General features: G+C 42.8%; 5 protein-coding genes and 1 long non-coding RNA gene across 8 annotated transcripts; 3 read left to right on the top strand and 3 right to left on the bottom strand.

The window, feature by feature from the left end:
• The first annotated feature begins 111 nt into the window (after nt 1-111).
• LOC122128700 lies at nt 112-506 on the top strand. Its single transcript, XR_006151573.1, has 2 exons — nt 112-222; nt 428-506. It is a non-coding gene; the product is annotated as an uncharacterized LOC122128700 (long non-coding RNA).
• A 6998-nt stretch (nt 507-7504) lies between these two features.
• On the bottom strand, nt 7505-12327 carry pus3 (pseudouridylate synthase 3). Its single transcript, XM_012822698.3, has 6 exons — nt 11594-12327; nt 11044-11321; nt 10013-10196; nt 9332-9441; nt 8822-8994; nt 7505-8068 (listed from the first exon to the last, which is right to left on the bottom strand). The coding sequence occupies exons 1-6, from the start codon at nt 12011-12013 to the stop codon at nt 7818-7820; spliced, it is 1416 nt and encodes a 471-aa protein (XP_012678152.2). The 5' UTR covers nt 12014-12327; the 3' UTR covers nt 7505-7817.
• Nucleotides 12328-14640: 2313 nt separating this feature from the next.
• Nucleotides 14641-17942, top strand: LOC105895984 (probable vesicular acetylcholine transporter-A). The gene has a single exon (XM_012822696.3). The coding sequence runs from the start codon at nt 15736-15738 to the stop codon at nt 17281-17283; it is 1548 nt and encodes a 515-aa protein (XP_012678150.1). The 5' UTR covers nt 14641-15735; the 3' UTR covers nt 17284-17942.
• Nucleotides 17943-18493: 551 nt separating this feature from the next.
• Nucleotides 18494-34804, top strand: LOC105895983 (choline O-acetyltransferase-like). 2 transcript variants are annotated; one of them, XM_012822695.3, is made up of 15 exons: nt 18494-18938; nt 19354-19445; nt 20686-20877; nt 21937-22055; nt 25531-25584; nt 26429-26621; nt 27763-27940; nt 28797-28966; nt 29444-29544; nt 30087-30215; nt 30585-30707; nt 31465-31606; nt 32153-32215; nt 32932-33069; nt 33882-34804. In XM_012822695.3, exons 2-15 carry the CDS (start codon nt 19407-19409, stop codon nt 34188-34190), a joined length of 1950 nt encoding a protein of 649 aa, XP_012678149.1. In that variant the 5' UTR covers nt 18494-18938; nt 19354-19406; the 3' UTR covers nt 34191-34804. The 2 variants fall into 2 exon arrangements, with proteins under 2 accessions (XP_012678149.1, XP_031417269.1); XM_031561409.2 differs by having other exon boundaries at nt 19314-19445.
• A 5037-nt stretch (nt 34805-39841) lies between these two features.
• LOC105895986 (ladderlectin-like) lies at nt 39842-42670 on the bottom strand. The gene is made up of 7 exons (XM_031561110.2): nt 42580-42670; nt 42136-42203; nt 42001-42042; nt 41702-41820; nt 41047-41181; nt 40748-40859; nt 39842-40042 (listed from the first exon to the last, which is right to left on the bottom strand). Exons 2-7 carry the CDS (start codon nt 42197-42199, stop codon nt 39972-39974), a joined length of 543 nt encoding a protein of 180 aa, XP_031416970.1. The 5' UTR covers nt 42200-42203; nt 42580-42670; the 3' UTR covers nt 39842-39971.
• Nucleotides 42671-48389: 5719 nt separating this feature from the next.
• Nucleotides 48390-49774, bottom strand: LOC116218725 (ladderlectin-like). 2 transcript variants are annotated; one of them, XM_031561329.2, is made up of 5 exons: nt 49710-49774; nt 49261-49331; nt 49121-49162; nt 48806-48924; nt 48390-48599 (listed from the first exon to the last, which is right to left on the bottom strand). In XM_031561329.2, exons 2-5 carry the CDS (start codon nt 49325-49327, stop codon nt 48453-48455), a joined length of 375 nt encoding a protein of 124 aa, XP_031417189.1. In that variant the 5' UTR covers nt 49328-49331; nt 49710-49774; the 3' UTR covers nt 48390-48452. The 2 variants fall into 2 exon arrangements, with proteins under 2 accessions (XP_031417189.1, XP_031417188.1); XM_031561328.1 differs by having other exon boundaries at nt 48393-48599; nt 49261-49328.
• Between the last annotated feature and the right edge of the window lie 16284 nt (nt 49775-66058).

The raw sequence follows: 66058 nt of genomic DNA, 5'->3' as shown, positions 1-66058 counted from the left end.
TGGGTTATGTTTTCAGAAGAAATAAAAAACAGAATTTTAAAAATGAATTTAGTTTTACTGTGTTTGTGTATGTGTTGCTGTGACATCTGTGACATGCATGTGTTGCTGTATCCAAAACTGCTCACAGAGAGTGATGTGGGGAACATTATGGGGGATTGCCATCCTCTTGGTACCCGCTGTTTCAAGTTTGTCTCCGAAGAAAGAACTTGGGCCGAATCTGAGGTGTGTCCTATTTCTATCACATTAAAGACATTCTGGTTTGTCATTAACTTGTATTCACCATTTCACTACCACATGAATTGCTTATCAACCAGAAGACTGAAGTGACTTGTATATCTTCAGGGGTGTTTCTGATATTTTGTCCACCTGTTGTTTTTCAGTGCCATAATGTCATCAACAAAACTTCAACAGAAACTTGTTCTTGCAGCGTCACTGTGTGGCGATGGGAGGGAACCTGGCCTCGGTGCACAGCATAGAGGAGTACAGTTTCATCCAGGAACTGATCCCAAAACTCACTGATGGCACTCCTCGTACTTGGATCGGAGGACATGATGCTGTTGAGGTATAACAGCTGCAAATTATTCATCATAGTCATCTTTCTTTCCCATCATGGGCATGTTGAATACTGCAGCAAAACATGACAACACAATATGATGACACATACCAACGTACGCTCAGTTTAAAACAATATTCTGTTCAGAAGTAGATATCTGTTTAGGTTGACATTTTGTCTCTTTTTGTCAGGAGGGTCTGTGGTTTTGGAGTGATGGGTCCAGGTTTGACTACACTAGCTGGGATGATGCTCAGCCTGATAATCAGTATGGAGTCGAGCATTGTATGGAAATGAACCATGGAGGTACAGTGACCACTATTCACTGAAATGTTTCTGCTGTAATGAAAATCTTAAATCCCTTATAACATCATTCCCTCAAAGAATAATAGTATACCCTGATCCTTTTGTGAACTCTGTGAGCTTATTTATTGTCATATTTTTGTTCTGTTATTATAATTTATTTCTATTTCATTGTTATAACACTTTTTTTTAGACCATTGCCAATGTTGCATTTTTTGGTGGTGCAGTCTCAAATATGTAACGCATACGAGTAAATGAATGTCTCTATGATGACTGAAATTGTATTTACATGAACTAATATTAATGTTCACCGTTTTAAAGTGACTTGCTTTGAAATGATATACTGTATATATATAATTTCAAAGCAATTGAATTAATATGCAATATAAGTCTTGAGGTAATGATGTTATCACCACTTTGTTCTTTATTGTCGGACCATAGTGTAGTAGACCATCAATTTCTTATTGCATTAGTGTACCACAGTGTCAACTGCAGCCCGATGGAGATAGGAGGGACTTCAAAATGAACTATTGCCAGGGGCGGTTTTTCCTACAGGCGGTATAGGCGGTCGCCTAGGGCGCCACTCAGAGGGGGGCGCAAAAAACTGCGCCCAGCAAAAAAAAAAAAAAAACGAAAACGGAAGGGGTACGTACGTCCTTGTTGTTGTCAGAACATGCAAGCACAGTGAGGAGTTTGGTTAGAGTGTGTGTGTGTTCAAGAAACTTTGGAAAACAAAATAATGAAGAGGCAAATGCCACCCGGGCCGCAATTTAGGAAGAAAAGAAAGGAAGAAGAAAAGAAACGTGCCAAGGAGAAAGGTAAATCCTTAAATCCTGTTCTAGCCTAGAATGAATTCCAGATAAGAAAACGTTCACGAATGCGTGAATTGCCCACGGCACTTTAGTGGAGTTAAGAAGAAAAGATGTACCTTATCATTGAACGTTTTCCTACTCCCTGTCACATAGTTCTTTAATGATTTTACAGAGGCGGCTATATCAAAAATGATGTCCATTTATTCTACATTATACAAAAAAAGACATGATTAAAATAGGGGCGCACATATAAAGCCAATAGCCAGTGCAACAACACTACACATATCTTACTCGTTGCATAGCACACCCATTAAGGAAGCCAAACACGGCAACTTGTCAATAAGTGAGGAATACTGGTAAAAATCCAAGTGTTGTCAACTTTTAGCGAATGGTTGTATGTAATCTTGCTAGTTAGCTAACGCTAGCTAGCCAGTGACTTGTGACGTTCCTTGTTATTGCCATTCAGTCGAAACATCAGTTCAAGTTCAGCTGTACCGCCAATTTGCGTAATTTTGGCGTCATAAAAATTTGAGTAATCAAATTTGGACAGCTTTAGTTTTGGTGGAGCGAGCTAGCCAGTTTAATTAGACATGATTCAACTAATCAAGAGCTATGCATCTTGGGATAAAAAAATGTCAGGCTGTCCAAAATACACCAAAATGCCTTAATAACTACACAATAGCTACAATTAACAAATGATGATAATACATACTTTTGTTATATCATTTTAGATTAACTTTAGAAGACTAAAGAAAACATTATTTGCAGGCGATTGGGAAGATGACGTGGAGGTGTGTGTGTGTGTTCCATAAACAGTTCAACAGGGGGCGTGGCCGGAGCGTAGTCCAGCACAGGCGTGACATTTCTCAGTGATTTGTTCTTGAATTAATGTTTTGTTCATTGTCGCGATCGTTGTTGTGTTTATGTGAAAGAAATGCAGTCTTACAGGGCAAAATAGCGTTTGAAAGTTGCAATTCCGTTTTCGTGGGGAAAACAAAATATTTTTTATTTGGGGGGGGGGGGGGCGCCAGGAGTGAAGCTCGCCTAGAGCGCCAAATGTGCTAGGGCCGCCCCTGACTATTGTATTAAAAGCAACCTTTTTTTCTTAGATCTAAAGCTCTGGAATGATTCACCATGCAAATATGCGTTTCCATCAGTGTGTGCTGTCCAGAGTGTGTGAAACTGGAGGAGCTAACAAGAAATCCTTCAATTTCCAGCTCAAAGCAAAACCCACTGCCCTAAACAGAGAATGGGATGGTGGTAGTACAAGCTTCAAATAATCATGACGTTTATAAATTGCTTTGCATGCAGTATACAGTTGTGTGTATTCTGTGTCTTTTATTTTCATATCACCATCATGGGCATTTCTAGACTCTTTTTAGAAGGGGCTTCAACCCACCTGTCTTTCATCTCAGCCCCCACAAAACTATCAAGCAAATTACTTCTTAAAACAAAAGATAATTTGTTCACAATAGTAGTATTAACAACTGACAATTAACTATTAATAATTAACAATAGTACATGGCCAAGGACAACAGTAACATTAGTACGGCATGTTATATGTGCATGGGTGTGTTCAAGAAGACCACGAAATGAGAAATATGCCGTTTCTGAAAACGACAAAACTGTTGACCTTTTTTTCAGGAGAACTGTATGAAGCCAAAAGAAGGACAAGGCTGATGATGTTGTTAAAAGGAAAAAAGGAAAACTAAGTTGACATTTACAGTCTGCACACAACTTGTTGTCTTCGGTCAAAAGTTCCAAAATTGAGTTACCATTATTGCAGCCTTAAAAGGACCAGCATAGAATAAATGTACTTACACTTAAATCATAAAAATGACCCCATGATATGTCATCATGAGATAGGGAAACATGCTAAACTGACATACTGGCTTCTCCAACAACAATGCTACAACCAGTACTGTATATTACAATTTCAGTTCCAGCGACGAACGTCAGTTTGTGTTTTGGCCTGTGTGATTCCTGTGTGAACCCCTGGTTGCCAGATAACAACGCGAACACAGCGTGCGAACGGCATGGAATTAAGCAAATTAACTGGACCAATAGATATGTTTGATTCTACCAAAAAGGCCTGGCCTTCTTTTTTAAAAGCTGCATGACCAGAGATGTAGTAAAATGCGGGTAAATATTGGTGATACATTTGAAAGATGGAGACAGCTAAGAGCCCAGAAGGATTTTCAGACAGGTGCCGAGCTCATTTTCTCCTGAACAGGTAGGCATTGAGCTTCAACTAAGGTTAGCTAACCTTAACTAATTCATTATGGGTATTTTAAGCAATTTCAACATTCCAGTAATTGAGACACACAGACAGTGACGTGATCCGAAGTGCAACAATATACTTGCACATGTGTGTGGATGTGTGGGCGAAGGAAATGGCTCACGGATTTCAGTCATGTGAACTTGACCGGTATGCAGTATGATAGGTGAAAATCCACCCTAGTTACCTCAGGACTCCGGAGCTGCATATAAGTATATTTATTAGACAAACAACAATTGCAATCGGGCTCACTCCCAGCACAAGGCTGAAAGCGAAGCCATGATAAACACATCGCATAAGGTTTATATAGACAGAAGTTGAGCGTTCAAGCAGGGAAAACCACGTGGTGGATTTCTGATGTCCGAGGCAAGGATGGAAGTTTTGCAAGGTCGGAAGAAGCACAGTTCGACCCTTCTTATCACCTCTGGTCTAAACACGCTCTTGTACATATGCAGACTAAGTGGAACCTAATATTCTAAGTTACACACACGCAGAAACACAGAAAAGCCATGTTCCTGCTTTCATAAGCACATGATTCATACAAGGAATATACAGTTTGGGGCTTTGCAGGGGCTTTACACACGGTCAATTCCCCACTCATCAACATCCAGTTATTCAACATAATAAATCAGCGGCGAAGAAAACAATACAATAATATTTTCTTGACAAGAATTCCATAAATGAAAAGAGATCTTTACATTTTGTATCATTTAGCACGTCTAAAGAATATATTTATATATATAGGCAATATATTTTTTTTAAAGCTCCTATTAAAGTATCCATCTATCTACTTCCAGTGGCACTTGCTCTTGACTGCTTTGCCTCATAGCTTGGCGACTTGGCCTTTTTGAGCAGAGCATCACTGAAGCCTTCCATGTCACAGACAGTCCCCTTTGCATTCATGCTCACCTTGTCACCAAAGTGCTTAAAGCAGGGCTTTAATCAGGCACTCCCGCCACACATCGTATTTCTCACGCTGAAAAAAAACTCTAGGCTATTTAATGTGCCGCAGCGCGCAAACATGACCTGGCCGCGCTGCCCTCACCATGGAGGAATCAAGCACGTCTCCCCGAATCCCCTGGAGTTCTGCCGTGAGGTGCCAATTATCAGCCAATCAAAAAAAAGAAACCACTGGAGCTCCGAGCATCAGTCTTCTACAAAGAGTAAGTCGTCTCCTGTTTTAATGTTACAACACATTCACAATGGTTTGACACAAGCAATGACAACTTGACTGCAGTTAGCGAATATTTCCCAGATAATTAGCATCAGTTTTGAATGAGTGTTTGTAGCCAACACAGTTTTAGGCTACAGCCTGCCTTTTCACTATAGCTTTGACTCCGAACTTCGTTAATAGGCTATAATAAATTCGAGTAGGCCTATTAAAAATATATATAGCCTATAATTTGAACGAATATTAGGCAGCCCTTAATATTCAATGATGTTATGGGCTTTATTTTTTGTAAATGTGTTTGCTTGAACATTCTATTCAGATTCTGAGGCTTCTTCACGTGAAGTTGTGAATCGCGAGCTCATTAGGCATACTAGCATGTTATAAATATCCTGGCCATGGATGCATTAATCATTGCATCTGTCTTTCAAAGATGTCAGGTAAAAAACAAATAAGCATCCTGTCCTTCGCCCAAAGAGGAAAGCCCCCTCAAAAGGCCAGATTAGGCCCAGAGAACGTAAACACATTAGAGGAGGAGATGGTGGAAGAGGAAGAGACAGTACAGGTGGAAGAAGAAGAGACAGTACAGGTGGAAGAGGAAGAGACAGTACAGGTGGAAGAGACGGTGCAGGTGGAAGAGGAGGAGACGGTGGAAGAGATGGTGGACGAAACAGTGGAGGAGATGGCTAGAACAAAAGGGAGAAAAGTCCCAGGAACAGCCACCTACAAGACCTCGTTTAATAATGAATGGACCTCTAAATGGCCATTTATTACTGTAGGAAGCACCAGCTCATATTACTGGTGCTCTTTCTGCCGCCAAGAGAACTCCTGTGCCCATCCAGGTGTGCGGGATGTGACAAGGCACATAGGCAGTAAGGGGCATCAGGCCAAACAGCAGGCACTGAAGTCAACCAGCGCAGTCAAAAACTTTTACTTGCCAGTGACTGCAGAGATGAATGTGCAAGAGGTCAAGGTACATTTAAATGCATAAGGTTGACTACAATGTTCATGAATACCATTTTTCCTAATTAATACATCCAATTCTATTACTATGGCATATATAATGGGAACCAACACCAAAAATGACGAGAGTCCAAAAAGGCAACAAACACCTACAATAAACAACACAAGTCATAATTCTCTCTCTCTCTCTCCCAAATTGAATAAATACTTAGTAATTGGTTGAATTGTCAGTGCCATGTGTCAAATCTTTTCTGCAAGTCTGATCAATTATTAACAACAACAAAACACTAATAATAATATGGGGGGAGGGGGGGCGGGGCTGGTCTGTGGGCATACGGCAGGGGAGGGGCGGGCAGGGGCATGGCCGGGGGGGGGGGGGGATATGTCACTCTTGCCTGTCTTCAAAACTTGAGAGCCCTGCGCTTTCCATGTCAGTGATCAGGGTTGCTCTGTATTGGGTCTTGTTTTTGGTAACGAGACTGAAAATCGTCATCTGACGACATGATTATTTTATACCTGCAAGGCTGGTCGGTTGACTGGCTGCAATAGTAGGGATGATTTGCTACGTTAGCAGTCTGTAGTCAAACACCTTTGCAATGGTCACTTTGCCCCAACAGAGCGATTCAAAGTTAGAACAGTCTCCGTGGCGTTTCAGTTAACGTTACTGCAGCTACATTAGCCTACTCCATCAGTTATTCACACCGTAGCCGTCTCGTAACCAGGCGAATCACATCGTATGCTAGCTACTACGGCTAACTTTTTATACAAATTTATCTGAAGGATATACCCCTTGAAATGCAATCATCTCGTTAAGTTACCGAACACATGTTTTAACGTTTTATATGCTAACATTACGGTCACATTTATGTGCTTTATTATTACTCCCCCGCTTCCCATTGTACCTCAGCAATGCATTACGCCTCGGTGGATAATAAAGTAGCAGTGTAGTAGTATAAGTGGATGTTGAGTGAGTGAGAGTAGCCTACTATTGCGGGTCGGGGAGGGTTACAGAACCACAGGCACAAGGTCGTAGCATCGCCTCGACGGACTTGTTTTCATTTATGGTTCTCCGACGGTTGTGGGTGCTGCAAAGCAATTTTTAAAAAAAGATGGCGGACCAAACTCACTAGATGTTCGTATTTGTACAAAAGAGTTGTTTGTTTGACTTTTTTATGCTTCGATTTTTTTCAAAGTTACCGAGAAATAGACACTCTGCAATGTAAAAACTGAAAAATACGTCTGAGGGGATTTGCGAGGAGTCTAAGCCAGCTATCTAATGTTGGCATACTAGCGGTGTATTGACGGATTGACGGAGACGGATAGTTACAAAATTTGGAGAGTGCATGTCAGGCCAAGGAGAGGTGCTCTTTATACGTTGATTCTGCCTCGGTGTGGCTCTGCAGAGAAAATATTAAACCAAAAAGCAAACATTATTGATGCCACAGGCTCAACGGTTTAATCAAAGGCCTTTATAATTTACAAGCATCTGCCTTTCAGGTGCATTTGGCACGGTATATTCCGTATGGTGCATTGTTCTATTAACAGTATTGCACAAAACAAGAATAGTCTTTCCCGCTCGACATTCACACAGAGTATATATCCAAATTGTGTTGAATGCAGGAAAGACACCCAGGGTTAAAACAAATTCATAACAATAGTGTAATTTTACATAAAAAAAAATAAACCTCAGATGGTCTTCTTTATGACTATATATGTTCACAAACAGTCTGGCTTTTCTTCTGTTCACTGGGCAGGTTGTGTCGCTCCTGAAGCTACAGTCTGAGAGGAGGGATTGTGGGAATGTTTTGACCTCTTCCCCCTGTGCAGAGCCTCCTCTCCGTTCTCCCCCTCCTCTCGCTCCAGCCTCCCTCTCTTCACGTAGTGCTCGATCCTGGCCTCCAGGCTCTCGCAGCAGGGTCGCTCCAGCAGGGGGCGGTAGTTGCGCTGCCTGGTCCCCTCCATCAGCCAGCACTGCAGAGGAGTGGACACCTCACCTTAAGTGAACAACAAGCGTCAGATTACGGTTCAACTGGTTATGCTTATGATTTTATACACACACATATTATATATCCACCTGAGGAAAAAGGACAACCTTCCGATGACTTTTCATATTAGGAACCTGCATTATTAGTGTGATTGCTCAATCACACGGCATTGCAAATTTCCATTTGATGTATATGTCCATTCATACATTACTCGACTGCACTGATCATTTAAAAAAAAGTCACTATGTATATATGATATATATCTAAAAGATGACCTTTTAAGCTTTTTAATAATTCCATAAACTATTTTGCTTTAGACTGGCCGGTCTATATGTCATCATGGTCTAGTCATGGTCAGTCACGAATCAAGACAACACAGTAAGGCTTTGACTGACACTACAAAATGTTAAAGTTGCCCAAAACTGTAGACTATGCTGAGATTGCATCAATAGTGTAAGCTAGCACATTTTCATTTACATTTAGTAATTTACCAGACGCTTTAGTCCAAAGCGACATACAAGGGAGAGAACAATCAAGCTACGAGCAATAGAGACCTAGTCTAACAACAAATACTATTTTACATAGGAAGAAAAAAGTGCAGGAATGTAACTACTGTAAGTGCAAGTTAAGTACTACTAGAAGTGCAAGTTAGAAAGGGAGGTGCCCCTGCTCTGGTAGTGCTAGGCAGCTCGTTCCACCAACGTGGAACTACGGATGAGAATAGTCTAGATTGCTGTACTTGCACAGACTAGTAGCACCTACCTGAGCTCTGTAGGCCCTGGATCATGCCGCGCAGGACCTGGGTCTTGATTACGTTCTGTGTCCAGTGCTGGTGCAGCGTGTTCAGGACAAGGCCGACCTCCTCGGCCTCCCTCCTCCAGCTTAGGCCATCAAAGTGGCATGCATAGAGAACCAGAGGGTAATCCACTGCCATGCTAGCGAGCAAACAAACAAACACATGCAAGTCTTAAAGAGGACCTCTTATGCGCCTTTTCAATGTTCATAATTTTATTTTCGAAACAGATTTACATGCCCCAACGTTTCAACAAGACATTATATCTCATACTCTCAACTCTATCCACCCTCTGCCTGGAAAGCTTTTCTGGTGCTGACAGTAAAGGAGTGCCATACACTTCAGAATGACCTGAACTCACCATAACCCTGAACCCATGGCATTGCTACTGAGGACATTAGTATATACAGCCCAAATGCAACATGTATTTATACATTCATTCACTTTCACCCTAAAAACAGGTGGCATGTGATGGTCACCTGTACTGGGGCTTTCTCGGATTCTTCTCCACCTCCAACAGCTGATCGATGATGTCGGGAGCTTCTAGCTTCTGCCCAATCAGCAGCAGCACAGCCATCATGCACCGCACCTGTGGGTGGAACAGCTCATGTGTTAAAGGTGGAGTCCACGATTCCAGTGAGAGGTTACTGGCATAGGAGCTCATCAGCCAATGAAACTAAACCCCTATCTTCCATGCTCCTGAGGCAAAGTGCTGATTGGCTGGAACTGTTAATGGCTCTGTGAGAGCCACTCTGTTTTCTATTTACAGGGCCAGGTACTTCGTACTAACGCCACCGTTTTTTTTTTTTGAGTGCACACACTAAACGGACAGCTAGAGGACCATGCGGAGCAATTAGCTGAATTTTACAAAAAGTATATTGGATTAGATTTATTCACCTTTAATTCTCAGGGCTGCTTGAGAGACAGATAGATCAGACTACCACAAGTGTCATATATGCTCATGTTATTGAGTCACTGAGCAAAGCCTGACCTCGGGAAATTAACAGAACGAGTAATAAACTGTTACAGCCAATCAGCAACGTTGTTTCAGGAGCACTGGTACGAGAGGTGTTTCATTCATTTCATCAATATCAAAACTCTTTTCGCCACAATCGGGGACGACATATTTACATTTTCATGAAACGAGACCCAACACCCACCTGGTGGTAGAGGAAAGCCAGCCCTTTGACCTCAAACACGTAGAGGTCGTAGGGGTCAGCTGAGACGGCTTGACAGGGTTGGACAGAGTGCACAGACGCGGACAGGATTGTCCTCTGGAACTGCAGAACTCCGTTTCCCACGTCCATCTTGCACAAGTTTCTGAAGTCATGGGTGCCCTCGTACCTGTGATGGGGACCAGGGGGAAATTGTACATTTTAATAGTATTTAGGACAAATGGCCATGAACATTGATGGAGATAATTTCCAAGCACTGTTAATTACTTAAGAATATATGAATCAAGTGCCTTGTATTAATATATTCCTTGTATGAATCATGCAGGAACATGGCTTTTCTGTGTTTCTGCGTGTGTGTAACTCAGAATATTAGGTGCCACTTAGTCTGCATATGTACAAGAGCATGTTTAGATCAGAGGTGATAAGAAGGGTCGAACTGTGCTTCTTCCGACCTTGTTCAAAACTTCCATCCTTGCCTCGGACGTCAGAAATCCACCACGTGGTTATCCCTGCTGAACGCTAAACTTCTGTCTATATAAACCTTGCGCGATGTGTTTGTCATTGCTTCACTTTCAGCCTTGTGCAGACATTCTTTTAAAAAGAATATCAGATCAATTTACAGGTCTCCATCTCTCTACCTTGCCGTCTGACTGATCAAACAAGGGGGTTAATCTGCAATGGAAACTCATTGACAATACAAAGGAAAAACCCATGAAACTTCTGATGTTCACAAATTGCTACATATTATGCACTCTATATACTAGTAACTGCATCTAATCTACAGTTATTAGACTTAATGGGAGGAGTGAAAACGTGTTTTAGTCATTGTTTGACTATAACTATTTAAGTAACAGATATAGAAATAAATAAGTTAGGAAAAGTAGTTATTCCACTAAATCAATCTATATACCCAAATTACAAGCACAGTGCCTGTCTGCTTTGATCTTGATATACAAATGAACATATCAAGTGTTCAATCTAGCATTCGTATTTTCCCAACTTCCACCTACACCCACCGTTTTGCAGCTTCAGCCATGAGACTCACGTCCAGGGAACCTAGAGGGAAGTAGTACCGGTACGTTCTGGACTGGCAGTCGAAGCGGGCACTGAACCCAGTTTCGGCCGGTGACCAGTCAAGGACCCGGATGTCCTGGGGTAGGACACGATTAAGCATCTTTACATAAGGCAGTTCCTCAGAATTTGGCTTGCTCTTCACACTGGCTCCATCAGCAGTAGGCACAATTACTCCGATACCCCCACTGAACTGGTTTGAGCGCAGGTCAATGGATATAACCTGCAGGGAAGGACAGTTAAAATAAATGTTGCTGCAAACATTAAATACTAATATACCGTATAAACTTTACCAACAATATGAACTAGACCAAGCAGGCATATTAAATTGATACGACTGGCAAAGTTGGGCAAATCTGTATACGGGCTGTTTAACTCGAGACGTCATGAGCACCGTGAAAAACAGAATGACACCATGACAGTGTTTCTTCATTGTTTGTTGCCAGAACAACAGACAAAAGTCACAGAGCTCCAGGGAGCAGTTGAGTAACGAACCTGTGAGAATGCGCTGACACCTTTATCTGTCCGGCCACAGCGGTGGTAGCTGGAGCTTTGACGGTCCTGGATGAGTTTGGTCTTCAGTAATGCTTCGAACAGTCTGGCCTCTACTGTGTTGTCTGTGTTTTCTTGCACGGCAAAGCCTTTGTACTCCCAACCCAAATAGGCAAGCCGCAAGGCGACATGCCGACGTGGGTGGACAGAGAAGTCAAACGGCCGTTCCTTTCCACGTTTCTTGCCTTTTCTCGCACTCCCTCCATCCTCCTGACCCTCTATGTCGACTGTAACGCTAGGTTTGCTACCTCCATTCCTCTCTGTGCAGGCTTGATCAGCCGTGTCCCTTTTTCTCAACTCAGTTTTCAATCGCTCCACCTCGCTTTCCAGCTCCTTAATTCGATTCACCAAGTCCTCCGACATTGTGTTGATCCGAGCAACAACTGTATAAACTATTTGGATATGTTGTATAAGACAGTTAACTTCGATAACATTAGCTAGCTTTGTGGCTACCTCCTACCTACACCTTCGTTGCTGTCCCCATAAATACAATTACAGGACACGTAATTTTCGCATCAAAGTCCACATTTGGACCGTTTGACCACATTCATTCTAACCACGCTTTCACGCTCCCCACGGTGGGAGATACCAGAGCTAGAAATATTCTGAAGATACCAAAACTTCGTCAATCCACGCTGGTCGGGCAGCGTGTAGCCAGCGACAATCACAAGATTTTCAATATGGCCGCCATTCGTAATTGTTTTCAAAATAAGAGTCGAAACTCTTTTATTTGTTTTAAATTATATAAGGACGAAAAATGAATTTTAAAAATGCTCATTTAACAAACTGTATGAGCTACTGGTGTTGTTCTAAAAAAAAGTCGTTTGTTTCTTCAAAAACATTCTGTGAAATGACAAATCCACAAATGTATCTACAAGAGAAAGGGCGTTTGAGCATCATTCCATCTGCCTGAGACTGAGAGTTGAAAGGTAGCCGATAAAATGCATAGAATTGGCCAACGATAACAAATTCAAATTGTGTGTCTGAGAAAACCACAAATTGTGCATCCTTGATATCGGGGTGAAATTAAATCCTTATAACAAGTACTTTATGTTATGAAATGTATTGTCATTGTGAAGTTATTGTTGTCATAGTTATTATTGTCATTGCTCTAAGAAACAGCTTCCGTTTGTGTTTACACATTTTATAAAACAGTTCATGTCATGCTGTTTCATGCATCAACAGTGCCCACAAACTCCTGTTTCAGCCCATGGACAGCTATTCAGTGGGTCATCTTAACAAAACCAAGATTCTCCTTTTAAATTCATATTCATAAACATATTTAGCTTGATCTATGAACATTTGTGTTCAGATTGTTATTGTCTATATTTATGTTTCTTTTGTGGAAAATAAAATGTTCTCGTCTTGTCCTCATTTGTACATTTAACATATTTATTCCCCATAACCAAGACAAATTCCTTGTATGTGGAAACCTACAATAGCCGGCAATAGTCCTATTTGATTTCCAAATCACTTTTGTAGGTACCAGGCCATGTCAAGCCCCAGCTGAGTCACATACAGTAGGCTTACAGTCTTAGAACTGATGCACAGTTATACCTTGCCCTCTCCTATGTCTTCCTAACTAATATGGGGTCAAAGGTCAAATAGTGATTGTCACGTGTTTGGTTCTCTTTAATACCACTTGTGGACCTGTATCCCGAATACAATTTTTTTATTTGTTCACCAGCTGCCACTGTTGTAAAAGTATGTGTTTCTGTATGTGTGCCACATAATAGGGGAAGTTAAACTCTCATAACTCTGTTCTGCCTATTCATATCCAACACAGTCTATAGGCTAATTGTATTTAGTAATACATTCGATGTTCTATAAATGATAATAAACAACGGAAACGAAATGTTGTGTAGCCTACCTAATTGGCCACCATCTCATTCCATGGTTATTTGCAAGATGAGGCTGACAATTTGCAGATGCAATATGCAGTGTATTTAAATAGACTAGTTAGCAGCACACCAGGCATATGCCGTGCAAAACGTTCAACCATTTGTCAAACCGGACTTTCAAACAACATTTTTAAGGGGATATTTATTTTGACGCTTTTTCGCCGCCATATTGCCGCCTATTGTGGAGTACTGTCGCTTATTGTCGCTAGCTCCACGGAACTTGCTGGTTGGTGACGTTTCTTCATCGTCAAGGTTTAAATTGGCTGTCAAACCACATACAGCGCTATGCTGCACCCTACTGTATTGGCTGGCTTAACATCTACTATGGCATTGATTCACATTGGGTAAAACTTGATTAAGATTTGAAGTTAGTCTCTTGAAAAAACAAATCTTCATTGTACAGAGTTGGCTACTGAAAAACAGAGAAAAAATGGTAGTTTACTCTAAAGAACACTGACATACACACATCTAATTTCCCTCGACTCTTAAAGGAAGAGCATGTCAAAATGCAATGTTGCAATTCGCATTCATACTTTCTATTTCCAAACAATCAAAACATCTCTATCCTGTCATTTCCAGTTAAGCAAAGGCTCATCCCCTGCAAGTAGCCAATGTTATTTCCAAGCACAAACATGGAACCAAATAGATAGATAAATAAATAGATAACGTAACCTGTTGTGAAATTCCATTTTACTACCGGTAGGGGGAAGCTGCCCACTGTATATTCAGGCACTCGTAAACTGTAACTGCCTGTTTTATTTGAATGGTCGCCAGATGGTGATGTCACGCCATTTTTTGAAGAGTACCCGATACAGGATACGTCGATAAACCACTGGTTACAAACTTTCTGTTGTCATTATTAGCATGTACTGATTATTCAGCCGTGTGTCACAGCCTGTGTGACTAATCCTATCCCCATTCACAATTTACGAAGTCTTCTCTTTCATCAAATGACCAACGCGATTAGTTACTCGGGCGCTGTCCATAAGTGATGGTGCTGACAGTGTCTCTGTATTCGACAGTGCAGAAAACTGACCAAAACTCAATTTTAACCGCACGTCTTTTCCATTATCTTTTTTAATTCAGAGGTCCTATCTTAAGAGGACAGTCTTCTGTGGACAGTTACGCCTGTACACTTTAATAAACGTGCCACAACATAAACAAAGATGCACACAGCCTTTATCAGTATGAAACGAATTGTTTGCAGTTTGCTAGACACTGATGTGTCACGTATGGCAATGATGTGTCCAAAGCATTGCTGTGTTGTTGTTTTTTTTACGGAATTTGGAAGATGAAACTGATTGCTCTTAAATTGAATAGATGTCCTTCTACATTATGTTGTGAAAAAACGACACATATTACATATATATCACAATAGCATACTGCATCTGCTTACACAAGTATATTGTGTACATTTCTAAAAAAAAACATTCCCTCCCGCTGGTTGGTCCGTACTTAAGGCACGACCTTCAAAAATCACGTGTAATAATCGCGTAAATTATAAAAATAAACATTTTATGCCCCAGAAGGGGTTGTCCGACTCACGGACATTTGAAGATACGATGCCTCATCTTATTGGACAGAGGCTATGCCTGCCTGAAATTAGCATAAAGGACGCAACTGGCAACCGATCCACTGGGGAACAAGCTAGCCATGCGTCACAGCTCTCTGTGAATGGGGAAGAGGGGAAGAGAAAGAAAAAATGAAACATGTTATCGACAACATCCACTAACTAATTTGTGCCAATGGCAGCGAAACCAGTTGTGATCTCAAAGAGACGCTTGGACACGCCACAGGTGACGGAAGACCTCCTAATGCCTGCCCTCCGTGTTGCCAACTGAGAAGCATCCAAGAAAAACTTCCCAGGAATAAAGATAGGCTCGGGGCCCCGAATCGAAAAGAAACGTGCACGATTCCACGACGTCACCTCTCAAAACCATGAAGAGACCGTTGACGTTAAGGACCAAACGTGACGAGGACAGGGCGATCGGGAAGCCGCTGGTGAAGTAACTGGATGCAGCGGGGACACAGCAGGGCGAAAAAAGTTCTTGTCTTTCCCCACCCGAGTGACTGGAAGAGACAACAAAGAAAAGTCAGTGTTCAAACTATGCGCTTTCTTTACTACTGACACAACAAGGTAGGAACCATCAATTCCCGTGTCGCTGTAAATAAAAAGATAGCACCATGGAATCGGAAGGATCTACGGGGCTGGCGAAATCTGCCGCCGTAAAACTGTCTGAGATGGGAGAAAGAACTAAACAATTGGGCACCGCTATGCAAGACCCAAACCGACAGAGACGAATTGTTTTAGTGATTGTGTGTATGGCGCTTTTGTTAGACAATATGCTCTACATGGTTATAGTGCCAATAATTCCAGAATACCTGGCGGAACTGGAGAGTGAGCAGGAACATGCTTTTGCAGCTTCTCATTCAGTGAATGCATCATTCAAAAGCAACAAAGACAATTTAGACGTCCAAATTGGAATTTTGTTTGCATCAAAGGCTATCTTGCAGCTGCTTGTCAACCCCTTTACCGGAACTTTTATAGACCGGGTGGGATACGACATTCCACTTTTAATCGGACTCACGATCATGTTCCTCTCCACCTGCATATTCGCGATGGCCGAGAATTACGCGACCCTCTTCGCGGCACGCAGTCTACAAGGACTCGGATCGGCTTTTGCCGACACCTCTGGAATCGCAATGATTGCGGACAAGTACACCGAGGAATCGGAGAGAAGTCGCGCGCTGGGCATTGCCCTGGCGTTCATTTCGTTCGGGAGCCTGGTTGCACCCCCCTTCGGCGGCATCCTGTACGAGTTTGGCGGTAAACGAGTGCCATTCATAGTGCTCGCTTGCATCTGCCTGGTCGACGGCGTCCTACTTTTGACTGTGATTAAGCCTTTCTCGAACAGGAGTCGAGAGAACATGCCCATTGGCACCCCGATCTACCGACTGATGATGGACCCATACATAGTCGTGGTGGCGGGCGCCCTGACCGTGTGCAACATCCCCCTGGCCTTTTTGGAGCCGACCATCGCCAACTGGATGACTACCACCATGCAAGCCAGCGAGTGGCAGGTGGGAATGGCTTGGCTGCCAGCGTTTTTTCCTCATGTCCTCGGGGTGTACATCACTGTCAAATTAGCAGCCAAGTATCCCAACTTGCAGTGGTTTTACGGCGCTCTCGGCATGGTCATCATAGGAGCGAGCTCCTGTATTGTGCCAGCCTGCAAAAACTTTGGCCAGCTCATGCTCCCCTTGTGCGGTATCTGTTTCGGCATCGCCCTGGTGGACACCGCGCTCCTGCCAACACTCGCCTTCCTCGTCGATGTACGGCACGTCTCCGTGTATGGCAGCGTGTACGCCATCGCTGATATATCCTACTCCATCGCGTACGCGATGGGCCCCATAGTGGCCGGTCAGATTGTGCACAACTTGGGCTTTGTGCAGCTGAACTTGGGCATGGGACTGGTCAACGTGCTCTACGCGCCTGCTCTGCTCATGCTCCGCCACGTGTGTCAGATGAAGCCGTCCTACTCCGAGAGAAACGTCCTGCTGGAAGATGGGCCGCAGGGACTCTATGATACCATAAAGATGGAGGAGAGAAAGAGAAAAAAGAAGGGACTTAGCTCCGCCGGTAACTGCGTCCCTATTGATGAAAACGGAATGGACGCCTTTAGGGAACACAGGTCGTATTCCGAGGAATCATCAGGTCCAGAATATAGTTAGAAAAAAAGAGGTCGTAGTTAGTCACATTTTTTTTTTTAGAGATTTTGTTTATTTTATTATCTAGACTCTATTTTACTTAATTTATGTGCAATATATAATTACCAAATAATGATTGTCTCATGCGTTTCGAATATGTTCATCATGATGCTATCATTGCAACTTAAAAGACCAAGTCTACGATGAAACGCTTTTTCCTATAATGGGTATTGTGAAAGGTCTATATTCGACTGTGTGCACATGTACTGTATTGTAAAAAGGTAAATAGAAACATGTATGTAAAATAATATATTTAAACTTCAGAGACGAAACCATGAAAACCAAATATTGTACTTTATATTTCCAGGTGAACACAAATATTTGTTTACAACCACATTATCGACACTTCATTGCAAGTTTTCAATCATCGTAATGATTTGGAGTGACTCATTGTTTATAGTCGTCTAGTTTGAACTGTTAAATCACATGTCTGCCACAAATAGGCCTATTTGTTGTAAATATGTAGGTATCTGTAAATTCAACTCTGCCTATGTGGACTAGTGTAAAACTGAATGTGTGTGTTTTGTGATTCAGGTAGAACCATAGACTTATGTCAGAGGAGAGAATGAACTAAAATGTACTGAAATGTGTACTGGTTGAATAAACCTTCATTCCAATCGAAATGGTGATATTGCTTGTTTAATATGATCCATTCACTGAAAACAACTAACGTCTCAAAGGAAAGGCTTCGTGACTTTCATGAGCAGGCCTAATTGATTGATTTGGGATAAAACTAAGTTTTTTAATTTAGCCTTTTAATATTGGTTTTTAAATATTTTAATCAGGTGGACCTTCAAATAAATTGGAAACTGTCATTTAAAACGCGACGAGAAGGATTGCTCAGGTTCAAATGCATGTAAAAGGGGAAAGTAAAAAACACGACGAAAATATCATGGGACGCACAATGCAATGTGGGACAGGTCATGAGCCCATATTGAAAACAAAATAAGTTAATCATCATAAGTTTGTCAACAGAAAAATCACATTTACAATCACACAATTAAACACATTCGAAATGAGTAATCCAGCAGAGACAGAGCGAGGTGGGGGGGGGGGGGGGGGGGGGGGGGGGGGGGGGGGGGGGGGGGGGGGGGGGGGGGGGGGGGGGGGGGTCTCGAATAGCCTGGTTGTGATTTCTGTCTATACTTCCAAAACAGTGAAACCGTCATAAACTCAAGTCTGCGCTGAGAATAAACTTAGCATTCCTACACCCTAACCACTGCTCCCCAACCTTCCATCATAAAATCTGACACTTTAAGTGATTTAGTACCCTTGCAGCCAAAAAGCTCTGCCAATGTTGCTCGCCTCATTCATAATATTCTTTGCATAGGTGGGAAGGGAAGGAAGCTGTCACATAAATATGTTTCCGCGAATAGATTTCGATGGGAGGAGTTTCTGGCCCGCGGGCGTGGGTAGACGCAAGCACCTTCAACACGTTTCACTTGCTCACTAAAAGAAAACCGTCCAAGACACCGACGGCTGGATGACGCGGTGAATGGGAACGTCCGCCCCACTCACTCGCATCTGGGAGCATAGGAGAACCGGACCAGGCGTCGGCAAGGGGGGATGGCGAGGACTGTGTCAACGTGTTCGCCCCACTGACCGGAATTACTCTCCAGGTAAACCCATGTTTCTTTAAGTCTTTACGGAATTGAATTGAAATAGATATTTATTCTTGAGTTTATTCACTTCAAAAGTAACTTTGAAAAAAAGAATGTAGTGTTCTTTGAACTCTTTGAATATTTCGAAATGTTTTAAGGAGTCAGAGCAGGGAAGGTTCATAGAATTGTTTTGTTACTCTGCTATTTTTCCCGTTATAAATAATACCATAGAAATGGCAACCGAAATTTTTAGCGACTCATTCGTAGATGTTATGTGAACAGGTGTCTTTTGAATTAAATAAGTAAGGATTAAGTAAATTGGACACACTGTCCAACTGAAAAGCTATAATCCTGTATATGTTTTAACTAGAAAATGTATTTATTACAAAGCAGATAGTCACTGCAACTTAAAAACAATTGATTGTCCTGGAAGGAGTCAGGCCGTAGTGCTGAAGTAGTGACGGGGGTCTGCATCCAAAGACAAGAATGCCTATCCTGGAGAAGCAACCACCCCAAGGCCGCAAGGTAAGTTCACAGTCAGAAATATAATATTTTAGTTTGTTTGTTTTTCTTGTCTTGGGTATCAGTTAAAACGACATAGGGAATATGGACCCATAGCATTTAATATCAATGTAAAATACTGTGATTGATAGCCATCGGTGAGGCGCGACTTTTAGGGAAAGACAGACTTTCAGCACCGAGAGACGGGGTTGCCCATATCTATTGAGATGACGTGCCTCTCGCTACCACTAGGGGTGAGTGGTTTCAGCACGCTGGACAGCGCTCGGAGAATGCGTTAGAAATTGACTGCTGTCTCCTCCCGGTGGAATGCGAATGTTTTCCTTTGTGAAACATAGTAAAGGCTTTGTCTAAATTAAATCTAAATGACAAACAACATTACATATACACAGAGGCAGTGGTATTAGTCATGTAGGCGAATTTCAACGTATGACAAGGAAAGCATAAGAATAATAAAACTGTTCGTCATAAAATCCCTCACGGTAAAATATCTAAATATGGGGGTGTTTCCTGATAAACAGAATAATGGAAATAAGAAGAGACGAAAATCGTTATAAGACCTGGATGAATTTGGGTCCGTACGAATCTCCTGATAGTAGATTTGGGCAGCATGAGATGATTGACAGTGAGAGGAAACTCTCCAAGTCAGACCAGTGAATGACTAAATGGCATAAAAGGTATGCATTATGCAGGTCTTCTAGATACAGGTCTAGTAATGTTTGGCAGTCAAAGAGAACGATATGACTTCTCATCATTCAGTATTTTCCTGTTAAGTAAAGTTATTGATTGAATATAAACTTGAATTTTGATTAAGACCAGGATACGATGACAGTTCACACATGTTTTCACTTATTAATATTGCATGTGGCGCTGTGTTACGTCCTCCTGTTGCGGACTGTTTACAAGTCACGTTGGGGCTATTTTTGAAGCCTCGTCATTAGCATGTTACCCAAGGACATAAGAGTAACGGAAGAGGGGGACATTTCTTTCCCACAAGGGTTTCCAATCAGTGCATGTCTTTAAGCAATTCTCGATAAATAATTTATGGTGCTCTCTGCGAATACAAGCTCAAACGGAGAAGAAAAAAAACTTCAGAAAGATTTTAATTTTAAACAATTAAAAACCTCTTGGCTCATGCATAAACGCCTGGAGGCCATCGAATGGAAAATAAGTTAGTATATATAACAACAACGTTCAAACGAAATAATTATGTCTGGTAACGGAAGTACTGTTTCTAAACTCACAGGCCTTGCCAAAGGTTCCGGTCCCCCCCCTGCACCAGACACTGGATATGTACATGCGGTGTATGAGGCACCTGGTGCCGGATCAGAAGTTCCGGGACACACAAGACATCGTGGAGAAGTTCGGAAAGGCCGGAGGCATCGGCGAGATGCTCCAGAGAAAATTGCAGGAGCGGAGTGATAGAACAGAAAACTGGGTACATTTCTGCACACAACCACACATTACACATCGAGGCGGGAATTATATGTTTACTAGGCTACTGCTTTTGGTTGGAATACATATTCTTGTTAATAATTCAGCAATAGCGTATATATGTTTTATTTGAACTGATGAATGGATTTGGAAGAAAGAAAAACAAACCCGTAGAGAGGGTGACGCAGGAGAGGATGTGTTGAATGAGGGAGTGTAAACAGTGTATCCAGACCTATCAGACGAGCCATTCACCATCGAGGGATTCAATCCAACCGGCGCACGAATCTAATGGATTTCAGATCCCCGATATCCATCATACTCCCCGCTGCACAACTGCCTCTCCGCCTCCTGTCCCCTCTCCTCCGTAGCTGACAAACGCAGGGACGCCCTGTATTGATGATCAGTCACTCCACTGCGCACCACACTGTCCATCGTCAAAGTAACTGATCGGAGCCCCGAAGATGGACTGGGGTTAACAAAGGGCACACCGTATAAGTGCCTGGCGGTGACGCACGACGAGTCCTAGACTTAGACAAACGAGTTTCTCGGTGGGTTCTTGAGAAAGGGTCTACACAGAACCGGCACAACTCAAAGAAGAGCTTTTGAAGGCTGTTTTTAAGAAAGAAAAGCCTTCCTCTTAGTGGAAATGTACTGCTAATTTAATAGCAAAGGAGCTCTCGCATGGTGCTTCAGAGAAATGGCCATTAGAGTGTTATTGTACTAGAATGTAAAACGATTCCCATTTAGGGACAAACTAAAAGACTCAAGGATGTTACATGTCATCCAAAGCAATTCAATTCATTTTTATTTATATAGCGCCAACACAATAAAATTGTCTCAAGGTGCTTTACAGAGCCCAGGGCCTGAACCCCCTTAAAGCAAGCATCATGGCTCTATCTCTGAGTGCAATGGTGAATGCACAACAGTTATACAATTGATTATATAAACGTTTTGGTCTCTGTTTTTGTGAAACCGAATATAACCACATGTCATGTAATGTCTATACCATGATGTTTGATGACATATACCGTACACATATAAAAACTCTTTGTCTGTCTTTCAGGTGTACGACTATTGGCTCCGTGAAATGTATTTAAACAACAGATTAGCGCTGCCAGTAAACTCCAGTCCTGTCATGGTCCTCTCTAAGCAGCCCTTTAAAGACAGGAAGGACTCTCATAGGTACGTACACCAGACTGCTGCCAGTGTGCTTCTGTCAGCTGTGTAGTTCAGGTGATCTCCATCAAATGCAGCCAGTCCATCAGAGCTGACTTAAGAGCCTAAGAGCCTAATGTAAGTGGAGGTGTCACAGTTGTAATGGTGCAGTCTTACAAGACAGCATCCTTATTTGCAGGAAGCCAGGCGATTTTATGCACACTGTTCATGTCAAATATCCCAAAATAAAACACACTACTATTTTTGAAGACACAAGATGTTTTCCTCAGCCAGTTAGTATAGATTTTGACTTTGTTTGTGTATGTGCTGAAGGAACACTGTAATTAATGAGCGGACTGCACAGGACTGTGTGCAAGGCACACAGGACAGTACTGTCTTAGACCACAGCCTGTACTGTGCCAGATCGAAGCTAGTCTGGTGGGATCCGATGTGATCGCAACACTTCTGTTGATGATATACAATCTGAAGGCAACTCAGATAAATGTTGGTACTGAAAAGCCACCCAAATTAAGGTTGGGTTGTCTCTTTAAACCTGCCCATAACTGGGAAAGAACACAGTACAGTTGATTGCTGTGAGAATCTGTACCACGGCTTTAAGCTCCATCTTCACGAAATGGAGATTGTTGTGGAATGTTTAAAACGTTGCTTCATGCTATGTGTTCCCACCCATATTTGGACCAAATTCTCCCTTGCTTCTCTCCAGATGTATATCATCATATATATCATATCGTATATCATGATATATATCTAACGTCTTGAGACTGGATCGAGGCTGGATCCCAAGTCTCAGCCGTTACCTTGACCAGAGGTCAGAGGTCAGAGAGTACAAATACATGGCATTGTTGGGGAAGCTGATTCACGCCGAGGACAGTGCTCTGGAACCAGGCTTTAAATCTCGGGCGCTTATTAAAAGGCCTGGGGTCTGTTAGAGTACACAGGAGTGCAGCCGGGCGACTGTAAGTCACCATTAGCTTTTGTCAGCCCATGGCTCACTAAGTGAATGTTTCCAGGGCACGGAGGGAGGGAGAGAGGGTTGGAGGGAGGGAGAAAGGGAGGGAGAGAGGAGGGAAGGAGGGAAGGAGGGCGAGGGACAGAGAGAGGAGGGAAGGATGGCGGGGCCCTGACACAGGCTTTTATTTGATGGGGCGACAGCGCTAAGCATCCCTGAGAGACTGCAAGGAAAGCTGCAGCCACTGGCTCTCTCACTTCATTCCCTCTCTCTCTCTCTTTCTCTCTCTCTCTCTCTCTTTCTCTTTTTTCTCTCTCTCTGTTGCACGCTCCCTCTCTCACTCTCTTGCTCTCTCACCCTCTTGCTTTTCTCTCTATTTTTGCTCTCTCTCTGTCACTCTGTCTCTTTTTCTTTTCATCTCTCTGCTCTCTCTATCTTATTTTGTCTTTCTTTGTACCATTTGCTCTCTCTCTTATTTGGCTTTCTCTCTCACTACCCCCCTCTCACTGCCTCTCCATCGTTCTCTTTCTCCTCTCTCTCCCCCTCTCTTTTTCTCTATCTCTCTCTCTCTCAACCTCTCTTTCTCTCTCACTATCCCCCTCTCACTGCCTCTATCATTCTCTTTCTCCTCTCTCTCCCTGTCTGTCTTGTTTTGCATCACTTACTCTCTCCCCCTCTCTTTCTCTCTCTCTCTCCCCCTCTCTTTCTCTCTCTCTCTCCCGCTCTCTTTCTCTCTCCCCCTCTCTTTCTCTCTCTCTCCCCCTCTCTTTCTCTCTCTCTCTCTCCCCCTCTCTTTCTCTCTGCTCCCTCACTCTGTTATTGATCTACCTTTGAACACAACAGGCCTAAGACAAATGACACAAACCATAAGACCTGACGTGTGTCTGTGCTCTCTTTCTCCTCCCATCCACTCCCTCCATCTTTCTCGCAGTCATACACACACACACACATACACAGCCATGCACACACACACACACACACACACACACACACACACACACACACACACACACACACACAAACATACACAGACAGCAGAAAGAGAGAGAGTGAGAGGGAGAAAGACTAACCACACACACACACACGCACACAAACACACTGACACACACATACACACACACGCACACACACACACACACACACACACACACACACACACACACACACACACACACACAAACATACACAGACAGCAGAAAGAGAGAGAGTGAGAGGGAGAAAGACTAACCACACACACACACACGCACACAAACACACTGACACACACATACACACACACGCACACACACACACACACACACACACACACACACACACATACACACACACACACACACAACACACACACGCGCACACACATACAGACAGACAGTGGAAGAGATAGAGAGTGAGGGAAACACGCCCAGCTCCTGTGCAGCCCGGTAATCCAACAATAATTGAATTACAAGACCAAGATTGGACAACATAGGAGAATGGAGTATGTGTGTGTATTTGTGTGAGAGTGTGTGTGTTTTATGCCTTTACAAGAAGAATGAGATGCACATAAGATATATTTAAACAAATGAAAAGAGATGTCTTTCATCAGTCATTACTTTTCAATAAAATGTTTTAGATGAAATACACAATATTGCACACTGTTATAAAGATGCTCTATGAAATCAATAGTTTTTTTCTGTAAAATACACTTACATCCTGTGTTAACTCTCTCCAAACATTCTATACAGTTACTACACAGTTAATAAATCATCTATAAGCTAAAATACCTGTCAGCTATGTCTATGTCTCTCAATTCCTTGATTATACTTGCTTGCGGACGCGCACACGTACAGGCGCAGACACCACGGATGCGTAGTTATTGTGCTTAGTTATTGCGCTTTGTTATTGTGCGTAGTTATTGTGCGTAGTTATTGCGCGTAGTTATTGCGCGTAGTTGTTGCGCGTAGTTATTGTGCGTAGTTATTGCGCGTAGTTATTGTGCGTAGTTATTGCGCGTAGTCATTGTGCGTAGTTATTGTGCGTAGTTATTGCCCGTAGTTATTGTGCGTAGTTATTGCCTGTAGTTGTTATGCTACTTTCTACTCCGCTTTGAGTCTGCAGTTGCGCAGTTGGTGCCCTTTGTATTGTAGTGGCACAATAAATTGGAGGGTACAAGGAGGCACAGAGCCATGCATACACCCTCTGATGATGGCATTTACGTCACTGGGACCCTAGCACACCTTTGCGTACTCACGGATGCGGAAGGTATAACATTGGCCTAAGCCTTCTTGTGTTCCTCACGTCAAAAAGAGCATCATCACACTAGTGTGTGTATGGAAAACTGGGCTGTTTAACCCTCCTGTTATCTTCAAATTTACTAACATCTTTTATCCTTGGGGTCAATTTGACCCCAGCAATTTAAACCTCCAGAAAATGATTATAAATAAAATTGTTACCCACGTTTATGTGTCAGGTACTTAATGTTTGTTTGTTGACTACCTAAATAGCCCTTTAAATAAAGCGGGGCCTTTTTTCTCTCTGTTTTGTTCTGTACAGATACGCCGCTCGTCTCATTGCAGGAGTCCTGGAGTATAAGGCAATGCTAGACGCGTAAGTGCCCATCCTGCATGGTCCCCCAGTGTTTGCATGGCCTCTGAGTATTGTGATGAAAAGGTACAGTGATCCAGTGATGTTCACCCAGCTCAATGTTATCAAAAGCTTTTAGCTTTGCGTAACCCAGACAGTAACGTGTACAGTCATATAACATCTTCAGTCATACAGGTGATCCTTTACATAACAAAACATTGCTGTTAACTAAATACTATAGCAGTACACATGGCTACAATAATTATGATCTGGTCATGTACCAGTATGTTCTTGTAGCTAACGCATCAAAGCATGATGGTGTGTGTGGTCAAGGAGTAGTTCAGACTGAAATGAAGATCCTGTCAGTATCATCTCATTCCCACGCCATGGGTTGCTTTGGATCTGTGGTTATGCGTTTGCGTCGATGGCATAATCTTCATTTCTGTAAATGTTAATGGCCCAAGTAAATATAAATGTACACAGCAGCATGACTGCGAAAGGGAAAGTAATATTGAATTAAAATGTAATTGTATGTAGATGATGTATGTATGTCCATATGATCATGGCTCTGCTTATAAATGTAAACATAAATGTTAACATAAAAACATAAAACGTAAATATAATATAATATAATATAAACCTATATGTTAAATGTATGTAGATGATGTATGTATGTCCATATGATCATATTAGAACTATAAGCAGAGCCATGATCATATGTACTGTACATACATACGTAAACATAAATGTTAGCATAAAAACATAAAACGTAAAACGTAAAACGTAAATATAATATAATATAAACCTACATGTTAACCCACCCGCCTGGTTGACTGTTGTCCCTCTGTTGTGCGATGTGTTCTCCTAGAGGGTCTCTGCCCGTGGAACTGGCCCGTGGGCAGCTGAGCCCGGGAGTGCAGTGGGACCCGCTGTGCATGGAGCAGTACTCCAGGATCTTCAGCTGCTACCGCCGGCCCGGCCCCAAACAGGACACGCTGCTGGACCACAAGACCAGCGCCAGAGCCCAGTCAGAGTACATCATAGTGGCCTGCAAGAACCAGGTCAGGCACATCAACTGAGTATGGTTAGCACAAGTGTTTCACATCAAGGATATGCACCTTAAAGACTAATAAAATATCTACTTTTGATATGCACTATGCATGGTTAACTCAAGAGAACATCATAGTGGCCTGCAAGAACCAGGTCAGGAGTAGTCACTGAGTATGGTTAGTATGGCAAGTGCTTCACATCAAGGATGGTAGAAAATGTCTAAAGTTAGTATAGTCTGATTTTTAAACTTTCTTTATGTGGGCGTCGGATGGAGCTTGTCAGTAAAAGCTCACAGAGTAGGTTTTCCAGCCCTGCGTTGCATCAAATTCCGGTTAATCCTCAACATCTGACAGCATGCCAGAACCCCTGTCACGTCACCTATTAGGACCTGAAAAACAACACAGACAGACACACACACACACACAGACACACACACACACACATACACACACACACACATACACACACACACACACACACACTTATACACACACATACACACCCATACCTGGAAATGATTTCTGAGGGCAATCACCACACAGCCCAACACAGCGCAACGAGTCCTGCCTGTGTGGCAAAGATACAGGGCTGGGGAGGCTAATGAAATTACACCTGATTGGATCTCCCACTTTGTCTGAGAGTCCGCTGCGAGCAAAAATAGCCCCGCACGCTTTGCTCCTCTCTGTGTGCCTCAGACCCCCCAAGCCCCATCTCAAACCCACTCGACGAGGCTCTCTCTGCGTCGTCTTTGGCTGGCAATAGAAAGGGCAATAAGTGATCCACAGTAATCATCAGCTTTTAATCAGGAAGACAAAACGGAACCAAAGACAAAAAAAGGGCAGTTCTCCCAGAAATCAGTGCTTCCCAAAGCCTTCTAAAAGACTCTTAGAGATGGGGTGGAGAGGAAGCCAGAAATCACTGATTGCTGTTGAGATGTCATGTCACGACATCAAGTGGTTGGACGATGAAAATAGATTTTGGAGACCTACCATTGTACTGTTGTCAAACTTTATTATTATTTCTTGCTTATTATGATATCTTATCTTATGATTTCGCTAGTATGATTTGTTTTTAAATCAGTTTGGCTCAAACAGGTGCACTCTATAATTTCTCTCAGCTCTCACCTCGTCTTGCATCTTTTTCACCTTTCAGTTCTTCGTCTTGGACGTAGCGATGAAGTCCCGTAAACTCAGCGAGACGGAGCTGCTGACCCAGCTGACGCGCATCTCCAAGATGGCGGAGAACGCGGAGGAGAGGCTCCCCGCCATGGGCCTCCTCACCTCGGACGGACGCACCGAATGGGCTCAGGCCAGAGACATACTCATGAAAGGTGTGGTCCCTGAGACATACTCATGAAAGGTGTGGTCCCTGGATAGGCAGGGGGAACTATGGGGCCGATACAGCCGTGATCTAGTGCGGACTTGGGGCATAGTCAGCTAACGGTTCTTTAATAGGAACAGCTTCAATAGCTAATAATTCTTTAACAGTTCTCAGGGACAGAAAAAGCTGAAGGTTCATTAGTGAACCATTTCCCCTCAGAAAGGGTCATATACCAAAAGCTCCTCAGGAAAGAACATGGGTTCTTTTCCGGACCAGACTCAGGGACATGGACCTGAGACGTATTCATGAAAGGGCTGATTCCTGGACAGACAGGGGACTGTGGGGCTGATACTGTCCTCATCTGGCGCAGAGTTAGCTACTCCGACAGCAGTTAGTGGTATATGTATAAGACAGGCATCTTTCTCTTAGATATCACTGTGGTTGCTTAGTGACACTTTGGGGAAACGCATTTCTAGTCCTGAGTCATCTACTCTCCGGGAGGTTAGAAATACACTGTGTCTATGTATGTGTGCATACATGTCTATTACACTCTCTAGTAAAGTGTAAAGTTCATATTTATTTATGACAGCAGACTTAAGTAGACCTTAGTACAGGGAAGATTTTTATCAGTAAATTTTTATCAGTACATGTAATCCTTAAGAATCTGCCTAATAGTGTTTTAATGTTCAGGGATAAAAAAGCTAAAGTTTTTGTAGCAAATCATTGCCTCTCAGAAAGTATAGCAAAAGCTCCTCCTGGGTTCTTAATTGATTTATCAAGGATTTTGCCCAAAAATGTTGAAGGAACCTCGTGGGTTCCGTTTCACGTGAGGATGTACTAACGCGGTCTCCCTCCACTTTCATCAGACGCCACCAACAGAGAAACGCTGGACGCGATCGAGCGGTGCGTGTGCGTGGTGTGTCTGGACGAGCCGTGCGGCGTGGAGGCGACGGACTCTAACCGAGCCAAGCTCATACTGCATGGCGGGGGTCATGACAAGAACGGGGCCAACCGCTGGTACGACAAGCCAATGCAGGTTAGACACCACAACAAGAGACGAGAGAAAGAGACAGAGAGATGAGAGAGAGAAAGAGAGAGAGAGAGAGAGAGAGAGAGAGATAGAGAGAGAGGGGCAGGGAGGAGAAGATAATTGGACTGTACTTGAAGGTGTTAGAGTGAAACCTCCTGAGAACCAACCAATAGACTTGTGTCCGCTGTAGTTGACATTTGTTTTTCATGCTTGCCCTCTTACTCATTTGAGCTATTCTGTTCATTTTCCTTGGTTCCCATATTTACTTCACTGATTAGCACAAAGTATTTCTTATAGTAGTATGATTCACCAATAAAGAAAGAGAGTGAGAGAAACCAAGAGAACTAAGAAGAGAGAGAGAGAGGTATTGGTGTTACAGTATGAACTTATAATTAATAATTAATTAATAATAGATACAAATTAGTTCAATATATATCCTACAGTGCGGATAATGTTGTTTAACCCATTTTGTCCTGCTTGTAGTTTATAGTGGGAGCAGACGGTGTGTGTGGGGTGGTGTGTGAACACTCTCCATTCGAGGGGATCGTTCTGGTGCAGTGCACAGAGTACCTCGTGAAATACATGTGAGAGAGACGACATGCATTTACACACACACACACACACACACACACACACACACACACACACACACACACACACACACACACACGCACACACACACCAATACGATACACACATGTACATATAACTGTAATTACACACACACACACACCTGTACAGCATGCACATGTATAGTATCAATTCACACCCACCCACGCACGCACACACACACACACACACACACACACACACACACACACACACACACACACACACACACACACACACACACACACACACACACACACACACTCATGAACACCCATTCACTCTTATTGGGCAGTTTCACTCTTGGGACCAAAGGAAAGCACCATGTTTTCTCAGTGAGGTCTTAAACAGAATGACTCCATAATCACGCAGTATTTTCACCCACCCGCGCACACACACACACACACACACACGACTCCATAATCCAGCAGTATTTTCACCCACCCCCGCAAACACACACACACACACACACACACACAAACAACCGACTCCATAATCACGCAGTATTTTCCTACAGAACGGAGAGCTCCAGTGAGCCAGGGGCGCCAGCCAGTGTCTCGGACCTGCCCCTCCCCCGCCGGCTCCAGTGGAAGTGCTCTCCGCAGATCCAGGGGCTGCTGGCCTCCTCAGCAGACAGCCTGCAGAGGTGAGGCGTCACAGGGTCACAGGGTGCAGCATAGACAGCATACGGTCTTTCCAGAAGAGAAGCAACCAGAAGGAACTACAGCATGGAACAGATTTCACCAGTTCTGGGATGACCTGAGCAATATTCTGTTCCATGCTAGAAAGCTAAAGCTTTGGCTTTAAAGCCCTTTCTGGGTCTGGTTAAGCCATGAATCTTTCAACATTTCTACTGCTCTATTCAATTCGATTCAATTCAATTTCATTTATATAGTGCCAAAACAATGGGATTGTCTCAAGGCGCTTTACAGAGCCCCTGTTCTACAATTCAAAAACGTACCGTACGGTATTGAATAGGCTTTCATCTCTAGACCTTTCCCCCATTCTTTGGCAGGCTGGTGAGAAACCTGGACATGGATGTGCACACGTTTAATTCTTATGGGAAGGAGTTTATCAAGAAGCAACGGATGAGTCCAGATGCCTTCATCCAAGTGGCCCTGCAGCTCGCCTTTTATAAGTGAGCACACAGTACTACACACACTCCTCTTTATTATTAGGCACACTTTACACTACACTTAATTCATACACTGCATAAAACAACACAACTTAACTCATATTTTACCATACTGCATACTAACCTTCCTCACCATGTGTCACATACTTTGTATGCATACTACAATCTGCATACTGAACCTATTGTCCCTCACCAAGTGACACATTACACCATAGTTCATATGCATACTAAAATCTGCATACTTAACCGATTCTCCCTCACCAAGTATAACATTTCCCACACAGCGTATACTTCATACGCTAGATACTAACTTCACTTCTTCACTCACCTCGACTCCTCCTTACCCATTTTACCATACTTCGTACACAGCAGGCTAAATCAACTCTTCCTCATATTACTCATATTTTACCAAACTACTCATACTTACTAACCCCTCTCTTCCTCCGCCCTTGCAGGTGTAATGCGCAGGAGGTGCTCCCTCACCAAGTGTCACATTTTACACCCTACTTCATATGCATACTAAAATCTGCATACCAAGTGTAACATTTCCCACATAGCGTATACTTCATATGCATACTAAAATCTGCCTACATTCTCCCTTACCATGTGTAAAATTTCCCACATAGCGTATACTTCATATGCTAGATACTGACCCCTCTCTTCCTCCGCCCTTGCAGGTGTAATGCGCGGGAGGTGCTCCCTCACCAAGTATATACTTCATATGCTAGATACTAAACCCTCTCTTCCTCCGCCCTTGCAGGTGTAATGCGCGGGAGGTGCCCACCTATGAGAGTGCCTCCATCCGTCGCTTCCAGCAGGGCAGAGTGGACAACATCCGCTCAGCCACACCCGAGGCCCTGGCCTTCGTCAGGTCCATGACGGACGAGCTGGGCCTACACACCGTGAGTCATTTCTCTCACTTAGGCTCAATTACACAGGGGCTGCTCCCTGTGTGTGTGTGTGTGTGTGTGTGTGTGTGTGTGTGTTTTATCTCAAAAAGACATGGGGGAAACAACAAGCACGTCTCCTCCTGACCAAAGAGCATACGGCTTTCACATATATTCATTTTTTTGGTTATAAAAAAATAAATAGATAGATATATAGGTAGATAAAAAATCGATAGATAGATGTCGTGTCATTGTTGCTATAAGTGTCTGTATTGATATTTCCACCAGTTACAGTCAAGACTATGTCAATTCAATTCAATTCAATTCAATTTGATTTAAAACAATAAAATTGTCTCCAGGCGCTTTACAGAGCCCAGGGCCTGAACCTTGTTAGAGCAAGCACAATGGCGACAGGGGCAAGGGAAAACTCCCTGTTAATCAGGAAGAAACCTTATGATGATATGTCATACATACGCTGCCTTATGAAATATATGTGTGCTCCAACCACGTTTGAGGTGGAGCCCAGGTTTGTCACCCCTGACAGCTCTCTGTCTCCTGCAGGACTCCGTGAGGATGAGTCGCCTGCGAGACGCCATCAAGGCTCAAACGGACTTCACTGTTCTGGTGTGTACCACTGCCTCTCACCTCTGCACTGCTTATTTGCTTCAAATGGCAGACAGTGAGGTGAACCTCAGCATTTGAGTGCTGAATCTGAGACCATTTACATTTATATTTAGTCATTTATCAGACGCTTTTGTCACAAGGGACGTACAAGGGAGAGAACAATCAAGCTACGAGCAATAGAGATGTAGTGTAACAATAAATACTATTTTACATAAGAATTAGAAAAATAAAGTGCAGGAATGTAACTGCTGTAAGTGCAAGTTAAGTACTAGTAGAAGTGCAATTTAGGAAGGGAGGTGCTCTCTGAAGAGTTGGGTCTTCAAGAGCTTCAAGAGACCAGAGGGGGAGACAAGGACCCCACCCAGGCAGGCATGCAAAAGAAAATAAACATGGCTGCTGTCTGAGAGGAATAAGTGTCCGGTGACCTAATTTTGCTGGGCCCTTTTTTAAAACTTGTTTTATCTCCTTTTCCCCTATGTTTGTTATGGCTTTGTCGTAGTGCAAAAGTGAATATGGTTATGACATTATGACGTATGACATAACGTAATTATTTAGTTTTCACGATAAATGCCTTATATAGAGCTTTTTTGAAAATGCAGTCTGATCTTGTCACTGATATAGCTTTAGCTCATGACTCATACACTTTCAAAAAAGATATTTGTGTTGAAATGACTTGTATGTAATTGTATGTAATTGACTGTGAGTAATGTTTGAAGGCAATTACAGGGAATGGCATAGACAATCATTTGCTCGGACTCCGAGAGATCGCTCAGGAACTCGGCATGGACAGGCCGGAGATCTTCAAGGATGAAACCTTCCTGTTGAGCAACCAGTTCATCCTCTCCACCAGTCAGGTACAACATCGTCAAGAGAGAAACATTTTGCTTCACTAGCCTCCAAGACTTGTAGAAGTGGCTGATTGACCATGTCTTTGTTGAACTCGTTGATTAGTGTTCTTAAGAATTGCCCCTTTCTAGGTAACATTAAGTGCTCTGAGTCTTTGTTTGTTTAACTGTAATCACCTCTCCTCTCTCACCTACTGTAGTATAAGCAGGTGCAATTGGGTAGATTAAGGTCGGAACATCGGAAAACTCATTTTGAATTCCCTTTCTCCTTGTCCTCCATCCTCCTTCTTCACACCGCTCTATCCACTTCTCTTCCCCTTTCCCCTCCTCTCATGCTTCTCTTCTTCTCATTCACTTCTCCATCTTATCATCATCCTCCTTTCTTTGCTTCCCCTTTACTTTTCTCGTTCTTCCACCTTTCTCATCCCTTCCTTACTCCGATCATCCCTCCTTCCTCTTCAAATCCACCCCTCCATCTTCTCATCCTCCCCCTCTCCTCTTGTCCCTCTTCCTTGCTCTCACCCCTTCCTTCCTCCTCTCATCACTCATTCATCTTTTCATCCTCTTCCTCTCATCTACTCCTCCTTCTTCCTCCTCTTCTCATCTACTGCTCCTTCTTCTAATCTCTCGTCCTCCTCTTATCATCTACTCCTCCTTCTTCTAATCCCTCTTCCTCCTCTTCTCATCTACTGCCCCTTCTTATAATCCCTCTTCCTCCTCTTCTGATCTACTGCTCCTTTTTATAATCCCTCTCCCTCCTCTTCTCATCTGCTCCTTCTTCTAATCCTTCCCTACTTCTTCCTCCTCCTCTCATCCCCCAGGTGCCCGCCACCCTGGACATGTTCTGTTGCTATGGCCCGGTGGTTGCCAACGGCTACGGAGCCTGCTACAACCCCCAGGCCGACAACATCCTCTTCTGCGTGTCCAGCTTCCGCGAGAGCACCGAGACCAGCTCGGCCGTCTTCACCCGGGCCCTGGACCACAGCCTGCTGGTGATGGCCGACCTGTGCAGCAAGAACGCCACCACTAGCGCCGCCAACGTCGCAACCGGGCCTGCCACTGCCTCGCCGGCTAGATCCGCCAAGCTCAGCAAGGCAGCCCCCAGGGGGACACCCACTAAAGGAAAGTAAGCCATAGCTACAGAGGCCTTAAAGTGAAACCGAGGGGGAGATATGTGGTGATGGTGGTTGTACCCCTACAAAACATGATATATGTGTGTACGTATTATTGAAACGTCTCCGAAATATTTATGATGATGTACTACTGTATGCCATGGAAAAGTATTTTATGGCATATACAGTATATACATCAAAACAGCAATGTTTTGCATATTTACAGTTACTCAACTGTACAGATAATAGTCAATATATATGCTTAGACAGTATATGTCCATAAGTATAATATTGTATAATGAATGGATTGTGGCCGCTGTTATGGAGCACAGTTGGGCAACACCATCTCACAAGATGTCTCCCTCTGTCTCACTTCCTGTTACACAGATGCTTATTTGAGAAAAGCACTGCATAAAGAAACTAAAAAGAATTGAATTTACTGCAAAATCATTACATTATAGAGAAAAATATACTATATATACAGTATAGTATAGTAAGTATAGTAAATATATGTAGCACTGTATGTACATAGAGTATGTAACTGTAATCGTCTTTAATCATGAGAGTTGTGTTTTTTTTAATTGGCATTGCTGCAAATGATTAGTTTGGCCCATCAAAACAACACCATGCTAGTCTCCTGATTTGGCTTCCTTCCTGCCAGTCTCTCTTACATATCCAGAGCACGAAAAAAAAGAAAACTCACATTTCATTTTAGGGTAAACAGGCGGAAGCTAATTTTGTTCACTGTGACCCGTGCTCCAGGTGTCCAGGTAGGAGGCTATTACATTTACAGAGTGACATCACACCTGTCACCTTAGTCACGCCCACTCACAGCGATTCAGGTGCAGGGTGATCTTCAGGTGGGCGTCTTTCTCTCTCTCTCTCTCTCTCTCTCTCTCGCTCTGTCTCTGTCTCCTCGTCTCTCTCTCTCTCTGTCTCTCTGTCTCTCTCTTTCTCTCTCTCTCCCCCTCTCCCTCTCTGTCTCTCTCTCTCTCTCTCTGTCTCCCACCCGTTCTCTTATTGGTCAGCTCATTTTCAGGTTCTCAGACCCTTGGCTCCCAGCGAGACAGACGCTCTGAAACGTGGCGATAGAGACATTAGAGGCCCTTCCTTTGGCAGACGTGCAATATCCACCCAGAGAGTGTGCAGAGAAGTCACAAACGTCTGTGGAGGGTTGTCTGAAGAAAGGGAACAGGAGAAGAGGGGGAAAATAAAAAACGACTTTAAATCAGACAGTTCACAATATATACGGGAAAAATCAACAGGACGATCAGGTCCCTGATGAGCAGTAGAGCATTATCCACTATATAAAATACATTTTTAGCTGCCAAAGATGAAAGTTGCTGAGAAGGGGGCGTGTGCACTTTATTGTACAGAAATAATGAGCCTTCCTGCTTTGTGTGGTGCTGTGCAATATTGATTAGTAACAAAAAAAAGGGAAATAAAATGACTTTAAATAATGGAGTATAGTCCTGTGTTTTCACAATCATGGTTGGGTGTCCGTGTCGTGGTTTTAAGCATCAGACATCATCTCTGCTGAATGTAAAATATGTACTAAGACAATATGTGAGTAGTGTTATATATGTATGATAGCAATAGTGATTATAAAGATATACAGAAACTATTTATGTACTTTGTGTAAGTGTGTGGAGGGTATTTCTTGCAGTAAATGAGTCATTGTTGTCTCGAATGGGGCATCAAGTGAATTAGCGTTCTATAGCAATGGTGCAATAATAATGATGCCACAGGTATTGAAATTTAATGAAAAAATAAATAAATATGAAGAAAAAGAGAGAAAAGTAAATATATGGGTTTGTTGTGAAATGTAAATGCTTTATGTTTCTGAGGAAGATGTAAAACCTCTAAAGAAGTGATGATTACTTTTACATAGACTCTATTGTATTTGTTTGTTTGTTTGTTTGGTTGATGTACTCTATCCCTTTAAGAAGAAGATAATCATAGTAAAGCCAGTATCACACACATACACACAAACACACACACACACACACACGCACACGCACACGCACACGCACACGCACACGCACACGCACACGCACACACACACACATCACATCATACAGATACACAGACACTGGGAAGTATATACTGTATGAACATGTTTATGTCTCCCTCATTAATGACAGTGACAGTGTGTGTTCTGTCTTAAATGTCAGGTCAGGTCAATGTGTTTTAAGCATTTCGGTGAAATGTTCGTCTATGTTCAGTTAACACTTTTATGCAAACCAGGTGTGTGCGAATGTAATATTTATTAATGTTATGTTCTAAAGCTATGACTGTCAGTATAAAAGATGGACTTCCGACGTCCTTTGGCACTTTATAATCCCCTATTGGTTAAACTTTACTATGTCCTTACAAATGTGAATTTATTCTTGCGGTATTGTTTGGATAGACCTAATGTAAGATAATGAATTGTGAAGCAATTATTTATTTTTGTATAGTAGAATTTGAGTTTTATTTATTTTGATCTAAAAATGACCATTGCCATCACATATATATATATATATATATATATATATTGTACTGTAAAAAAACACATGGTATGTATATTGTGCCACTGATTTGAAAAGATATATCTAAAAATAAAATGGAATTGAAAATGCAATGCTGAGATGATTTTTGCTTATTACTTAAAACAACATACAACAAACAGCAGGTTTATTTAACTTTAGGACATGTAACAATATTAAACAATAGAAGCAGTAAAGAGTTTCCACAAAACCACAAGGTACATAGCGTGGGAAACTGGAGAGTTTATCTGTCCTTCACATAGAAAATAGTTCAAAAACTTGCATTGAAAATTATTTGTAAAACAACATAATGTGCATTTATATGTAAAGAGTTAAAATCATTCATTATGAATCTCCGAATGCAAAGAGGGCTCGAAGGAGGGCCAAAAGTGATCATACCCAGTCCTGGCTAGATCCATACCAGATTCAGACTAGATCCATAGCAGATTCAGACTAGATCCATAGCAGATTCAGACTAGATCCATACCAGACTCAGACTAGATCCATAGCAGATTCAGACTAGATCCATAGCAGATTCAGACTAGATCCATACCAGACTCAGACTAGATCCTGACCAGATTCAGACTAGATCCATACCAGATTCAGACTAGATCCATAGCAGATTCAGACTAGATCCTGACCAGATTCAGACTAGATCCATAGCAGATTCAGACTAGATCCATACCAGATTCAGACTAGATCCATACCAGACAGACTAGATCCATGCCAGATTCAGACTAGATCCATAGCAGATTCAGACTAGATCCATGGCAGATTCAGACTAGATCCATAGCAGATTCAGACTAGATCCATAGCAGATTCAGACTAGATCCTGACCAGATTCAGACTAGATCCATACCAGATTCAGACTAGATCCTGACCAGATTCAGACTAGATCCATAGCAGATTCAGACTAGATCCTGACCAGATTCAGACTAGATCCATGCCAGATTCAGACTAGATCCATAGCAGATTCAGACTAGATCCATACCAGATTCAGACTAGATCCATAGCAGATTCAGACTAGATCCATACCAGATTCAGGCTAGATCCATAGCAGATTCAGACTAGATCCATACCAGATTCAGACTAGATCCATACCAGATTCAGACTAGATCCATAGCAGATCCTGACCAGATTCAGACTAGATCCATACCAGACTCAGACTAGATCCATAGCAGATTCAGACTAGATCCATGCCAGATTCAGACTAGATCCTGACCAGATTCAGACTAGATCCATAGCAGATTCAGACTAGATCCATAGCAGATTCAGACTAGATCCTGACCAGATTCAGACTAGATCCTGACCAGATTCAGACTAGATCCATACCAGATTCAGACTAGATCCATAGCAGATTCAGACTAGATCCATAGCAGATTCAGACTAGATCCATAGCAGATTCAGACTAGATCCATAGCAGATTCAGACTAGATCCATACCAGATTCAGACTAGATCCATACCAGACTCAGACTAGATCCATGCCAGATTCAGACTAGATCCATAGCAGATTCAGACTAGATCCATAGCAGATTCAGACTAGATCCATACCAGATTCAGACTAGATCCATGCCAGATTCAGACTAGATCCATGCCAGATTCAGACTAGATCCTGACCAGATTCAGACTAGATCCATGCCAGATTCAGACTAGATCCATGCCAGATTCAGACTAGATCCTGACCAGATTCAGACTAGATCCATGCCAGATTCAGACCAGACCCATACTAGATTCAGACCAGATCCATACCATATCCAGACTAGATGGACCAGTGATGGAGCAGTGATAACTAAAGCAACTGTATACTTATACATATAAAAACGAACATACATGAACACCATAATGCACATGGGGCATCATTCCAGCGCAGGCAACCTGAAGGAACCTGAAGTTTATTCACATTGGGCTGTCCAAATGGTATATTAGAGCCATTCAAAATGGGCAATTTTCTGCATAACAATGGTTCTACTACTATATACTATTATATACTATATACATTACATATTATATACCACTGCTACTGTGTATGTTTACTGAGGAGTCCCTTATACATCATGCTGTAAAATCTGGAACACTAAAAGCTTTAAAATAAATCAGGCGTGTACATAATAACCAGTGCAGTTGTTAACAATAAACCAAGGCTGGTTCTAGGTTAGCCCCTATTGAGGAGACAGTGTAAGGCAACGATTGTCAATCAATTAATTTTGTCAGGCTTCTCAACAGGTTTTTATTTGTATTAATTCGCTTTATAGCTGATAGGCTGAGATGGAAAACAGCTGGGCGGAAACACCCATACATCAAACTGATTTTTACAACCCTGCAAACATTCTGACTGATATTGTTATGCGAGTGGGATTGAAGAGATCCAGGGGTAGTGTAACCAGCTGTGTGGGGGAGTGTGGGAAATATGTTCCTGAAATGTACTCTTGTGAAAGTCCTTATAACCCACAGGTAATAGGGGGTGGCTGTAGAAACCTTGGCTATTCATATGCCTGGTTAGGCCACTTATTTGTTGCTATGCAATGATAAAGAACACTGTTTGGAACAATATTATTGTTTATTTAGTAGCCTCGACCCAGAAGCTATTGCTAGAGTAGACTATGCCAATTGCCATAACATTTGTCGGAGCCTATGAGTGGTGACTAATGTGAACCCTTGTTGTCGATAATTTAATTCAAACTAAACTAAAACTAAATTGTAAAACTGCATTTAATAAGAAATCATGCAAATTAATCGTGGAGATACAGTCACTAATATTCATAAGAATATTTCTGCTGTTCTAAAAAGACATAAAAGGTCACTTATTCAGTGAATTGCTCTGTCCAATAGCTGTCTGTTCTGTGTGCGCTCTCAATTAAAACAACAACAGTCCTGGCTCTGTGAATGGAAAACAAAGTGGCTCAGACCAAGCCATACCCTATTCCAGCCAATCAACACGTTGCACCCACCCTACCCGTTATGAGAGAAAATCCACACCAAAAAAACGCATTAAACTACCACCCAAACCTGACCTGCTTTATGGGGGGCTGAGATGAGACAGGTGGCTTGAAGCCCCTCCTAAAAAGGGTCTAGAAACGCCCATGTTGGTGATATGATAATGAAAGACACATGTACACAAACACAGAATACACACACCTGTATACTGCATGCAAAGCAATTTATTTAATTATTATTTGAAGCTTGTACTACCACCATCCCATTCTCTGTTTAGGGCAGTGGGTTTTGCTTTTGAGCTTGAAATTGAAGGATTTCTTGTCAGCTCCTCCAGTTTCACACACTCTGGACAGCACACACTGATGGAAGCGTACCCTTACATGGAACATCATTCCAGTGTTGTAAACCTAAGAAAAACAGGTTGCTTTTAATACAATAGTTAATTTTGAAGTCCCTCCTATATCTTTCCTCCTGGGCATCTACACTGTCACTCACAATCATGCACATTGCACCATAGGGGTCAGACCCATTGTTGTATCCATTACCACCTCACTCCTTTTGAACACGTTCTCCCAACGTGTATGTGATTTGTGTATGCGTGTCTGAGTTGTGTAAATTGTATAAACCACTGGATGTCCTAAAATTTCCCTCGGGATTAATAAAGTATCCATCTATCATCTCCATTGGGCTGCAGTTGGCAATGTGGTACAGTAATACAATGCAAAATGACATGAAAGAACAAAGTGGTGATAACATAATAACCTCATGACTTGGATTTCTATGTACGTATGCATATATATAATTAATTTCAAAGCAAGTCACTTTAAAATAGTGAACATAAATATTAGTTCATGTAAATTTCAGTCATCATAGAGACATAAAGAAACTTTAGACTCGTATGCATTAAATATTTGAGACTGTACCACCATAATATGCAACATTGGCAATGGGCTAAGAAGTTTTATAACAATGAGAAACAAAGTGAACAATAAATAAGCTCACAGTTTACCAAATGATCAGGGTATACTATTATTCCGTGAGGGAATGATATTATAAGGGATTAAAGATTTTCATTGCAGCAGAACAATTTCAGTGAATAGTGGTGACTGTACCTCTAAAATTCATTTCGATACAATGCTCTCCCCCACCTAAATTATCAGGCATGCCCTGATACCAGTAAGTGTAGTCAAACCTGGACCCATCACTCCAAAGCCACAATTTCTCCTGAGATAAGACACAAAATGTCAACTAAACAGATATCTGCTTCTGAACAGAGTATTGTTTTAAACTGAGCATATATGGTATGTGTCAACATATTGTTTTGTCATGTGTTGCTGTTGTAGTATTCAACATGCCATGTTAGGAAAGAAAGATGACTATGACCAATAACTTGCAGCCGTCATACTTGTACCTGAGCAGCATCACATCCTCCGATCCAAGTACGAGGAGTGCCATCAGTGTGTTTGCGGATCACTTCCTGGATGAAGCTGTACTCATCTGTGCTGTGCACCGAAGCAAGGTTCCCTCCCATGATCACACAGTAACGCTGCAAGAACAAGTTTCTGTTGAAGTTTTGTTGATGACATTATGGCACTGATAAACAACGGGTGGACACCCCTGAAGAATTGTCCTGAAGTATCTTGAGGCATCACAGAATTACATTTACATTTAGTTATTTAGCAGACGCTTTTATTCAAAGCGACTTACAAGGATGTATACACATTTTACATTTACACTGATGGCACACTGCACATCAGGAGCATTTAGGGGTTCAGTGTCTTGCTCAAGGACGCTTTGACAGGGAATTGAACTAGCAACCTTCTGATTACTAAACGACTTCTCTACCTCCTGTACCACTGTCACCCCATTATGAGAATTATGAGAGCATCTTCACAGGTGATATATGGGTATGTACACTAATTATCTATGAGGTTTTGTAGTTGTCATTTGTCTAGAGATGTACAACTCACATCAGTGCTTCTCATTGATAGCAATTCTGTGGTAGCTGAAAGGGTGAATACCAAGTTAATGACAAACCAGAATGTCTTGATAAAAAAAGGACACACCTCAGATTCGGCCCAAGTTCTTGCTTTGGAGACAAACTTGAAACAGCGGGTAACATAAGGAGTCCAGTACTGAGGGCAAGTCCCCGTACTGTTCCCCACATCACTCTCTGTGGCCAAATCTGGATACAGATGTCAAACACATTAAAATAACTTCATTAAAGAATTTCAGTTTTTTTATTTCTCCTGAAAATATACTCAACCAATGTGTAGGACTAAATGAAAAGACCACGTAAAGAAAATACAAAACAAAAAAATTATTGAAACAGAGACCTTTGTGGGAACCAAGAAGAAATACTCACCAAGAGAGTGCACCTCAACCTCCTGTTCTGAGCCCTCTGTACCTTCAAAACCAAATACATATCTCTTTAAATCTACAGGCCTGTGTATGATCAGTTGATTGTTTATTTATAATTAAAGAGAGTGCATAGGCCTACCTGTGGTTGCTCCACAGCAGATGAGGAGAGCAGAGAGGAGAGGGAAGCTGGCTCTGAAGATCATGCTGCTGGCCAAAGCAAGAGGTGACATACAATAGTATTTATATGGATTGCATCAAGAAAGAATATAATTACAGAAATACATACATTTAAATATGTGATACATTGCTCACCTGTAAAATCATCTGGATATTTGACAAAAGATAACAATTTCGTTTGATGATGTCGAAGTGACAAAGAAAAACAAAAGGTATACCATATATATCCAACAAAAGCCTATTCAAACGTTAAAATGGATTTACCTAATGTATGTCATCTATGTGCTATACTGTGCCTCTCATTTTGCAAAGCAAGTGTGGTGTGCCTGAAGCCATGGCATAAAAACATCTGGAAGTAATTAGACAGAGATTCACTTCAATATTGTTATCCAGGAGCTACGCTTACCTGGCGGTGTACTGTCCAAAAGGTTCTAGAGTTGTGGAACTCAAGGCGACAGTTCCGTTCTGAAGCTCTTGAAAGATGCTCTTAATTTTGTATACAGGCTAATGGTGAGTTAATATTTAACCTAAAAAGTTAAGAAAATGAAGGGGGGCACGGTGGCGCAAGCCGATAAGTCCCCCCATTTCATTCAAATCGAGAGTGGTGGTCCATGGAGCAGCTCTATCAAAAACCCAGCACACTAAATTTTTAAAGGACATATTTAGTCACTATGCTTTTCCAATCAAAAGCCTAATCTAAATTGTACCAACCAGAATATTCTCTCAAATCTATACATTTTTATCCACGCTCAGCCAATCAGAATATTCTCGCTCACTTGTTGCCAGACACACTTTTCAGGTGCTGGCTATTAATGAGCAGCTATTACCTTATCAGTAGTCTTACCCCTCCCAGTTATGATGGCAGGACTCTTTCATGAGAACTTCTACCTGCTCTTGGATGAATTCTGCATCCCCTTATGCATAAACCTTTTAATTAATATTTAGCTGCTTTGTAAGCCTGCACCTGTGGAAACTGTATGAACTTGTTTTGAAATTAGGCCTCTGTTTGGCCTGACCATCTCTATACAACAGGCCTCTCTGCCTGGTAATTAGGCCTCTCTGCACGTAGGCCTCGAAGACTGGCCTGACCGTGGTCTGTGCACACAGGCCATTCTGTTTGACCCAACAAGACACTCACTCCTGGGGGGTATTCCTCGTACGTGGGTTTAGCACTTACTCTTACACTCGGAGTTAACTCTTCCAGGTTTGTCACTAAACCACGTACAAGGAATACCCCCCTGCACACAGGATATTCTGTTTGACCTAACAAAACACCCACTTCTGCACACGAGCCTCATGACACTTGTTGTTGCAAAACTGTGAGAAGTTTTGGACTTTAGGGTGGCTGGCTTGAGACCAAATGGGGCTCAAGTTACACAACATAAGTAAATAAATCATTCCATGTGCCACAAAATAATAACTGTACATCATTAAACACAACATAAGGTCTCAGCTTACACAGGCAATACATAAGCGTATAAACTTAGGAGCGTTCACAATTAAAGCAACAAGGTTAAGGTAACAAAACAATTAACTTACATGGCTTCAATAACACACACAGGAGGAGCACATTCACCAGCAGTCAGCCCTCTCAGTGTCTCTGAGTCAAAGGAAGGGGCTGTGGGCACAGGTGTGGCTAATAAGGTTGGTGGCAGGGTGTGGCCTAATAGGCAAGTGATCAGGGATAATTGGAGCTGAGTGAAACAGAATGGGGAAATGAACAGGCTGGGAAAGGGTGTGGCAGTGAGTCTGTGAGGGAAGCAGGGAAACTGAAAATCTTCCAAACAAGGGTTGTCAGGCAATAACAAGATAACAAAACGTGGGATAGCTTGGCAAAACACACAAGACAATCTGGCAGGGAACACAGTTGAAAGTGGACAGGCTGATGACATAACAGGGGACTAGTGAAGGAGACTGAGCTTGCAGGTTGAAGAGATGGGCGGGGACTACAGGTGAGAGGGATGAATAGATTGATCAGGCCATGTGGGAGTGGCAGGATCTGAAATGACATGGATATGGTGATAAGACATGAAAGTAAAACCAGATGAAAACAAACTAGAATTCAAGGAAATGGGCTACATTAGCATGTAATGTGTAAAGAGTAGTTTAGTCACGTGCATCATGGAGCTTGTGGTCACCAACTGTAAAATGGTGTTTTGGTAGTAGGACACTGTCGAGACATTCAAAAAAAGACTTTGCCACGTCACACTGACTAGCAAGCAAATACATGCTGTGGGCGCCTGGCCTTACGAGGTAGAACAGTGGATGCACAAATTGGAATAGAGCAGACAGAAACAGGAGTTGCGGTGAAAACAAAGACGTTTTATTTAGAATGTGTGGGGGAGAAGGGAGGGGGCGCAAAAAGGCAACTCAAAACTTCACCGGATTGGCAGTTGGCGTCAGGGGGCTCCGTCTGGCTATTCCTGAGGCGAGAGAGACAGAAATTTTCCTCTTCGAACAACAATGGGGTGGCCGCGGGCCTCTTACTCTGAGACTGGCTTAACAGGCGTCTGGTTCCCACTCCTCTGTAGCTCAAGCCAGTCTGGCTTCAGTCCTTCTGGTTGAGGTTAAAAAGGCTCCTGGTTGTCTGATTAACTCAGCACACCTGTGAGGGACAACCAGAGACACTTGGGTGGGGAGGAGTTCTCTAGGAGACACTGACTATCCAACCCTACACCTGTTGGTTGCCTTTGTCTGGCTGTTCTTAGCCATGTGCGGCACTGCTCACCGGCCATCACAATGCAAACAGACAGATCTAGATTAGTTAGGATAGGTCAGGTCCCGTGGTAGAGAAACCCCTCACTGACAGGCAGAGCTTTAGTGATGTAACTACCTGTGGTTTGTTAGGTGAAAAGCACACCTGTCCTGGGATTCATGGCTTACAGTTGGGTGATTCAGTAAGTTCTGGTGGGTTTTAGCTTTCTCCGATGAGAAGAGCTGTGAAGGAGAAAGTGTCCCCTCAGTGGAGGGAACAACTAAGAACACAAAAGCCAGAGCTCACAACAAAACAGCCCTTCTGTTCTTTAAGACGCCCAAGGCGACCTGCTCCAGCTGGGTCTCTAAAACTCAGGTTGGGAGCAACAGCTGAAATGGGTCTGATCTATGTCAGATCAGCATCAGTAAATGGAATCTGTATGTGCGGTTCTTCTCCTGCAGACAACGCCATGTGACAAGCACAGGAAGTGAACCATATAGCAGCACTTTAGTTAGTCCACAGTCCTGACAGCAGTTTGTACTTTCATGTTTACTGACCAACAATTGTTATACTCTACTTCACCTTGTGGCCACATGAGCACCTCATCCAGGTGACTACCTCATAAAACTGATTGAGAGAATGCCAGGAGTGTGCAAAAGGGGGCAACTTTGAAGAATCTGAAATATATAACATACTCTGGTTTGTTTAACTCTTTTTTATTTAATACATAATTCCATATGTGTTCTGTGTTCTTTCATAGTGTTGATGTCTTTAGTACACATTTTACAATGTAGTGTCCGAACTTTTGACTGGTACTGTACATGAGTATGTATTCTTTACTATTTAAAAAAGAAAGCACACAAGTGCAAAGCCTCTGTATCCTACATGCTGTTTGACCTGCATTCCTCTGATTAGGGTCCGAGTCCAAACCCAGAACAGGGAATCTCAGTGTGACTTCCTCAGTTAAGCTCTATTTACAAAGTGTGTGATTTCAGTTGAGAAGAGACTGCTGTTTCATGGTTTGTTACTTTTTAGAAAGTGTTTTTATTCAGCAGGAAACATTATGAATACTTTGACAACAATTCATCATCTTCATCTTGACAGGAAGCCAACCATTTTTCGCATGTATGAAATGCATGCATATATATTAACATGCCATGATGTCATAATGTTATTGTTGTCCTTGTCTAAGAAGACAAGGAAGACTATGAAACGTCTAATGACAATGTGAAGGCTACTATTGTGAATAAATTATGTTTTTGTTTTAAGAAGTAATTTGCTTGATAGTTTTGAAAGACAGGTGGGTTGAAGACCCTCCTAAAAAGAGTCTAGAAACGCCCATGATGGTGATATGAAAATGAAAGACACATGTACACAAACACAGAATACACACACCTGTACACTGCATGCAAAACTATGTATTTACTTTTACAATTGATTTGATTATTACAATTGACAATATGATTATTTGAAGCTTGTACTACCACTATCCTCCCATTCTGTGTTTAGGTCAGTGGGCTTTTGCTTTTGAGCTTGAAATTGAAGGATCTCTTGTTCGCTCCTCCATAGTCTCACAGACGCATGGCACACACTGATGGATACCAAATATGACATGGTACATCATTCCAGCGCAGTGAACCTAAGAAAAACAGGTTGCTTTTAATACAATAGATAATTTTGAAGTCCCTCCTATCTCCATTGTGCTGCAGTTGCCACTCTGGTACACTAATGCGATGCAAACTTGACAGTGACAGGCCTTTACGGATCCCGGGTATACAGCGCGTGTCACGGCTGTCTCCAGCCAGTTAGCACTGTTGTGTATCCTGCCATCCTAACTAAAATCTGCATGCCCCATGTCAGCCAACCATGACTAAACATAACAAAACTAAATGCTAATAATATTCCCATACACCTACCCAGGCAGCCCTCTCCTTTTATATCACATTGCTAATGCCTATATTAATACTGATAAAATGGCCATATTACCTACTGTTAATCTCCTTATATATTTATCAAAATGTTTTTCGCTCCCTTATAGCATGGGCCAAATGCTGATGGATGTGGAAACATTGCTCCTCAGCATCAGTGCTCCTCATCTACGCATATTGACAGCCAAACTCTACCCACTCACCCTCTCTCTTTCTTCCTCCCCTAGTCTAGACTATCTTTGCTATGGGACACTGCTGTAGTCTCTCCACCCGATCTACCTGCAGAAACCCTCAGCCCATATGCACCCATCACCACCCTACTGCCGTACACCTACTCTGCCCCACACCCTATGCTAGCATTTATATGCAATATATAGTATTATTGCCATCACCGACTTTTTCTGTTTTTCGTTTTTCTGTTTCTACTTCCTACTCCTGTAACAGTATTAGCACACTGTTTACACACTAAGCTGTTTTTGTATGTATCATGTACCATACCATATAATGTGTAAGGGATAATGTATTGTCCGGAGGTCATTATCCAAAAATAAATCCCGACGGGGCGAACAACACCCCGACGCACAGCGGAGGGGTGTTATTTCGTCCTGAAGGGATTTATTTTTGGATAATGACCGACGGACAATACATTATCCCGCTTATTATACGGTTACTTGCCAAAAAATATAGAAGACATTCCTCCAAAATACCTCTTTTTAATGATTTAGTTGCCGTTTCATGATTTCCGCTAAGAAATAAATAGTTCTTCAAGCAAATAGAACTTTTAAGTTTCAGGTGTTGCGTAGCAACCCATTACTTGCTGACTTCAAATTACAATGAGTCTGTTACGTTAAATGACCGGACTACTTGCGGAATGATATGAAAGATGTGAATTAGAAGCAAAAAAAAACGTTGCCAATGACAGCGGTCAATATCTTTTCGCAGCGGTGAATATCAGGAAATATTCACCGGCGAACGTTGGGATGGCCCATTCAAATCAACGGAACTTTTTGAAACATTCTGAAGAGCCGTATAATAATTGTATATAATGTATATTATACAATGTTTGTATATATATATATCATATGATGTTTGTATATATATTATGTACATCGACCAAATGCATACAGTGTACATCTACCACTTGGTGTTTCCCTTCCCCTTCTGCCACACACTGCACCCCCCCATAATATGCAACATTGGCAATGGGCTAAGAAGTGTTATAGCAATGAGATACTAAGTGAACAATAAATAAGCTCACAGAGTTCAGGATCAGGGGTATACTATTATTCTGTGTGGGAATGATATTATAAAGAATTCAAGATTTTCATTGCAGCAGAAACATTTCAGTAAATAGTGGTGACTGTACCTCCATAATTAACATGGATACAGTGGTCTGCTCCACGATAATTATTAGGCTCACCACGATGCCAGCTAGTGTAGTAAAACCTGGACGCATCACTCCAAAGCCACAGACCCTCCTGACAAAAAGAGAGAAAATGTCAACCTAAAAAGATATCTGCTTCTGAACAGATTATTGTTTTAAACTGAGCGTATGTTGGTATGTGTCATCATATTGTGTTGTAATGTGTTGCCATTGTAATATTCAACATGCTCATGTTAGGAAAAAAGATAACTATGATCAATAACTTGCAGCCGTCATACTTGTACCTGAGTAGCATCATATCCTCCGATCCAAGTACGAGGATTGCCTCGAGCTTGTCTAAGGATCAGATCCTTGATGAAACGGTGCTCACCTGAGCTGTGCACCGAGGCCAGGTTCCCTCTTAACCCCACACAGTAACGCTGCAAGAACAAGTTTCTGCTGAAGTTTTGTTGATGACATTATGGGACTGATAAACAACGGGTGGACAAAATATCAGAAACACCCCTGAAGACATACAAGTCACATCAGTCTTCTGATTGATAATCCATTTGTGAAAAGAGTGAAAGAGTGAATACAAGTTCATGACAAACAAGAATGTCTTTCATGTGATAGAAATAGGACACACCTCAGATTCGGCCCAAGTTCTTGCTGTGGAGACAAACTTGAAACAGCGGGTACCATAACGAGTCCAGTACTGAGGGCAAGTCCTCCTACTGTTCCCTACACTGTTCTCTGTGAGCATATCTGGATACAGATGTCACAGCAACACAAACAGATACACAGTACAAAATAAGTTATTAAGAAATTTCAGTTCTTCAGTTTTTTTATTTCTCCTGAAAATATACTCAACTCAACCAATGTGTAGGACTAAATGAAAAGACCACGCAAAAATTAAAAATTGAAACAGAGACCTTTGTGGGACCAAAGAAAAAATACTTACCAAAAGAGTGCACCTCAACCTCCTGTTCTGAGCCCTCAGTACCTTCAAAACCAAATATATATTATATCTTTAAATCTACAGGCCTGTGTGTATGATCAGTTGATTGTTTATTTGTAATTGACAAGAGTGCATAGGCCTACCTGTGTCTTCTGCTCCACAGCAGATGAGGAGAGCAGAGAGGAGAAGAAAGCTGGCTTTGTTGATCATGCTGCTGGCCAAAGCAAGAGGTGACATACAAGAATATTCATATGGATTGCATCAAGAAAGAATATAATTACAGATATACATACATTTAAATATGTGATACATTGCTCACCTGTAAAATCATCTAGGTCAAAAGATAATGACAATTACGTTAGACGACGTCAAAGTAGAAAATAAAAACAAAAGGTATACCATATATATGCAACAAAAGCCTATTCAAACGTGATAATGGATTTACCTAATGTATGTAATCTATGTGTATACTGTGCCTCTCATTTTGCAGAGAAGTGTGGGTGTGCCTGAAGCCATGGCAGAAAACATCTGGAAGTAAATATACAGAGAGATTCACTCAGAGACAATATTGTTACCCAGGAGCTACGCTTACCTGGCGGTGTACTTTATGTCCAAAAGGTTCTAGAGTTGTGGAACACTAGGCGACAGTCCCGTTCTGAAGCACTTGAAAAATGTTCTTCCTTTTTATACAGGATGAGCTAATATTTAAGCTAATAAACTAAGAAAAATGAACAGTTCATAGTCCATATACTTTACAGCCGACCGCCAGTGTCACGAATACAATATAGTTTGCCTCTAAAGTTCATAAGAGCAAACTGAAATATATTTCACACATATGTGGCATTTGTAGTGCAGAGGGTTGTAACTAAACTGGACTAAAATCTAAATAATATATTAAATAATATTCCCTTACACCTAGCCAGGCAGCCCCTCTCCCTCTCTCTCTCTCTCTCTCTCTCTCTCTCCCTCTCCTCTCATATCACATTGCTAATGCTTATAATAATACTGATAAAATGGCCATATTGCCTACTGTAAATCTACTACCCAAAGGTATCTCCTTATCTGTTTCTGAAATAAATGTCTACTAACAAAAATGTTCTCTCTCCCTTGTAGCTTGTTCCAATTGCTGATGGAAGTGGAAACATTGCTCCTCATCCCCACTACTCCTCAACTACGCATATGGACAGCCAAACTCTACCCACTCACTCTGTTCTTTTTCTTTCTCTCCTAATCCAGACTATCTTCGCTATGGGACGCTGCTGTAATCTCTCCACCCGGTCTACCCGTAGAAACCCTCTGCCAATTGCACCCACTGCCACCGCCACCGCACTGCCGTACACTTACTCTACCTCATACCCTATGCTAGCATTTATATACAATATATATTATTGCCACCATCGACATGTTTCTCTGTTCCTACTCCCCTGACCCTTGTAACAGTAACCCTATCAGCACAGTGTATACCCACTAAACTGGTCTTGTTTGTATCATGTATTTATCACCGGATGTCTGTATATATATTATGTACACCTACCAAATGCAGGATATGTACAACACCTGTTGTTTCCCATCCCCTTCTGCCACACAACCCTCCCCCATCCCCCCTTCCTATCTCCACCCGGCCGACCTCAAGCAGATGGGTCCCCCCTTATGTGCCGTGGTTCTGCTTAAGGTTCCTTCCTGACTAACAGGGAGTTTTTTCTTGCCCGTGTTGCCAATGTGCTTGCACTAAGGGGGTTCAGGCTCTGGGCTCTGTAAAGCGCCTAGAGACAATTGTATTGTTATGGCGCTATATAAATAAAAATTGAATTGAATTGAATTAACAGTACTTTAACAAAGACGTTTTAACAAAAAAGCATTTCAAAGTGTTCCACGTAGAAAGACATCATACACAATATTTTATAGTAGTATATGTTTTATAGTATGTAAGAAGTATGGAAAAAGAAAATTGGCCCGTTTTAGAGTACATGATACATGTAAAGAGACTGTGTGACTGTACCCAGCCTCCTATTTGGGTCATTTCACAGCAACTCATCAGCATCCACCCTCTGGACTCTCATAGATATCTTCCATTTTAAAGGGCAGTGCCTTCAAAAGGCACACAAGTGTTCAAGGTCTGATCATTGTGTCTTAGAAAGTGAACTGTGTGTGTAATGTTTTATGAAATTGAAAGCTGAATCAAAGGCTAACGATTGGCTTATGGTGTCACAGTTTGCATCGGCTCCTTCACGGCAAGGTTTAAGTGAACCTTGTGAGCTGCGCTGTGCGCTGTGCTGTTCGCCCCGTCGGGATTTATTTTTGGATAATGACCTCCGGACAATACATTATCCCTTACTTAAACCGTGCTCAGGATTCAGTTCTAGTGGAATTATCCTGCCATCAAGCCATGGTCTGTGCATAATGGTTCTAGACTTGTTCTTTACTCAGTTCTAGGATTCTGTATTTTTGGGATTAACTAGGATCTTGGACACTTTAAGATTTTGTACTTTTTGGATTTTTCTGTTTTTGTGTTACTGGTTCATACATTGTTATTTTCTGATTCGTGAGTGCAGGCTTCATGACCCGTCCTGACCAACTCTGTTTGTGATCTCAGACTTTTGCCCCGTCATTGTATTGTGAATCACGTGTATCAGAAAGGTGAGAAGGACCACGTCCTGGTAATAAGGTTATTCCTATCATGATAACATTCAGGAAGTGACACAAACATTTCAATTGCTTATCTATCATTATCGTTTATGTCTCCTTCTGCAGAGTCCTGTTATCAAACAAACTATGATGAGGTACGCCAGAAAACGTTTGGGGCTCTTCCTTATGACATCAAAGTTCGCCCTTGTAGCTTATTCATTACTCATTGTTCATTACTTTACAGCCTTGTTGTCAAAAAGATCAAGTTCATAACCTGAAACTAAGACTTGTTTAACTTACTAGTGAGTGCTATGTTCATGATTCTTAACATCTCCCAGGGCACTCATACCAGACAAAATACAACCAATACATCCCTAAACCGCTTTGAACACACAGACTGGAGTGTGATTGCCACTCAGGCCACACTGGACTCCCACACGGATATTGACACCTATGCCTCCTCTGTTCTGGACTTTATCAACACCAACATCAACAGTGTCACCACCCTCAAACGAATCACTACATTCCCTAATCAGAAGCCATAGATAAACAGAGCGGTCCGCCTACTGCTGAAGGCACACGACACTGATTTTAGATCAGGTGATGCTCAGGCCTACAGTTCATCCAGGGCTGACCTGAAGAGGGGCATCAAGAAGGCCAAGCACTGCCACAAACTAAGGATTGAATGGCACTTCAAAACAACTCCAACCCCGATGCATGTGGCAAGGCATCCAGGCCATAACGGACTACAAACCCACCAAAACCAACCCCCAAACAAGCAACGCCTCCTTCCCTTATGAGCTTAACAGCTTTTATGCCCATTTGACAGGGACAACTAGGAGGCGGCCATCAAGGCTGTGCTCCTTAAACACTACTTCTGCACTGAGGATTAATGCACGTAAGGCTGCTGGCCCTGATGGCATCCACGGACGCGTGCTCAGGGCCTGTGCTGGGCAGCTGACTGAGGTCCTGACTGACATCTTCAACCTGTCACTGGCCCCAAGCAGCTGTCCCCACGTGCTTTCAAACCACCTCCATCGTGCCGGTGCCAAAACACTCCACTGCAGCAAGCCTTAATGACTTCCGCCCTGTTGCACTCACCCCCACCATCATGAAGTGCTTCGAGAGGCTGGTCCTGGCTCACCTCAAAACCTGTTTACCACCCACACTGGACCCTCTCCAATTCCGAAAAAATTAAGAAAAACATTGAATGAGGTGTGTCCGAACTTTTGACTGGTACTGTACATGAGTATGTATTCTTTACTATTTTAAAAAGAAAACACACAAGTGTAAAGCCTCTGTATCCTACATGCTGTATGATCTGCATTCCTCTGATTAGGGTCCGAGTCCAAACCCAGAACAGGGAATCTCAGTGTGACTTCCTCAGTTAACCTCTATTTACAAAGTGTGTGATTTCAGTTGAGAAGAGATGGCTGTTTCATGGTTTGTTACTTCTTAGAAGGTGTTTTTATTCAGCAGGAAACATTATGAATACTTTGACAACAATTCATCTTTTTCATCTTCTCCAACCATTTTCCCCATGTATGAAATGCATGCATACGTATATGTTAACATGCCATGATGTCCTAATGTTATTGTTGTCCTTGTCTAAGAAGACAAGGAAGACTATAAAACGTCTAATAACAATGTGAAGGCTACTATTGTGAATAAATTATGTTTTGTTTTAGGAGGTAATTTGCTTGATAGTTTTGTGGGGGGCTGAGATGAAAGACAGGTGGGTTGAAGCCCCTCCTAAAAAGAGTCTAGAAACGGTCATGATGGTGATATGAAAATAAAAGACACATGTACACAAACACAGAAAACACATCTGTATACTGTAAGCAAAACTATTTATTTACTTTTATAATTGATTTACTATGATTATTTGATGCTTGTACTACCACCATCCCAGTCTGTGTTTAGGGCAGTGGGTTTTTGCTTTTGAGCTTGAAATTGAAGGATTTTCTGTTAGCTCCTCCATAGTCTCACAGACGCATGGCACACACTGATGGAAACAGAAGCTTACATGGGGCATCATTCCAGAGCTTTGAACCTAAGAAAAACAGGTTACTTTTAATACAATAGTTAATTTTGAAGTCCCTCCTATCTACCACTGTGGTACTGTAATGCAATGCACAATGACAATATACTACACTATGATCTCACAAAAAGTGATGACATAATTACCACATGATTTGGATTTCTATGTATATATATTTCAAAGCAAGTCACTTTAAAACGATTAACATAAATATGATTGTAATAAATAGTTCATGTAAATTAAATTTCCGTCATCATAGAGACATTAGTTGATTGAACTACCAAGGCTAAACAAACTTCAGACACATATGCATTACGTGTTGGAGACTGTACCACCATAATATGCAACATCGGCAATGGGCTAAAAAAAAGTGCATAGCAATGAGATACAAAATCAACAATAAGCACATATAGTTAGCAGATGGTATTAGGGGTATACTGTTATTTCATAAGGGAATGATATTACAAGGGATTCAAGATTTTTATTACAGCAAAAACATTTCAGTAAATAGTGGTGACTGTACCTCCAAAATTCATATCCATACAGTGCTCCACTCCACCATAATTATCAGGCATGCCCTGATACCAGTAAGTGTAGTGAAACCTGGACCCGTCACTCCAAAGCCAAAGTCGCTCCTGACAGAAAGACACAACATGTCAACCTAGATATCTGCTTTTGAACCGAATATTGTTTTAAATTGAGCATATGTTGGTATGTGTCATCATATTGTGTTGTCATGTGTTGCTGTTGTAGTATTCAACATGCTCATGTTAGGAAAGAAAGATGACTATGATGAATAAATTGCTGTCATACTTGTACCTGAACAGCATCATATCCTCCGATCCAAGTACGAGGAGTGCCGCCAGTCTGTTCGCGGATCAGTTCCTGGATGAAACTGTACTCGTTTGTGCTGTGCACTGAGGCCAGGTTCCCTCCCATCAGCACACAGTGACGCTGCAAGAACAAGTTTCTGTTGATGTTTTGTTGATGACATGATAAACATCAGATGGACAAAATATCAGAAACACCCCTGAAGATATACAAGTCACATCAGTCTTCGGATTGATAATCAATTCTTGTGGTAGTAAAAGAGTGAATACAAGTTAATTACAAACAAGAATGTGATAGAAATAGGACACACCTCAGATTCGGCCCAAGTTCTTGCTGTGGAGACAAAGTGGAAACAGCGGGTGCCATAAGGAGTCCAGTACAGAGGGCAAGTCCCCCTACTGTTCCCCACACTGTTCTCTGTGAGCATATCTGGATACAGATGTCACAGCAACACAAACAGATACACAGTAAAAAAAACAAGTTATTAAGAAATTTCAGTTTTTTTTATTTCTTCTGAAAATATACTCAACTCAACCAATGTGTAGGACTAAATGAAAAGACCACGCAAAGAAAATACAAAACAAAAAATAATTGAAACAGAGGCCTTTGTGGGACCAAAGAAGAAATACTCACCAAGAGAGTGCACCTCAATCTCCTGTCCTGAGCCCTCTGTACCTTCAAAACCAAATATATATCTCTTTAAATCTACAGGCCTATGTGTATGATCAGTTGATTTTTTTTTTGTAATTAACAAGAGTGCATAGGCCTACCTCTGTCATCTGCTCCACAGCAGATGAGGAGAGCAGAGAGGAGAAAAAAGCTGGCTTTGTTGATCATGTTGCTGGCCAAAACAAGAGGTGACATACAATAATATTCATATGGATTGCATCAAGAAAGAGTACAATTGCAGAAATACATACATTTAAATATGTGATACATTGGTCACATGTAAAATCATCCGGGTCAAAAAATAATGACAATTACGTTTGACGATGTCAAAGTGACATATAAAAACAAAAGGTATACCATATATATGCAACAAAAGCCTGTTCAAACGTGATAATGGATTTACCTAATGTATGTAATCTATGTGCTATACTGTGCCTCTCATTTTGCAGAGCAAGTGTGGTGTGCCTGAAGCCATGGCAGAAAAACATCTGGAAGTAAATATACAGAGAGATTCACTCAGAGACAATATTGTTACCCAGGAGCTACGCTTACCTGGCGGTGTACTTTATGTCCAAAAGGTTCTAGAGTTGTGGAACACTAGGCGACAGTTCTGTTCTGAAGCTCTTGAAAGATGTTCTTCCTTTTTATACAGTCTAACGATGAGCTAATATTTGAGCTAATAAACTAAGAAAAATGAAAACAGTTCATAGTCCATATACTTTACAGCCACCCGCCAGTGTCACAAATACAAAATAGTTTGTCTCTAAAGTTCATTGTCAGGAATCTGCTCAGTCCGTTTTGTGTTTGTCTATTTCGTCACGTGCTTCTTGTGTGTGTTTTATGCCATGTGTTTCCCTGTGTTTGTTTATTATTTACATGTGCTTCTTTGTTGTCGTTCTGAACTCCGCCCCCACCTGCCTTCCACCAGGTCCTGTTTTTTTCCATCAGCTACCACACCTGCCTCGTTAATCACCCGGTTTGTTTCCCTGATTGGTTCCTCCTGTGTCTGGTTGTCTAGTTCCCCCTGTGTTATTTAAGTTCAGTCTGTCCTGTGTCCCCTGTCGGTTCGTAACTTGAATGTTAGTCTTCAGTCCTGTTAAGTTAGTATGGTGAGAGATTCTGTCTTTCTGGTGCTTTTGGAATCCTGAGTTTTTGCCCGGAACTTCTGTGTTTTTGAGAATAAATCCTAAGTTTGTCTACATCTGGTCTGCGATTAGGTCCTTTTCCAGCTGAGGCCTAACATCATAAGAACAAACTGAAATATATTTCACTCATATGTGGCATTATTAGTGCAGAGGGTTGTAACAGTACTTTAACAAAGACGTTGTACCAAAAAAGCATTTCAAAGTGTTCCACATAGAAAGACATCATACACAATATTTTATTCATGGGCTTTTTTTTAGCCTTTATTTGGATAGGACAGTGAAGTATTTAGACAGGAAGTGAGGGGAGAGGATCGGGAAACGACATCAGGCCGGAATCGAACCTGCGTCCCCGCAGGTATTGTAGCCCGTACATGGGGGGCTTATTGGCTCGCACCACAAAGCCCCCATCTTACACAATATTTTATAGTAGTATCTGTTTTATAGTATGTAAGAAGTATAGAAAAAGAAAATCGACCCGTTTTAGAGTACATGATACATATAAAGAGAATGTGTGACTGTACCCAGCCTCCTATTTGGGTCATTTCACAGCAACACATCAGCATCCACCCTCTGGACTCTCATACATATCTTCCATTTTGAAGGGCAGTGGCTTCAAAAGGCACACAAGTGTTCAAGGTCTGATCATTGTGTCTTAGAAAGTGAACTGTGTGTGTAATGTTGTAGGAAATTGAAAACTGAATCGAAGGCTAACGATTGGCTTATGGTGTCACAGTTTGGGTTGGCTCCTTCACGGCAAGGGCAAGTTCAGTTGAAAGACTTGAGTTGTAGTTGATGCATACCCTGGTAATTGGGCGACTTGACATTTCAGAACGACACCTATAAAAAGTATTACAATCGTGTTCGTTGTTCACTCCCCCTTACTCAATCAAGCTACCATTGCATATTTTTATCAGCCCAAATATTAAGCAGAGACCAGATTTTCACGTGCTAACCAGCTCCAACAATTCTCCATTTGTTTTATTATCTGTTAAGGTTATTTTGTAGCATGTAGGTTATTTGATATTGACAAGTTCACTTCTTTTGGCGCCGAATTTCTCTTGCCTGACTCCGCTAGCCTTTCACCTGAAGGGACCGGTATAATTAATCAGAATATGCCATAGTCAATAATTCAATGATCTCATACCTAGTTATAATTGTTACTTTTATTTGGATTTAACTAGCATGTAAACAGTTCCTGGGTGAATATGTCGTGCCCTGTATATGTATATGTACAGTATATGTGTATGGTTTTATATGTGTATATTTATGTTTCTGCAAGTGCCGTCACTTAGAGACAATGATTCATCAGGGGGCTCTGTGTTGATGCAGATGAAGGCCGGCAAGGTGCCCCTCCGGATATGTAACCCACACCCCTATCCCGTGGAACTACCCTCCCGCAAGTCATTGGCCCAAGTCACACAGGTAAGCCCAGCCGATGTCCAAGACCAGAAGCAATTGGTATTGCGTCCCAAAGGTGGCTCAGAAATCGAGGTTGACGTACGCCCTGTGTGCACAGACCAGCAACCACCCTGCCGTTTCTCTACAGGGGGATGGGTTGACCGTAGGCTAGCAAGAAAGACTGACCGACCTGCTCCGAAGATGGTCCTGTGTCTTTGCCGCCCACGAGGAAGACTACGGACAGACCAAAGTGGTGATGCATCAGATCCCAACAGCTGATGCACCCCCAATACGGGAACGCTACAGGCCTGTCCCCCCCAGTTTGTACACCGAGCTGCGTACCCTGCTCCAGGGGATGTTGGCTAGCGGAATAGTCACAGAGAGTTCCAGTCCCTGGGCCGCAGTAGGAAACTCAACGCTGTGACTCATAAAGATGCATTCCCCCTCCCTCGGATCGAGGAATCACTGACAAGCCTGAAGAAAGCCGCGTGGTACTCGACCCTTGACCTGGCCAGTGGCTACTGGCAGGTCGAAGTCGACCCGCAGGACAAGGAGAAGACTGCCTTCGCAACACCTATGGGTCTCTACCAGTGGGAGAGGATGCCATTCGGTCTATATAATGCACCCGCTACCTTCCAGCGCCTCATGCAAAGGTGTCTGGGAGAGCGGGTCCACGACTTTCTGTTAATCTACCTTTGACGATGTCATCCTCTATTCCCTGGACTTTGATAGTCATTTGGCCCACCTAGAGCAAGTCTTCGAGCGGCTTCACCATCATGGCCTTAAACTGCAACCCCAGAAGTGCCGTCTCTTCCGGCGGGAGGTGACCTCCCTTGGCCACATTGTGAGTAAGGAGGGAGTGGCTGTGGATCCGGAGAAGACCGCGGCCGTGCGGGAGTGGCCTGTCCCCACCACAGTCAGAGATGTCCGCTCCTTCTTGGGATTCGCGGGATATTACAGACGTTTTGTTAAGGGATTCTCCAAGATCGCGTCGCCACTGAATAACTTGCTTCAGGGTACGGGAGGGAAGAAGACAGCAGCCGTCACTTGGACACCGGCCTGTCAAGCGGCATTTGAGAAACTCAAGGGGGTTCTCCTCCAGGCCCCTGTCCTGGCATATGCAGATTTCACGGCCCCCTTCCGTCTCTATACAGATGCAAGTTTCCAAGGCCTAGGGGCTGTGCTCTCTCAGGTGCAGGAGGGGAAGGAAAGGGTGATCGCCTATGCAAGTCGCAGCGCAGCGGAGCGAAACGATAGAAACTATAGTTCCTTTAAGCTGGAGTTGCTTGCCCTAAAGTGGGCGATCACAGATAAATTTAAGGATTACCTGTGGGGGGGCAATGTTTAAAGTCTTCACAGATAACCGCCCCTTGACTCACCTCCAGACAGCGAATTTGGGTGCAACCGAGCAACGTTGGGCGGCCCAGTTGGCCAATTTCAATTTTGGGTGCGTTTGAATCCGAGCTAGTTAGAGAGCTTTGCCCAGTGTACGGCTGCACCAAGAGCCGGACGACCCCATACCACCCTCAAGGCAATGGGGCTTGTGAGCGGTTTAACCAGACCCTCTTGGGCTTGTTAAACACGTTTGACCAGGAGGGCCAAGCACACTGGGTCGATCGCCTGCCATACCTGCTGCAGGCCTATAACAACACACCGCACAGCTCTACAGGCCTCGCACCCTTCTATGTCCTCTATGGAAGGCATGCTCGGCTACCAGTAGACATGGCCCAGGGTATCTCCCTACCGCAACTACAGGGTAGTATGGACAGTTGGGTGGTACAGCACCGGAAGCAGTTGGTGGCAGCTTATCAGCAAGTGCAAGGTCATGCCCAACGGCGGCCAGACTGGGATCAGCGTCGCTACAACCGCAGGGCCAAGGCCCTCCCCCTACTACCTGGAGAACGGGTGCTCTGCAAGAACTTTAGGTGGAGGGCCAGAGGGAAGTTGGGCCCTTTCTGGGTTCCAACGCCTTTTGTGGTGGTATCCCAGCTTAACCCAGAACAACCTGTTTATGAGATTCGGCCAGAAGGCAAAGACGGACCCACACGCACCATCCACCGCAACAACCTGCGCCCCTGTCCTGGGGGCTGGACCATGGACAGGGAGGAGGACCGACCCAGAGCGGCTCTGCAGAATGAGGTAGGGTTTTGGCCTATTAATCTCCAATATAGCACAGGGCGCCCAGGTCCTACCCAAAACCAAGACCAGACCGGGGTGGAAGTACAGGTAGCGGATCCAGTGAAACAAGGGGGTGATCTAGCAGAGGCAGAAGAGGCTGAGGGTCTTGTGCCTGTGCTCAGGCGCTCTGAAAGACCCAGCCGCGGGGTGCCTCCTGCAAGGTTTGGGCATTAGCATGACGGATGGTCGGGACGACCATTATTAAAGGGGGGAGGAGATTATGGAAGCGGCCAGGGATAACAGTGGAGTGACCCACGTCGGAGAGCGATCAACACAACGCAAGCTAAGTGTTTGATTAAGGAACGTCTGCACTGTTATTCCCCGCATTTGTTGCTTTTATAGCCGCTCGTGTAGTGGCGGATCGTGCCCTGATTTCCGTGTTGTTTTTAGTGATGTGCAGCGCCGACTGGGAGACCGGCATCTGTCAAGGGCTACAACCAGGAAGTGGAGCGTGAGGACGAGCGACGGATGATTTAACTTGCTACGCTCTCAACTCATCTTGGAAAGGGAAGTAATAGTTCCAGTCTGCTAAATCCCTGCCGTGTCACTGTGTATCTGATCAGCTTGGTATAGCCTAGCCGCGCACTGAGTTGCTGTGTTGTGGTTCCTCATTCATTGTAGCTTGGAGGCGGATCCTCAAGCCACTGTGCTGCTGTGACGACCAGGGTGCATTCGCAGTGCTCCAGACTGCGCGATTCCATCTCGCACAAACGTGACGTCACCGGTCTGGATCCCATGGACTGCAGACACTAATAGGCTATTGGCCAGTGGGTTGGTGGCTTCTTTGTGTGAGCTATATTTGTATTGTTTTATTTACTGGTCGGTAGAGGTCGCCGACCAGTACGGACTTATTTTATATTGTGCAGGACTGTTTATATGGGTCGGGCTGGGGGACATCAATAACAGTTTACTGCCACCTGCTGACCTTAAGTTAATTGCCTTTCCTGCCCCCCTCTGGTGTGGAATGAATTCACTATAACATTTTTGCCTTGATAAATTGACGTGGATTTTATATACTTACTTCCATCGTGTGATGTGCATTTGATGCTGTGTTGTGTCACTTAACTTGCTGTGGGTTGCATGATATTTATATAAATTTATATTTATATGTAGGGGCAGAATTGGGTTCTCTAGCTTTTGCCTGTTAGTTGGGGGATTAACTGCCGGTGTTGCCCTATTACATCTGTCTACCGTTTTACAGTCCTGTATTTACTTTGTGCTTATTGAAATAAACCTTTGTGATAAATCTAGTTCATCTGTGTGTTGCCTGTGGATCTAGTTTTATATTCTTGTGGAGAGTAACTCCACGGCACGACAAATATACTTGATTTTGACCAGGGGAGTGAGGTGCGACATTGTATCGACCTGGGGGGGGAAGGTAAGACCAAAGAGCCCTGCACCCATGGCTTATTTGAATAGACGGTAACACCCCTAAACTCAGCTTTTTAAGAACAGATCCCTGAAGGAATAAGTCAGACGAGTCTGAGGTGAAGCTATGAGTGGACTTTCAGGCTTTGTCTCCCTTGGTTGGCCACCACTGTATAAGATTAAAACCTGGATCTTGACTGACTAAAACCTAAGACTGAATCTTCAATATATGGTATAAATTATATCCCATCACACCTTAACAGGCCTCAAGCACCAGTTAGCCAAGCCAAAAGTGCCTGGCAGGCCGCAGGCTTCAGTGAAGCTCCAAGAAGACACGATCAAGCCCCGAAAGTAACAATGTGGATGCAACTGGCCTTGGCACGAACTGGCCACTGGGTTTGGCCCGATAATGGAACACGGCTATTGACTAATTGTATTTAAACCGTGCTCAGGGATTCAGTTCTTGTGGAATTATCCTGCCATCAAGCCACGGTCTGTGCATGTTGGTTCTAGTCTTGTTCTTTACTCAGTTCTGGGATTCTGTATTTTTGGGATTAACTAGGATCTTGGACACTTTAGGATTTTTTGTGTTACTGGTTCATACATTGTTATTTTCTGATTCGTGAGTGCAGGCTTCATGACCTGTCCTGACCAACTCTGTTTGTGATCTCAGACTTTTGCCCCGTCATTGTATTGTGAATCACGTGTATCAGAAAGGTGAGAAGGACCACGTCCTGGTAATAAGGTTATTCCTATCATGATAACATTCAGGAAGTGACACAAACATTTCAATTGCTTATCTATCATTGTCGTTTATGACTCCTTCTGCAGAGTCCGGTTATCAAACAAACTATGATGAGGTACGCCAGAAAAGGTTTGGGGCTCTTCCTTATGACATCAAAGTTGTAGCTTATTCATTACTCATTGTCCATTACTTTACGGCCTTGTTGTCAAAAAGATCAAGTACACAATCTGAAACTAAGACTTGTTTTACTTACTACTGAGAGCTATGTGCATGATTCTTAACATGTCCCAGCAAAAGTCCTCTCCCAGGGCACTCATACCAGACAGAATACAACCAATACATCCCTAAACTGGTCCCTGGGGCACTGAAAATATGTTGTGCATCATTCACATGGGATTCATTCAACACACATGTTCCCACACAAGAAGACAGCTCAAACACTGAATAAGTTCTTCTTCCATAAAGTTTCTCTGTGTTGCTCTGTTTTGGACTGATGCTTGGCTGATGCTTACAAAGCCGTCCCCCTCCCCCACCTAGGACAGTCTGACCACCTCTCTTTGTTCCTACTCCTCAAATACACACCACTCATCAAACGTGTGAAACCTACGGTGAGGACAGTTAAACTGAGGCCAGAGGGAGCAGACTCTGCACTACAGCTCCGGGTTTCAACACACAGACTGGAGTGTGTTTGCAACTCAGGTCGCAATGGACTCCCACACGGATATTGATGCCTATGCCTCCTCTGTTCTGGACTTTATCAACACCAGCATCAACAGTGTCACCACCCAGTGTCGCCAGCTTTAAGTTCCTGGGTGTCCACATCTCTGAGGACCTCTCTTGGACCCTCAACACCTCAACCCTGGTCAAGAAGGCTCACCAGCGTCTCTTCTTCCTGAGGAGACTGAAGTAGGCCTATCTGTTTCCTTAGATTCTGGTGAACTCATACCGCTGCACCATCGAAAGCATCCTTACCAACTGCATCACAGTGTGGTATGGCAGCTGATCTGTTGCGGACCACTTCACAAGGTGATGAAAACTGCCCAACACATCACGGGTTCCTCACTTCCCACCATTGAGGCTGTCCAGCGCATAAGATGTCTGCGGAGGGCGCGCAGCATCCTCAGGGACAGCTCTCACCCCAGCCACAGACCGTTTGCCCTCCTCCCCTCTGGGAGACGCTACAGGGCCCTCCGTTCCTGGACCCGCAGATTCAGGAACAGCTTCTTCCCTGCGGCTGTCACCCTGCTGAACTCTGAACTCTGCACCACAGTAATAGCCCCCCCTGGTTACCCCCTCACACACTTTCTTCTAGTGACTGTACCTCCCCATTTGCACTAGACTGTTTTTTTAAACTACTGCACATTTCCCACCTATAGTGTATTCATATTTGTATTTATTTATATACATATCTTGTCCATAGTGTATTCATCATGTCTATATCATATCATGCCTCTTACCTTATTCTGTATATAACTTCTACTACTACCACAATTACCTATACTTACACCTGTACTTTATATATACTTATATCACATCTGCACTACCTACTGGTATTGCTGCTCATGTTCGCAGTCTAACCACTGTTATATGGTCAATACGGTTCATACTTCATATATATTATTTCATACTGTATATATCTTATTTATTTATATATTACCACTATACATACCTATGTACATACTCTGCACTTTTCTGCTTATTTTGCACTTCTGGTTAGATGCTAAACTGCATTTTGTTGTCTCAGTACTCTGTGCAATGACATTAAAGTTGAATCTAATCTAATCTAATCTAATCTTCCTCATGGTGTCAAAGTTCCCACTTATTAGTAGCTTGTTGTCAAACAGATCAAGTGCACCACTAGAGCTATGTGCATGATGTGTGTGCGTGCGTGCGTGCTTGCGTGCGTGCGTGCGTGCGTGCGTGCGTGCGTGCGTGCGTGCGTGCGTGCGTGCGTGCGGTGCGTGCGTGTGCGTGCGGGTGCGTGTGTGTGTGCGCTATGTGAGTGATTCTTAACATGTCCCAGCAAAAGATAAGTGTTAGTTCCATTACGCATTAATACATCATGCCAAGTGTACCCCCCCTTCTCTATCTATCCTTCTCTTATCCTCTTCCTTATTAGTAGCTTATTCATTACTTATTGTTCATTACTTTACAGCCTTGTTGTCAAAAAGATCAAATATACAACCTGAACTGGCAGAGCACCGCACTGAACTCTCCTTCTCTCCTCTCCTCTTTACACCCCCCTCCCTCTCTCTCTCCCTCCCTCTCTCTCTCTTTTGCTCTCCCTCCTTCTCCTCTCCTCTCTCTCTCCCGCCTTCTCCTCTCCTCTTTACCCCCCCTCTCTCCCCCTTTCTCTCTCTCTCTCTCTGCCTCTCCCTCCTTCTCCTCTCCTCTCCTCTCTCTCACTCTCTCTCTCTCCCTCCTTCTCATCTCCTCTTTACCCCCCCTCTCTCTCCCCCTCGTTCTCTCTCCCTCTCTCTCTCTCTCCCTCCTTCTTCTTTCCTCTTTACCTACCCCCTCTTTCTCTCCCTCCTCCCTCTCACCCCCTCTCTCTCCCACTCTCTCTCTCTCCCTCTCTCTCTCTCTCCCTCCTTCTCCTATCCTCTTTACCTCAGAGAGTTTAGAGCAAGGCACCAAAGCAGATTCAGTGCCAGAATCCCAATCTGTTTTATGGGCCAAGTATTTCAACACATACCAGGACTTCTGTTCTGGCCAGCCACCATAACTAACTCTCAAGCTAGACAATGTACAGACAACACAGATTATTGACAGACACTGCACCATGCAAAAACCACTTACAGACAAAAACAAGCAATATACAGTATACAAGGTGTGTGTGTGTGTGTGTGTGTGTGTGTGTGTGTGTGTGTGTGTGTGTGTGTGTGTGTGTGTGTGTGTGTGTGTGCGTGCAAACAATAAGATACAACAACACATTTCCCAGGTGACACACAGACTTATAGACCCTGTGCTGTAAGTTTCCAGCAACTAGTTGTCCACTCACAAAAGTGTGTAAAAGTGTCCTCTTCCAGTGTGGTTCCTGCGTGTTGTTTAAAGCAGATGTTGATGATTTTCCTGGCATGTCCTGTGGTCTTCAGAGACCAACTTAAATCTCCAGTGGACGTCCTGGTCAACCAGGCAAAAATAAAAGGGCCATAATGCTCCAGTAAAATACTCAGTCACGCAAATCAGCTCAGGTCTGTGTTCAAGGATCAGCAATGTGTTCGACCTACACTGCAGAGTAGACATGCTGTGTACATACATATAGAAGTCCTACAGTAGAATTCCAGAATGTACATATGCATACAGAAATGCATTGGAATATTTGTACTTTACAATATGAATATAATGATGCATTGAAATATTTGTGCTTTACATTATGAATATAATGATGTATTGTGATATCTGTACTGTACATATGCATACAGTAATGCATTTTAACGTCCCTTAAATAATTAGTTACTCCCTTTGCTCAGATATACAGTCACGTTGGTTGCATTGAGTTTCTACTCTGAGGTATCTTTTTTCAATATAGTCTTTCTAAAGTATTTGTTTTTAATTGCTCATAAGAGGAAATATTCCACTTGTCAACTCTAGAAATAATGCAATTATTGAGAGGTGATACGATTTTGAACCATATGACATTTATGTGATATACTGCACAGGGGTGTATTCACTTATGTTGTATACTGTACATCTGCATGTGTGTGTGTGTGTGTGTGTGTGTGTGTGTGTGTGTGTGTGTGTGTGTGTGTGTGTGTGTGTGTAGGCCTGTGAAGTCGAAGCTTTTGCACGCCACCAGTAGCTGGGACACCTTTGCAGGTTGCCATAGTAGCAAGCACTAGTAGCACTAGTAGATTTAGGAGTGGTCAACTTGGTACTTATCATTGTGAAAAACAATGTGTGTGTGTATGTGTTTGAGAAAGAGAGAGAGAGTGTGTGTG

The sequence above is a fragment of the Clupea harengus genome, chromosome 23 (assembly GCF_900700415.2).
Source record: "Clupea harengus chromosome 23, Ch_v2.0.2, whole genome shotgun sequence".
Taxonomy (NCBI): Eukaryota; Metazoa; Chordata; class Actinopteri; order Clupeiformes; family Clupeidae; genus Clupea; species Clupea harengus.
This window is presented reverse-complemented; position numbering and strand designations above follow the sequence as displayed.

Excerpts from the sequence above, each read along its gene's own strand:
- LOC116218725 (XM_031561329.2), bottom strand. The coding sequence starts at position 49,327 with ATGATCAACAAAGCCAGCTTTCTTCTCCTCTCTGCTCTCCTCATCTGC. Across the intron at positions 49,163-49,260 it reads CTGTGGAGCAGAAGACACAG|GTACTGAGGGCTCAGAACAG; the intron begins GTAGGCCTATGC and ends TTGGTTTTGAAG. Across the intron at positions 48,600-48,805 it reads GAACTTGGGCCGAATCTGAG|CGTTACTGTGTGGGGTTAAG; the intron begins GTGTGTCCTATT and ends TTGTTCTTGCAG.
- LOC105895983 (XM_012822695.3), top strand. The coding sequence starts at position 19,407 with ATGCCTATCCTGGAGAAGCAACCACCCCAAGGCCGCAAG. Across the intron at positions 25,585-26,428 it reads TATAAGGCAATGCTAGACGC|AGGGTCTCTGCCCGTGGAAC; the intron begins GTAAGTGCCCAT and ends GTGTTCTCCTAG. Across the intron at positions 30,708-31,464 it reads CTGCAGCTCGCCTTTTATAA|GTGTAATGCGCGGGAGGTGC; the intron begins GTGAGCACACAG and ends CCGCCCTTGCAG.
- LOC105895986 (XM_031561110.2), bottom strand. The coding sequence starts at position 42,199 with ATGATCTTCAGAGCCAGCTTCCCTCTCCTCTCTGCTCTCCTCATCTGC. Across the intron at positions 41,182-41,701 it reads GAACTTGGGCCGAATCTGAG|CGTTACTGTGTGATCATGGG; the intron begins GTGTGTCCTTTT and ends TTGTTCTTGCAG. Across the intron at positions 40,860-41,046 it reads GAGGATGTGATGCTGCTCAG|GAGAAATTGTGGCTTTGGAG; the intron begins GTACAAGTATGA and ends GTCTTATCTCAG.
- pus3 (XM_012822698.3), bottom strand. The coding sequence starts at position 12,013 with ATGTCGGAGGACTTGGTGAATCGAATTAAGGAGCTGGAAAGCGAGGTG. Across the intron at positions 9,442-10,012 it reads TGGCTTTCCTCTACCACCAG|GTGCGGTGCATGATGGCTGT; the intron begins GTGGGTGTTGGG and ends TTCCACCCACAG. Across the intron at positions 8,995-9,331 it reads CCGAGAAAGCCCCAGTACAG|CATGGCAGTGGATTACCCTC; the intron begins GTGACCATCACA and ends TTTGCTCGCTAG.
- LOC105895984 (XM_012822696.3), top strand. The coding sequence starts at position 15,736 with ATGGAATCGGAAGGATCTACGGGGCTGGCGAAATCTGCCGCCGTAAAA.